Below are 66,219 nucleotides of genomic sequence, written 5' to 3'. Positions count from 1 at the left end.
AGGAAGGAAGGAAGGAAGGAAGGAAGGAAGGAAGGAAGGAAGGAAGGAAGGAAGGAAGGAAAGAAAGGAAGGATGAAGGAATGAATGAGGAAAGAAGGGAAGGAAATAAAATACGTTGGAAAAGCGGGAAGGGGAAGAGTGAATAGTGGATATGACTTGAATAGTGGGTAATTCTTAGAGAGAGAGAGTTGTAAGAAAAAAGGCATTCAGATGAGTCGGTTAGCTGTCAGCTAAAAAAACAAAAGCCAATTTCCATGTATCAAGTGTGAAATGTTTAATATAGGAAACACAGGCTTATGCAGCCAATGGAAGACCTGGAATCAAAGAATAAAGAAGCCACTGGGATTAGATGGAGGTGGGGAGAATTCTCACAAGTATGCCATTCACATGCTTGGCTACAACTGTGCTTGAAGAAAAATAACTTTGCTTTCTCTTAAGTCTTCCAGATCTTGTATTTGTACTTCTTCTTTGTAAACTCTAAATTAGATACATGCACGGAAGAGAATTCTGGGCTATATATTTGGTATTTTCACTTCTGCATTAAGGCAGAAATGATGTCAGTGACACTGAGATGACATTGGGCAACCCAGGATGCCAGACAAGTGCTAGTAACCAATACCTACGTATGGAGAGACAGAGAACATAGTCAAAAGCACATTTCTTCCGAAACTGGATTCCTTGATGGAAGATAAGAATGGAAAAATAAGCTGGAGTGAAGTGTGTACTTGTTTTCTGTAGAAACTGGGAGAAGAAAAACAAATAGCAGAGGAAAAAATAGCTGAAAGAGTAACTGCAGAATAACAACTAATAAATAAGATTTGATGATTGCTCGTGTTCGATCTGGAGCTGTACTTAAAAGTCAAGGGTACTCTACAAAAGCCACACTTTCCCTTCTAAGTCAGTGTTTTCTGTACTGTGGATTTTTCATGTACCGTCTTAAAGATTTTCATCAAATCCATGTGCTACTCACAGAATTTCTTTCTTAATATTTTGTCTTTAAATATATTCATTATTTTAAATTAATAATTTTATATTTCAATAAAAATTTACAACCTGGTCACAATGGACAGTGTGAATCACTCAATAAAACAGAATGTATCAATGTAAACTCTGAGTCAAAAGGGCCTGGAGATTCCTGAAGCTCCATACAGAAAAAGACTTTTTTCTTTTTTGAAAGAGAAAAGAAAAAAAAGTGGAATTAAAGTAACACTAAGATTTATTCCTCCATTCTGAAAGGTAAATTATACATACCACAACAGGAAAGAAAATATGTACTATTTGGGGAATACAGTCTGAAGAATCTTTTCAGTTAAGGAATTACACTTTGTTGTTTTTATTTTTGTTTTTAATATTATTATTATTATTTGAAATGGAGTGTCACTCTCTCACTCAGGCTGGAGTGCAGCGGCACAATCTCGGCTCCCTGCAACCTCCACCTCCCGGGTTCAAGCGATTCTCCTGCCTCAGCTTCCCATGTAGCTGGGATTACAGGCACGCGCCATCAGGCCTGGCTGATTTTTCATATTTTTAGTAGAAACAGGGTTTTACTATGTTGGCCAGTCTGGTCTTGAACTCCTGACCTCAAGTGATCCACCCTCCTTGGCCTCCCAAAATGCTGGGATTATAGGCGTGAGCTACCACAACTGGCCCACTTTGTTGTTCTTAATATTTATGTTAGTTAATTGAGAGTAACTCATTCCCAAAGTCAAGACTGGATGACACTATGACTAAAATGAAGACCGAAAGGTAGGATGGAGTGTCACCCAGGCTCAGGGATTCTGCCTCCAGGGAAGTAGTAAGGACCCCTTTCTATCAACTGTCTGATCCTTCTCATTTAGCAAGGCTGTGGATTGAGTGTGTGCTTTTCCCTACTTCAGGGGCCTACAATTGAAGTTATCCCACTCTGACCAAGGAACCAAGGCCGTACAGCTAGTAAAACCCAAGGAGCAAAGCAGGAGGGGATTAAAAACACAAGTTTCTTTGACTAATCTGTATCTTTTCTCCTCTATGTCCATCTCATTGAAATTAAAAGAATAAAGGCAGGGCTTATCCCAGAGGAGGAAGTCAAATCTGGTTTCGACATGTCCTAAAATGATTGTAAAAACAAAGTAATGTTTCTTAATTATGGCTAAATATTTTTACCTGGCCAAGCTTTGCCACTGACATTTGCTTGTGCTTTCTTTACAAAAAAAAAAAAAAAGAGAAAAGGGACTATCAAGTGTCACATAAGCATAAAATTATACAAAGAGTAAATATACTGGTTTTCTTTGCTGTAATCAAAGTATTGAAAGAAAATTGCAAAGAAATACTTGGTGAGGCACTGCTACTTAATGCTGTAGCAGGAATGTGATCAAGCTTGTTAGCAGTGGTCTTAATGTTGTTTTTTGAGGGTGAGGGGTAGGGGATAATTCCACAAGCAGTAAGAACAATCCCTGGTGTCAGGGAGTTTATTTTAGGAAGCCATTATAGAAGTGCAAGGAAGAATGAGACAAAAATCTAACAAGATTAGTAATGAAAAAAGGAAGCTGGATCACCTGAAAAAGATTTTAGTGAATGATATGGTGGAAGTGGGACAAAGAGAGGATTAAAGAGGGTACAGAAATTTCTAGATTATAAAGTTATTTAAATAATGTTGTCAATGCAAAAGAAGACTATAGGAAGCTGAACAGACTACATTTTGGATGGAGACTGTATTTTGTAACAGAAATAAAATGTGTTACATTTGAAAAGCATGTGGAACACCTTGTTGGATATATCTAGGAGGCAGTTGATAAACTGAACTTGGAAATGTTCAGACCTAGTGGTGTAAATTTGGGAATCAACACTTTACGCTACCTGAAATCATGGAAGCAGATGAGACAACCCACAGAGAGATAGCAGGGCAAGAATACAAGAACACTAAAGACAGATTCCTTGGGTAATCCTACAAGTAAGGGGAGAAAGTAGAAATGAGGAGCAGCCAAAACAACAGAGAGGCAGAAGTAGAACAATAAATGCAAATGACACCATCAAATACAAAGAGGTCAGAAACAAATGGCTTGAAAATCAGTAACCCAGAAGAAGTGAAATAAAACCTGCGGAGATACTGAAAACAGAAGGACTAGTGTAAGGGCTTCATATCTCTTCCTCCTTTTTCAAATTGTGATTCTACCAGTCTGGATGAAGCACCTATTTTCCCTCTTCTTCCTGGCAAACCTCTGCTCACACTCACTCTTTGCCTACCTGCTCACCCTGCCTAAAATGCAATTGTGCTACTGTCCTCTGATAACACACTATACAATCCTCTGTCATGCATTTCATTTAATACCCTAGATGGCTGGTCTACTTATTTATTTTCTTAACAAAAAATATGGGCTCTTGGAAGCAAGGATGCTATATCTCTTTTTAAATGGGGACAGTATTTGGCACACTGTGGATGCCTCTAGATCACACTTCACAGCCTCTTGATTAGAAATGAGAGAGTTGATTGGAAGAGACTTATCTCAATATAGCTAATGATAGTGATTGTACATGAAGAACTTAAGCAAACACAATTAGGAAAAATTATAGCTCATCAGTCAAGTGCTCATAGTAAGAGTGGGCTTCTAGGGAGAGAGAGGAAAAAAAAAAAAAGAGTAAATGCCTAATTTTGACTTTTAATGCAATGTTCCCTGGTTGTTTGACCACCAACTTCTGGAAACTTCCCATAATCAGCATATTTCTTATATGCTTCTAATTTGTGTTTCCAAGTTTTCCTTGGCTCCCTCACTCCTGGCTTGCTGCCCTAAAATGTCCCACTGCCTTATGGAACACTGCTCAGCACATAAATCAGTGACACTTTGTTTCCCAGCATGAGTACTGTGAACAGTTTACTCTTTGAAGAACCTCAAAGTGAACTGAAGAGATCAATGGGTCCCACTTCCAAGGAAGTGAATGATGTTTTTTCTATACTGGTTTGCTGCTAAATTTTTTTAAAGATAGCCAGGAAGAGAACCTCCCAATTATTCTCAGTGTGAATTGTGTAATAACTATATGGGATAAAAATATATACCATTTAATTCTGGTTTTTCTTGAAGGTGACCTAACAATACCTTTCATTGACAATCTGGGGACAAAAATTTAAATCAGTTCCAATCATCTCAAGAAATATTTGTTATTTCAATAAATAGGTACTATACTGATTCCCGAGAATTCATGGATCCAACCTGCTTATTCCTTATAGTCTAGCAGGGAAATAAAACTGAGTTTTAACTATCAAATAGCTTGGTCTGTTAAGGCAGCTACAACAAAATGCCATAGACTAGGTAGCTTATAAACAACAGAAATGTATTTCTCACATTCTGGAGGCTGGGGAGTTCAAGATCAAGGCCTTGACAGAGTCAATGTCTGGTGAGGGCCATCTTCCCACTGTCTTGTCACATAGCAGGAGAAATGAAGGACATCTCTGGAGTTTCTTTTATATGGGCTCTGCCCTCATGACCAAATCATCTCCCAAATGCCCTTCCTTCTAATACCATAGCATTGGGGATTAGATTTCAGCATATGAATTTGGAAGGGACACAAACTTTCGGTGTATAACATAAAATAAATAAATGACAGTGTCAAGGACACAATTTTTAACATACTGATTTGATGATTGAATATTCTGTCCTTAAAAAGTGACTTTAAATATCTTAACAGACTTTGTTAACTCCAAAACCCTCTGCAATGTTCTCACTGAGCAAGAAAATTGTTGAAAGGATACTCAAACTCACCTGTTCCTTTCATTCATTTACCCTCACTTCTTAAGTGCCATATGATCATTTCCCTCCTTAAATATTTTCAGTGGCTTCCTGTCACCCAAAGAATAAGCCTAAATTCTTTGGCTATGGATTAAAGAAGCCCCTGAGTTCTTCGTTTCTTGTCATTTTTAATCATTTAACCACTAACCATGGGCTTCTACCTCTATTTCTCTATATATCCCACTCACCCTGAAAGACACACCACACATATACACACATTTCACACTTCATAATCTGAAACTGACAGTTCCCTAAAAGTATCATGGTGGTTCACAAAGTCTGCCTTGTACAAACTATTCTCATTGCCTAAAAGCCTCCCTCTACCAGTTCTGTTTCCCCGCATCCTTCTGCTGCTACTAAATGCTTCTTCCTTCTTTTAGACTTTCCTGCTTGTCCTTCTATGCTCATCCAAAAATGTTGGAAGGGTTCCTACTCCCTCTTAATGCTCTCTGTGTTCCTGTGGACTCTTATGCATGCTTCTGTCTCAGCATTTGCCACACTGGGTATGTTCATGGATCTCCTCAATCAGACTATAAGAGCTTTAATAGCAGAAACAGTTTATACATTATTTTGACATCCCTGGTGTATAAACCAACACTTGGTATAGTACATACTCAACATACATTTACTAAATAAAGCATTTATTCACAAAAATGTGTCATTAACAATAATAAATATTTCATACAAAGCAATGATGCTCAAAATAAAAGGGTAGTAACAGAATATAATTTTAAATTAGTTTGGCAGGAACTGGAATTCTATCTCTATTTTAAAAAAAAGTCATGTGTCACAAGGTAATCCAGGGCTCAGCAGGTGCAAAGGTGTAATCATGGTTCTTGAGGAGCATTACAAAGCATCAGTAAGTAGCTTTTGTTGTTGTTGTTGTTGCCCAATAGCTATAGAGATAAACGTGTTTTAAATACTCTGGCCTTATAAGACTGTACATTATACCACAGACTAACATTTGGTTGGTCCTTTAAAATAATGTGTTTTATAAACATTAGCTTGCACAACACTAAGCTGAGAATTGATAGATCAAGCCATATTTACCGCAAACCTGAAACCTTATAGAATTTCCATGTTTTAATTAAAAAATATATTTTACAATAATCTTACTATGGTCTGCACTCAGATCACAACCTGTAATAGTCCCTGATTTTTATGGCTGGTTTTGTGTGGCATACCTAATGTACAATGAAGTCTTAAATGCTTGCTTAATAAGGAATTTTAAATACAGATTATGTGATTCTTCCTTTGCAACACTTTCTGCCTAATGCCCTTGTTCTGCAGGGAATTTCATTAGCATGTGCCCTGATCTTGTCCTCCAAGCCTTCATTGCTTCAGACAAGCATGAGTTTAATTGAGAGAAAACCAAGCTGTGACTGTGACTCAGGTTTAAAGGCTGTTTCTCTGAGCAAATTAAATCCTGTAGAATGACTGAGTGTTCTGTTCCATACCCTTCTGATTTAATGCTGCATATTAATTGTTGTTCTCCTATCTTCTACTCTTTGATTGTTTTCCCCAGGATCCTATTGAGGGTGATTGATGTTCAGATGAATTTGTTGGTTTCATATAGAGAAAGAAAGATTCACATGTGATAGTAAGAACACTGGATTACAAGATTTTAGATTAACCTAAATATTAACACAATATTAGCACATGCTTTGGCAGATTTAAAAAGGAAGAGTATGGTAAATAAAATACAAAGCTGATAATCAAGAAAAAGAATCCTGTTTTCTTAAGGACTGTTTCTAATACCTCCCTTTCTAACATGTAAACAGTTGTGCCTTTTGGTTTATCAGTTAACCCTTGATCATGTTCATAGATACTTGCAAAGAACTGAGGAGAAAAACAGATTTTTAAGTGTTTATTCCCACTACCACCTCACCTTCATGTAGAACTGTAAGGTTCTGCAGGACAGGAGTAAGAGCCACACCTTGCATTGGTTATAGGCTCCAAATGTTTCTTAAACTTGAATTTTACTGTAACATCCAAGTTTAGTCAGAACAAGTGCAAAGGTATCAATTATTAAACCACTCCTCATTTTCCTTTTTCCTCAATTTCTTTTTGTTTTCTTGTTGTTGTTGTTGTTGTTGTTATTATTATTATTATTATTATTATTATTATTATTAATCACTTACTTCTATAAATAGCCTCAAAACTTTCTGGAATATGGCAGAACATAAAAACAGGGGAAAATGATGAAAGAAAATTAATTTGACATTTTCACAGAGGGAGAAAAGAAAATTGGTAAACTTATTTTTGTAGTTACATTTCTAGTTTACCATTATTATCAGAGTTTCATTTAACTGAAGACTGCTGCCTTGTGCAGCTAATGGTTTATGTTAAATGTATTTGCCAAACTGGATAGGATGAAGCAAGTTCACTTGTGAAATCCAACTACATCTTTACCAACTAAAAGTCATTATGAATGGTAAATTTTTTGCTGAAAAATGTCATCTTGGGTATGAGGCTAATATATAAAGCCTACTTCATGAATTTGCTTATTGTTTTTCTTTTCCCTTCAGACGTTAGCCAGCTAAAGTTGTTACACATACATTAATTACACCAATTACTCCCAACTGTATATGTACATGCATTCAAGACTTGATTATCTGAGCTAAAAGAAGTGATTATGCATGGCACAAATAATAAAAATAAGCAAAAAATTTAAAATCCATGTACATTGAATTAATGAATGCATTATATATTTGAGACACAGTTAAGTTACCTTATTATGTTTTGCTTAATTTAATAATTCAATTACCTTGCATTTCCTTATTCCACCCAGGTAATGACAGGGAAAGCAGGTCCAGATTTATAAGAAGCACTGGAAAAATCCAACCTACAATTTAGGGATTTGGTGATAGTCTTCTATTTCTTCTCTATTTTCAAATTCGTCTTTTGTATTTTTGTAGCTAGACATTCCCCATAATGTTACTTTAATATCCTACAATGTCCAACACATATGGAAAAATTATCCTCACAGGTATCACAGTAAAGATTCATTCATTCATCTCCTGTGATTAAAAGAAACTGGAAGAAAGCCAACTCCTACCTAAGAGTAATTCCAAATTTAATTTCTTCGAAGTTTAGGGAGGTACTTAGTTCTCTGAGTTAATCTTTATAAAAGTTTCCTAGTTTACATCAGTCTTTGTAAGGCAGCATGGTGTAATGCAGTGGTTCTCAAAATGTAGTGTGCAAAACAGAGTAACTTAGACGGTTTGTTGAAAGACAGATTTCAGGGCTTCCACCCACAGGTTTCTGATTCAGTAGGTCTAGGATGGGGTCCAATAATTTGCATTACTAACAAGTTCTCAGGGGATGCTGATACCGCTAGTTTAAGATCTCATTTTGAGAGTCACTAGTGTAAAGGTTAAGTTTAAACTCAAATTCAGCAGTACAAGCTATGTGACCTAGGGCAATATATTTAACCTCCCACCACAGTTTTCTTATTTGAAACCTAGGGATAATAATAGCAGCCTACATCATAGAGTTTTTTTGATGATTAAATGAATTATATGTTTAAAATGTTGATAAAAATGCCAGACACCTACGAAGTACTGAATTAGTGTTATTGTTGTTCTTGTTCTTGTTACTTACAAGCATAGGTCATCCAGCATAGTCATAAATGAATTAACATCAAAGAAACAAAAAAAAAAAATTTCTTTCTCTGAAACATTTGGCTGAGTGCTGGACACTGGGAGAAAAATAATGTTGATAGGCTTATTCTCCAGAGTGATCTGGAGAGGAAGATTCCAGAGAAGAATGTGAGTCTTGAATATATTATGATAGATCATCACAAGGCAAGAAAAGAATGCATGAAAGAGAGAGGAAAGGGCACTAAGGTGAAAGCCTTTTATTTATCTTTGCTATGCCAATGCTAGGCTCATATTAAGGGTTCAGTGAATATGTTTTACATATCTAATATTTGTTTATTAAGTCTCGAGCTAAAATTGAGCACACAAATGTGAGCAAAAACAGGCTGTTCTCTGTTCTCCTAGAGCTAAAAATTAAGTTTAAAAGTTATATAAGACCATGTAGAAGAGCAAATGTGGCAAATGCCAAAGAGGAATTTACTGTTTTTAAGAAATCAGGAGACACCTCTGAAAAAAAAAACTAAGGATTGAGCTGAGGTATGGACAGTGTAGGCAGGAGTACAGTTGCAGCCTTAAACATGGTAAGTTAAATAAATAAAAATTTCTTAGTTTCTGAGGTAGACAGATAGATAGAAGACAGATAAATGGTAATCCCTCAATGCCCATTGAATGGATACATTACTAATTAGCAATTATAAGCAATATAAAAATAAATAATTCAAATTCAGATATGATTACTAGAAATAACTACATCTAAAAGAATGCTTTCATGGCAAGTTATAGAAAATTCAAATTTTTAAATAAATAGGAATTAATTTTCCTCACACAGAAGAAATCTGGAAATAGGTGGCTTCTGGGGTTGTTGGTTCAGTGGCTCATCACCTGGAGACCTGTGGTTCTGTAATTCTCTGCTCTTTCCACCCTGATTGCCATCTCATGGACATAAGATGGCTGCTATATGCAAGGAAGGAGGGGAATGCATTTAATGCATTTTTCACTTGCATTCCTGATAGTCCCCTAACAGTCCCCAAAACAGATTTCCCTTTAAGTATCATAGGCCATAATTAATTCACCAGATAACCCAAGGGGCAAGGTAGTCTATGTAGGTTGGAAATGTAACTGTAATGATTTCCTTAGGCTAACCGTGACCCCCTTCCCAAAGAAGAGTCTGGGTACAAAGTCAGGATCCTTTTAGCTAGGAAGAAGGAGCATGAATATTGAGTAGGCAATTGACAGTTCATGCCACAATAACATACGTAGTTTTGGTTCACGGGTGCATTTATACTTCTGGATTGCAAATCATGAAGTTTGGTGAAGAGGTCAATGAAAGTTGATACTCGCCTCCGGTAGTCTTTTATCCTAGGTCGGTGGAATTATCAAAACCCACAGAAGCATGGCGCGGTGGCTCGCAACTGTAATCCCAGCACTTTGGGAGGCCAAGGAGGGCAGACCAGGAGGTCAAGAGATGGAGACCATCCTGGCCAACTTGGTGAAACCCCGTCTCCACTAAAAATACAAAAATTAGCCAGGCGTGGTGGTGCGCGCCTGTAGTCCCAGCTACTCGGGAGGCTGAGGCAGGAGAATCCCTTGAACCCAGGAGGTGGAAGTTGCAGTGAGCGGAGATTGCACCACTGCATTCTAGCCTGGCCATAGAGCAAGACTGTTGGGAAAAAAAAAAAAAAAAAAGCCATGGAAATGTTTGTTAAGGCTTTATTCTAGAGTGGTGATTTTTTTTTTTAATGTGAAATGGAATTTTCTTTGGTTCCTTAGAAGACAGGATGGAAATTAAGCATTTATTGTTAACAAATTATGATTTTTATTTTGGAAAAGTTTTAAAAAATTGTGAATTTATTATTCATTTGATTCATATGATTGTGGAAAATTTAGTCATTTCAAAGAATTGTTTTGAAGTGAAAAATCAATACTTTCAAGTGCCAGGTAATATAATGAGTTTTCTGTTTGTTTGTTTTATGTCTAATTCTCACAATCTCCTTTTCCTGTTGGAAAAAAAAAAAAAAAGCAGAGGTTCAGACATGTCAAATACCTTGCCTGAACACATATAAAGAGTCAGAAATTCAAACCCATGGTTGTCTGACATCATCTAGAATTTCTCTTTTTTCTACTTTTCTGTTACATAACTTAATTAAAGAATTTTTCCTGGAGGTAACGTTTTTATATCTCTTGGGGAAAAAAACACTTAAAAGGCAATTATTACTGACTGTATCATTAATGTTTTTATTTGAAAACTAATTGGAGGTACTGATGCTTAAATACACTTTTACTTTTCATTTTAAACATGGCAATGACTGCTTTAAGCAGATGGATATTTCTGTAAAGTTTCCTTTTGTATAAACAGTAGGTATTCAATGTATGTTCACATTTTAAAAGGTGTTCATTGTATTGATTTTTTACTATCCTTATTTTTCCTATTTATTTCTTCTTAAAAAAACCAAGCCCAAATTTCCCATTCCATAGAAGGTGATATTTCCAAAATAAACCTGCAGCCTGGGGTCCTTCACCTCGTATACCCAGAGTCCATGAGCAATTATGTAATCACTCCGTTTTTCCACTTCCTTTTCTACATCTTCTTTGTCACAGGGATTCACATACCATGCTGGAATCACAGACTTTCTTGTTTTGTTCATTTTCAAGCAGTAATTGTGTCAGGCTTGTGACATGCCAGGCCATATATGCTGTCTTTCCCTACATGAGCTTATTGAGGTCAAGGACTGTTTCTCATTTATCTCCTGTAACCCTGTTCCCAGCACATATGGAGGAGGGGGTGTTGGTCAAGAAAGAGTTCGGCAAATAAAGCTGTAGAAGTTGGAGTCAGCTGAATGTTAAAAGTCAACTGGAAATGGGATAGATGATGATATTATCTGATGATAAAAACAAACTGCTAAAAGGATGCCCGTTGCTGCTCTGTCTTTATGACCTGTGCAATCAAACCCAGAATAAAAGAATATAATGTATTCACTAGGGAGTCATTAAATGCATCTATAGCAATACCAAAAAAGAAAGCCTCTGGACACTGGATCTTTCAAAAGGGCAAATATGTAAATGGATCTCTGTCTCTATCAGTGGAAAGTAACTTGCTATTTTAATTAGGGGTAGAAAGTATTATGAGGTAGGAAAGACGAAAAAGGAAGAAATATAGTTTAATAATTATAAGAAAAGAGGATGAGAAAATGCAATGAGAGAGAAAGGTCTTCATGGTTAGAATCCCCAGTGCTCACAGAATTGTGTATAGAAAGAAATTCCCTGTAAAGAAAACAATATTATGAAATAAATCAAATGGCCACCAGTTCCAGAATAATTAAATAAATTATGGTATATTCATAAAAAGTAAGACCATTCAGTTACTAGGAATATGTGTGTGTGTATATATGTATATACATACATATATATATACATATATTTCTATGTGTATATATATTTATATGTACATATGTATACATAGATATATATATGTGTATATATATTTTTATATAAATACAAAAACTGCCTGAGTTTGAATCCCAGTTCTTCCACTTACTAGCTATGTAATGTAACCTTGAACAAGTTATTGCACGTTTCTGTGGCTTTGTGGAATCACCTATAATATAGGGATGATGATAGTAAATTACCCATAAGGTGGTTATGAGAATTAAAATCATGTGAAGTCTGACACGAGGCACATGAATGTGTGTGTATGTGTATATATATATGCACACACATATACATATATATATACAACTATATATATATACTTATACATATACGCATAGTATACATATATACTTATATGTATATATACATATGTGTGTATATGTATATATGTATATATGCATGTATACACATATATGTATATGTGTTTATACATCTACACACAAACACAAACACATTCATGTGCCTCGTGTCAGATTTCACGTGATTTTAATTCTCATAACCATCTTATGGGTAATTTACTATCATCATCCCCATTTTATAGGTGATTCAACAAAGCCACAGAAACATGGAATAACTTGTTCAAGGTTATATTACATAGCTCGTAAGTGAAAGAATTGGGATTCAAACCCAGGCAGTTGTATACTTATGCACTGAGCTACAGTAAGAGTGAGATGGCCAGAACTCACCATTATGTGAAATTGACAGGTCATTGAACAATATTTATACTAATTGTCTTATTTTTGCAAACGTAATGTAAAGCTACAACAGAAGAGTGAGTAGAACAAAATCAAGAGTTAAGAAAGAAAATGAGGCAATCTAAAACTCTCTGGCACATCCCCAACTAATTACAGAAATCATTAAATTGTGTTTGGAAGATGCAACATTCTGAAAGTTCACTAAAGCACTTGGCTCTCTCTGAAATGCCCCTTCAGCTGGTAAGAGAAGATCATTTCATATCCCCTCTACTGATCCGCTTGATTGCATGTCAGCTCTATTAAGAAGTTGCTTCTCACTAATCCAAGCTGACTTTTTATTAGCCACTTAGACCTCAAGCACCAAACACATGACAATTTTAAGGTTTAAAAGCTGCCCTCACTTAGATCTAAAAAGAACTTAGATCTTGGCTATGACCGAAATACATCATTAGAATTTGAAGTTTAACTTAACAGAGTGCACTATTGTTTCAGATTCTTTGCTTTTTACTATTGGCTTTTAATTCTGTAAGGAGAAAACTATGGAGAATGAAACAAATCAAGTGACCACAAGCAAGTGTAGGGGCAGTAAGAGACCAACACTTTGCAATATAAGATTTCTCTCCTTTGTGTGGGATGTTGGCATGAACTAAAAGATAAAAGTGCCAAGGTTAGCCAGCAGCTCCAGGGGTTCTTTCCCAGGTTGGCCAGCCTAGGATAATTACCCTCACACAGGAAAATTACCTATTTTGTCCCTCGGGCACAGAGACAAAATAAATCAAAGCAGTTGCAAGGCTTGGGTTTGTCATGCTGCCACTTTTTTTTTTTTTTTTTTTCAGTGTTTCATAGTCTCTGAGCTATTTATTTATCTGCGTAAATTCTGAAAGTAATTCATTAATATTAGAGAAAGACTGGAACTTGATCTTTACTGGGAGAGGGCTTTGGAATACAGAGGACTGCTCATTAATGTATTCAGTATTTCCTCTCCACCCTCCCAAAAGCTTCATTATATTCTGACCCGAATTTCTCAGATCTGGGGCGGTGGCAGGGGGTGTCACTGAGATGTTATGAAATTTAATCTCCAATCCTCAGTGAAATTTGAAAGCTATGTATAAGAGAAATTCTTATACGGGGTATTAGACTTAATTTTTCATAAGTCATTTTGTATCTTGAAAAACTTCAAAGAACATAAAAATGAAGGCAGAGAAACTATCAGAAGAGGCTAGAGGGCTAAGGAACTGACTGGAAATACAACCTCCAGGTTTCCATCTCTGACCCTTACATGCAATTTACTCCAAGTCAAATTGCTTAATCTTTATTGTTCCAGAATTTTTTTTCTATATACTGAAAACAAATAAAACTTACATTATTGAAATACAGAATTTTGGAACTAAAACAAAGGATGCAGTTAATCCCACAAGGTCATCATCTTATGAAAGAAACACTAGACACCCTGGGCTTTTGTAAAGCCATATGACTAATTTTTGAATGATGGAGTGCAAGAGTCCAGGTATCTGGCATTCCTACGTGAGATGCTTTTCTGTTACCCTGTATTAACTATCAGCCAAACAGCCAATGAGGAATTTATGATGACAAAAAATATATGTAGGCCGGGCACGGTGGTTCATGCCTATAATCCCAGCACTTTAGGAGGCCGAGGTGGGTGGATCACGAGGTCAAGAGATAGAGACCATCCTGGCCAACATGGTGAAGTCCTGTCTTTACTAAAAATACAAAAAATTAGCTGGGCATGGTGGCACACGCCTGTAGTCCCAGCTACTCAGGAGGCTGAGGCAGGAGAATCACTTGAACCTGGGAGGCGGAGATTGCAGTGAGCCAAGTTCGCGCCACTAAACTCCAGCCTGGAGACAGAGTGAGAGTCCGTCTCAAAAAAAATAAATAAAAATAAAAATGAGTAAATAAATGTAGCTTTTTATGAAAAATTGGGGGCTCTTTTCTTCTTATTTCAGAGCTTCTATTTCTCTAACTAGAAAATCAGAAGGCTAGATTAGCAGTAATGATATAAAACTAACACTTATCCAGCTCTGACTGTATATTAAGCCTATTGTTTTTGCCTTTTACATCTATTATCATATATTATTATTATGAGAAATCCAGTGACAGGGACACTCATTGCTCTCATTGGATAGATGAAGAACTGAAGCATAGAAATGTTGGATAATCTTCATTGACCTTTCTCAATTCCCAAGCTCCATAAGCACCCTCATTGGTGAAGCCCAGGCAATTCTGCTTCCTATGGATGAGCTCATTAAAATTTACAATGACTCAGCAGGATAAGTACTTTGTCATCCCAATTCTACAGAAAGAAAACATACATGGCACCTATTATGTGGCAGAAACTGCTCTCAGCATTGTCCACATATACTTAACCTTCTCTGCCACCCTATGAGGGGGGAGTCCACTTTGCTATGCTTAATCTGTAGATTTAAAAAAAAAAAAAAAAAAAAAATTGAGGCACAAAGAGGTTTTATAACTTGTCCAATGTCACATAGCCAGGGGGTGGTGGGGTTTGAGCCCAGGCAGTCTGGCTACAGAGTCAGTGTTTTTCGCCACTCTACTGTATTGCCTCTCTAGTAGAAAGAGACAATTATGTTATGAATTCTTTATACAAATATTTTTCAAATCCAGTGACCATTCAGAAAAACCAGCAATGCAACAACAACAAAATATGTGACAGCCGAGTGGGAGGCCCAGTTGGAAAGTCCAGTGATTTAACTAAGGACACCCAGCAAATTATTAAAGAAAAGTTCATCTTCTCTAAAGGAAGCAACATACGGAGTTCAGGACCTAAAGCTGGGCTTTCTAACATTAGTGCTTGTCTTATGAAATATTCTGTAAAAAAGAGGGCTCCATAATTAAATATCTAAGGCTGGACACACAGCATAGTATATATAGCACTTTATAGAGGTTGCATGCATGATAGCTGAATACTCTAAAGGCCATAAGAAATCCAAGTAAAGAAGCCTGTTTTTCCATGCTTAGTACAGCATTTATTGAGCAGAAATAACCTCAAAATTCTTTTTATTCATGAACTATTAATATGTTGTATAATGGTTCCTCATAACATATGTTGGGAAACCCTGGCCAAAAGCCTAACCACAGAAGATCCAACATTGCACATAACCTCAGCCCTTTGCTCAGTTCAAGGTATCTCCTCAGCCCTAGACCGCACTTCACAACCATTCTTCTTCAAGTCTCTGTCAGTTCTTGCCTTAGGGTTTCAGGGTTGAGGGCTGTGTCCTGAACTCCTTTCCTCTTTGTGAGTTGGGGTAAAACTTAGAGCCAGACAGAAAGAGACGGGAGAACTCTTGGTACCAAGGGACAAAGGAGTTGTAGGTAACCAGTTGTCCAGTCTGCACAATGAAAGGGGGCTGGATTAACAATTACACCAGTACAAAAGTTATAAACCAGAAGCATCCTCAGGCGAGGATGTGTGATCGCCTTATGAGGAAGAGTTTCTTATTGCTCCAGTGGTGACTTTCAGACTGCCACAAGCCCACTGGTCACCACAGGGCACTTCGAACACCAACTACCTCATCACTTCAATAGGCTTCTCCTTTTTTTGAGACAGAGTCTCACTCTGTCACCCAGGCTGGTGTGCACTGGTGTGATCTCAGCTCACTGCAACCTCTGCCTCCTGGGTTCAAGCGGTTCTCATGCATCATTCTCATGCCTCAGCCTCCCCAAGTAGCTGGGACTTCAAGTGTGCTCCACCATGCTCGGCTATTATTTTAATTTATTTTATTTTTGGTAGAGATGGGGTTTCACTATGTTGGCCAGGCTGGTCTCAAACTCCTGACCTCAGGTGATCCGCCTGCCTTGGCCTCCCAAAGTGCTGGGATTACAGGCATGAGCCACCAGGCCCCCAGCTGCTTCTCTCTTTCTTTCTCCTGATATAAAGCTATCAGTGTTTCTAGTGAGAATTCATTGCTTCTTTTTCAAAGTTTCCTCAGATCTTTGTATGTGTTTTATCTATCTATCTATCTATCTATCTATCTATCTATCTATCTATCTATCCATCCATCCCTGTTTTATAGCAGTAATTTGCTTATCTTCCTTTCCAGTGAGACTGAAAACTGCTGTGAGATAGTGTTTCTATCTTATTCATCACTGTTTCATCCTTAGCATTCTGCACATAGTAGGAGCTCACCAAGTGTTTATTGAATGAACAGATGAATAATAAATGAAAGAAAGACTAAAGCACCACTTCTAGATTAACCAGCAATTGTGACTCTCTGAATTTTTGGTTTTCACCATTTAGGTTTCAGGGCTATAAACTTGGCAACAATTATTTAATATCCCCTTGCAGATCCTGTTTCTAACCTTCACTCTTCAAACCGCTTTATTCTAATCCACATCCAAACCTTTTCTTTGAGCTCTGTGATCCCTTGGTGCTCAAGAAAACCCTGAGATATCACTTTGAAATTTTTGAAAAATAGAATACTTGCACAAAAGGAAAGAAAAGTGCTTTAGTTCCAAGCACTTCAGTAACAGAGGTGATGAGAATTCACAGGAAAACTGACCCACAAATGATATACACAGCTGAGTTGTGTCAATCAGGAGGAGGAAAGAGACTAATCTCCCCTTCTGTGGACAAACACGCCTAGCTCTTTAACATCAAGGACAAACAAGGTGGAGGAGAGCAAAAAGCAAAGGCCAAGATGGTTAAGTGACAAGACAAATGACATTCATAAAATTGATGGAGGCCTATGGGCTTGAAGTGATTGTAATAGCTCACATGAAGCCCAAGGACGTAAATATTTAACAAATAATTACTTCTTGGTCTCATATCCACCACAGGGCCGGAAAGTGAAAGTAGAGATTATTTTCTCTTTGAGGACTCAGTTATTTAACAATTAGAGGATGGGGTAAAAAAAAGCCAAAAAGATTTTCACTTGACCTTATTTCTCTCCAAAACTACACTCAGTCCATTCAAGGTTTGGGAAATAAAGATTCTCATTACTTTGCTTTTCTGTATGCCATAGGCTTTAGGATATTTCTGGTAACTAGTTCCTCCTGTTTAAATTAGACTCTATACAATCTTCCCTCCTTTGATTGAGACACTTTGGTAAATTGGCTTGCAACCTCAGGCTCACATCTCTCATTGTATTTAATTGCTCTTGTTAAAGGGATTTGGTTTTTCCACCTTTTTTGGGACAAGTTTCAGTAAGGGGGGCATTTCCTCAGTGTCAACCTGGGTAATCGTCACAGATCTCACCCATCTGTTGTCAATACTGCACTCTTGGCCAATTTGGTCAACTTTCCTTCACCCTCATTCTAGTCGCTCCACTTGTAATCACTTGACAATTTCTTTCTGTCCGCTCCACAGACAAAACCAATTCACTGAGATCATGGTATTGCAGTAAAGAAAGAGTTTAATTAACACAGAACTACCCAAGCGGTAGGACTGCAGTTATTACTCAAATCAGCCACCCTATGAACTCATAGGCTAGGGTTTTATGGATAATTTGGTGGGCAGGGTGCCAGGGAATGGTGCTGTTGAATGGTTGGGGATGAAATCATAGGGGTGTGGAAAACGATCCTCATGCACTGAGTTTACCTCTAGGTGGAGACTCCAGTACTGGTTGAGTGAGTCATAAGTCCCGGGTCTGGAAGGAGTCAGTTGGTTGCCAGACTGCAAAAGTCTGAAAAACATCTCAAAAGACCCATCTTAGTTTCTACAATAATGATGTTATCTGTAGGCCCAATTAGGGAAGTCACAAGTCTTGTAACCTCTGGCCACGTGACTTCCAAACAGCAAGGGATTATAGAAAGGCAAGCCAGGGACAATGGCTGGTTTTGTTTACTCCTACATTTTAGCAGAATTCACACCTCTCCTATAATCCTAAACTTGCAGCCTTTCATTAGTCTTACAAAGGCAGTTTTGGTCTCTGAGCAAGGAGGGGCTTCATTTTAGGGAGGAACTATTATCATTGTTGCTTCAAAGTTAAACTATACACTAAATACTTCCCATGGTCAGCTTGGCCTGTGCCTAAGAATGAGCGAGGACAGCCAGCCTGTGAGACTAAAGGCACAGTCAGCCATGTTAGACTTATTTTGCTGTTGTAATCTTTCAAAGGCTGTTCCACACTTAGGCCAAAGCAACAGTGGCACTGTCAGAAATATTGTTAAGTTTATTCCTGCCAGGAAGAAGAGAGAGTGACATTGCTCACTTTGGAAAGGTAAATCAACTTCACAAAATGTACCATCAGTTTAATAAGAGTCTATATTTATTGAACACTAATTATGGGCCAGGCACTGCATTGAGTGATTTACAAACATTATTTCATTAAACTATCACTACAGCTTTATGAAGTAGGTGCTTTTATTATTCCCCAGCTTACAAGTGATGTAACTAAGATTTAGAGAGATTATGTAACTTGTTCAAGGTCACAAAGCTAGGAAGTGGATGACCAAAGATTATATTCCACATCTGTCTAGCTTCCAGAGTGTGTCCTTTAATTAATATATTACAATGCCTCACATATTAGTGCATGAAAAGAGACAAAGCACTAAATAAATGACAGTTAATTTTTAAAAGATAAACAAGGTACTTGCAAAACTGCATGATGATTGAATATTTAAAAGAACTCTGAAATCTCTAGAGGAGAAACGTATTAATACAATAGTAATCTTGTTTTTGTGAGTTTTTCTTAAGGATCCCACTGTGCGGACATCTTCATGGGAATATGGAATGGGATAATAGCCAAAGTCAATAAAAGTCAGTTGAAGTAACTAACATTCAAGTTGGTTTTGAAGGGGCACTCTCCTACAGGATAGCTAATGCACTCAATATTTGTCCCTGTCTATATTTTCCTGGCTTCTCTGTTCCCATCTACTCAGACTTTAATAAGATCTGAGCATGCAGGAACCCTCTCCCTCCAGTCTTTTTAGCACCATATAGCATTCATTCCTTCTGCTGACTCTTCTGGCATCTGGGGTCTCTCAGGAATTCTCTATACTGTATCTCTTTTCCTTAATATCTCTTACCTCATCTCTTTTCTTCTGAACGTAAGCCCTTCCTCTCTTATATTCCTCCTCTAGACCCCATTTAAATATCTCTGCTTCTGTTAGAACTTGTTATTAAATGTGAGTCTCCAAATTCCATTGAAGCAAGAAACTGTTTTATGAAAGATGTATTAAAAACAAAATTAAATGTAATTCTCTGGATTAAAAGTCAATATTCAATACTTTAAAAATTCCACCCTAGGTACTTAATTATGATAGTAACTCTTAAATTAAATATCATTTATTCAGTTAATAAATAATTATTATCAATTAGGTAAATATTAACACATGCTGAGAGACACGATATCACGATGTTTAAGAATGTAGGTTCTGGAGGCAGACTGGATCCAATGGCTGTCTCTGCCACTTGTAGCCATGTGAACTTGAGAAAACTGCTTCATTGTGTTATGTCTCAGTTTTCTTATCTGTAAAATGTGAATAATTATGTCAACTAATTCATACGATTGTTGTGAATAGAAAATATACTGATGTATGAAAAACATTTAAAGAATAGTTGATGTATGGTAAACACTCAAAGATGTAATAATTATTACTATATATCTTCACAATATCAATAGAACTGCTCTAATAAACCCCCCAAAAATGACTGACAGATTTGCTTAGGCTGATCCAGCAAACTTATGCTGAGATCCCTAAATAAATATGTGCCTGGATTTATACCTAGTCTATGCAATATGTCTGGCCTTATCTAGGAAAAAAAAAAAGGAAACATAGAAGCATATTTGCAAATACTTGCCCAAGAATAGAAGAGAAAAAAAGAGAAACTATCTATTTTAAGATTTTTTTGTAGTAGGAGGAGCATGGGATTTGACATCAGAAGAATTATTTTCCACCTCTAAGGTTCTCATATAAGAGTTGTAAGAGGCCGGGCGCGGTGGCTCAAGCCTGTAATCCCAGCACTTTGGGAGGCCAAGACGGGCGGATCACGAGGTCAGGAGTTCGAGACCATCCTGGCTAACACGGTGAAACCCCCTCTCTACTAAAAAAACACAAAAAACTAGCCGGGCGAGGTGGCAGGCGCCTGTAGTCCCAGCTACTCGGGAGGCTGAGACAGGAGAATGGCATAAACCCGGGAGGCAGAGCTTGCAGTAAGCTGAGGTCTGGCCACTGCACGCCAGCCCGGGCAACAGCGCGTCACACCGTCTCAAAAAAAAAAAAAAGAGTTGCAAGAACTTCTGAGCCTCTGTATTTCTGATTTCAAAAATAATACTGCTAACCATAGTGACTTCCCAAAGTTATTATGACAATAAATGAAATAAAATTAGGAATATACTATTTTTATATTCTATTGGTTATATTATTCATGGGATCACAACTGCAGCAAGATGAGCTAGAAAGTGTAATGGCTAGATGATCACTCACCCTCAGGAACATTTCCACACTATAGTAGGCAGGGAAGCAAATATTAGCCTTAGTTACCAGAGTATGCTACATATCGTAAGTGATAGGGATTTGTAATTCCCTAAAAAATACCTCTGGAGCCAGCTGGGTTTTAGTATTCAAAAGTTTTAGATTGTAGGAAGATAATACAGTCCCTGCACCATGTTACATATAACACCCACATTAGAGTCTAGAAAAGATCCCCATAATCAAAATTAGCAATATTTCTGCAGTGAAACAAATTAATTTTCACAATAATGTGACACATAAATAATTAATATATATAATAAATAAAAATATCAGTAATCTCACATCAATTGAAGCTACAAAAGGGGCTTTCCAAAAATATACAGTGACGAACAAACTTTTAGGTTTAAACTGCTAATAAGAAATTGTGAACCTACATCAGGACACAAATGTGTTTCAACAAAATCAAAAGAGAAGGACTTGGATGCTGCTAACAGCATGTAGAAGAGCTCTCGCTCAAGTGAAAGGAGGTCAAATGTGCCTGGTCAGTTACTACGTGCTTTAACTCCTTAACAACTTAAATGTTTTGATCTTTTTGTATTTCTAAATGTAAAGGTTTATTAGGCCAAGTGATAGAATAAGTACTTAATCATTTGTTACTCACATAAGAACAGCTGTTTCATAGCATTTTCTCTCCATTTACAAAACTAAATAGATGAACTGACACTTTGAAAATAATCATCAAAATGTCCTTCCCACTAAGCTCTAGTCATTGCCAACAGGCACTTTTAAATGAGCCATAAACCTTTCAGCCCGGAAGCACAGCAGCTTAGCCTAGCTTTGTGGTATAGCCATTCCATTTTTGTCTCTTTTTCACATTCAAAATAAGATAGAGTTAAAGGTGATAGACTTAAAGTGAAATCATATGACCAGGTCAGATGTCATTAGGATTGCTGAGAGAACTCCTGTCAGTGGTCAGGGGGTGGGTTTAACTATATGGTAGGCATGTGTTTGGTGGGTCATTACGTGTTGTTATGTAGGTAAAGGCTTACTAATAGTGTAAAGACATAGGCCTGAATAAGGGCTACAGTGAATTTGAGGATGGTCAGTAGGGTTAGAATAATGAGAACAATTGAAGCTGTGGGAAAACTGATAGTTGATAGTACTCGTGTAGCTCCTCCAATTAAATGCATTAGTAGGTGTCTGGCTGTAATGGTGACTGTTAATTGTACAGCTAATGCCATTGGTTGAATGAATAGGCTAATAGTTTCGATGATCACTAGTATACGGATAAGTGGCATAGGTATGTCTTGTGGTAAAAAATGAGCTAAGGAGGTTTTTGTCTCAAAGTGGAAGTCTATAATTACTGCTCCTGCTCATGAGGGGATTGCTATACCTAGGTTTATTGACAATTGGGTAGTTGGTGTAAATGAATGGGGTAGAAGCCTGAGGAGATTGGTTGAGGCAATGAAGAAAATTAGGGAGATCAGAGATCAGTATAAGGGATCAAGTTCATCCTTTAATGTTATAGTTAACTATTGTTTTACTACAAGTTGAATTAGTCACTGTTGAATGGAAATCAATCGGTTACTGATTAGATGACTGAAGGTTGGAAATAGTATTGTGGGAAATAAAATGACTAATACTACTGCAGGTAGAACTAGAATTGTTGGGGTATTAAAGAGGTAAATGGATTTTCATTCATTTTAATTCTCGGGGGCTTTAGGTTTTTTCGTTTTGATTATTTTTGGTGTAGGGGTATATAATAAATGAAATTTGATAATTTTAACTGGATGATGGAGAATAAAGTTATGATTATTAACAGAATGACAATGGATCATGCGGAAGTATCCAGTAGAGGCATTCACTGCAGAGAGGTGCAGATCCCCTCAGTCTTTCACTTAAAAGGTTAATGCTGGATGACTTTGCAGTAATACTATAGATCAGACATGGTTCAAATTTTGAAGCATTTTAAAAGGATTAATTCTAGGACAATAGGTATAAAACTGTGGTTAGACCCACAAGTTTCTGAGCATTGTCAATAGTAAATGCCTGGTTGTGTAGTGGTTAAGGTAGTTTAAGTGTCCGGGGATTGCATCTGTTTTGAGGCCCAGTGAGGGGATAGTTCATGAGTTCAGGACATCTTAGGATAAGATTAATATATGGATGAGGATCTCTATTGGGAGAATTGTTTGGTTATCAACTTCAAGAAATCAAAGTTCTCCTGCCTTTAAGTTTGAATCGAAGCCTAATTCTTCACAGTCTGTATATTCGTGGCTTCAATATCATTGGTGGCCAATTGTTCTGACGGTAAGAAAAGGGTTGTTAAGCTCATATGTTATGTACAGAATACGCAGGGTTGGGAGGCAATTAAAATTAAGATAATGGCAGGTAAGATAGTTCAGACAGTCTTGATTTCTTGAGCATCTATGGTGCTAGTATGAGTTAATTTTGTTGTATTAGGGAAATAATGTATAGGACCAGGGAACTAATTAGGAAAGTAATTATAAGAGCATGGTCATGGAAAGTGAGTAGTTCTTCTTTAAGAGGGATGTAGTGTCTTGAAGGCCTAATTGAACTAGATCAGCCATTAAGACATATAGTGTTTAACTTATAAATTTACTTTGACAAAGTTATGTAATAATTTCACTAATATCTTCTCAAGAGAGAGTCATATAGGTTGTGGCATTGGCTTGAAACTAGTTTCTGGAGGTTCAATTCCTTCCTTTGTCATTTAGGTTTTCACGTAGGTTGGCTCTTTGAACTTGTGGTAAGGTGGTAGACAGCCATAAAGCCACTCTAAATTAGTAGATGATCGTTCAATTGTTAGTACTTTTCATTTTGAAGCAAAGGCGTCTCAGATTATAAAGACTGTTAATATAACTGCTGTTAGTGAGATAAATGAACCTACAGATGAAATAACATTTCATCTGGCATACACATCAGGATAATCAGAGTAACATCAGGGCACGCTGGATAGGCTGAGGAAGTGCTGTGGAAAAAATTGTTAAATTAACACCTATGAATATCATGGTGAAGTGGATTTTAGCATAGGTCTGATTAAGTATGTAACCTGAAAATAGGGGGAATGAGTGGACAAAGCCTCCTATAATGATGAATACTGCTCCTATTGATAGGATGTAGCAGTAATGGGCTACAACATAACATGTCGTGTAAGACAATGTTTAGTGATGAGTTAGCTAGTATGATGCCGTTTAAACCTCCTACTTTGAAAAGGAAAATGAATCCTAAGGCTCAGAATATTGTGGGAGGTCATTTGATATTACTGCCATGCAGTGTAGCTAATTAGCTGAAGACCTTGACACCAGTAGGAATAGCAATAATTATGGTAGCAGAGGTGACATATGCTCGTGTGTCTACACTTATTCCTACTGTAAATATATGGTGGGCTCATACTATAAATCCTAAGAAGCCAACTGATATTATGGTTCCTACTATATCCATGGACCCAAATGGTTATTTTTTTTTTTTTTCCAGAATAATACGATGTGATGTGGGAGATTATCCCAAAGCCTGGTAGAATAAGGATATAGACTTAATATCTATGAATTAGAATAAATGTTGGTACAAGATTGGTACAAGAAAGGGTCACCCCCACCAGCAGGGTCAAAAAAGGAGTGTTGAGGTTACTGTCAGTTAATAGTATAGTAATGCCGGTGGCTAGGACTGAGGGGAAAAGGAGTAGAAGGACCACGTTAATGAAGATTTATCAGACAAAAAGGGATGTTTGATACTGGGTTATGGCTGGGGGTTTTATGTTAATAATTGTGGCAGTAAAGTTAATGGCCCCTAAAATAGAAGAAGCACTTGCTAAGTGGAGCGAGAAGATGATCAGATCCACAGAGGCTCCTGCATGTGCTAGGTTTCCTGCTAAAGGGGGATAAAGTGTTTAGCTGGATCAAGCGCCAGCTTCTACTATTGAAGATGCAAGTAGGAGTAGAAAAGATGGGGGGAGACGTCAGAAGCTCATATTATTCATCAGGGGATATACCATATCAGGTGCACCAATTATCAGAGGGACTAGCCAGTTGCCAAAACCCCCAATCATGATTGGTATTACTATAAAGAAGATTATAATGAATGCGTGGGCAGTAACAATAACATTGTAGATCTGATCATCTTCTAGCAGAGTCCCTGGTTGGCCCAATTCTGCTCGAATTAGAAGGCTTAAGGTGATGCCTACTATCCCTGCTCATGTGCCAAATAGCAGGTATAGTGTTCCGATATCTTTATGGTTAGTTGAAAACAATCAACGATTGATGAACCTAAGTGGAGAAAAAGGTTAAATGGCTGAGTAAGCATTAGACTGTAAATCTGTGTGTTTATGTGCTTTGCTTATTCTTTTTTTAAACTGCCTTTGAAGCTAAGCAATCCCAAACACTCTCTGTGACCCAGTACATTTCAAAAGCCAAATTTTTTGAGCCAGATGCTAAATGAAGATGACCACACAGATACATTATATTGTGTCAGAATTATGAATTTTAATTTTAATCTTTAGTGACTGAAGTCTGATAATGGCTAAATCTAGTGACATGACCTTGATGTTAATATTTTTAAATTATATATATCTTTTCAAATATATGAGAGTTAACTGCCTCATGATTTAAGCTATGTCTTCCAGCCTCCTGGGTTCTAACAAAGGCACTAACCTCAGGCAATTTAGAAAAAGATTTGTTCCATGATAATGAGAAATTGAACAGCACATACAAAAAACTGATACTGTTTAAATAGCATCATGAATTGAAAAACCTGATAGACTGTAATATTCATCTCATGACAACAGACTACTTGAAAATGCTGTAAAATCTAAAAATAATGCATTTTAATTTTCCTAACAGCTTGAAGCAAAATTGGATGTTTTAAAATTAAAGACATATAGGGCATTGACTGGTAGGTCTTAATTCAAATAATGAGGCTTTATGCGATATAGTATTTCATATTAAATCCAATTCATGAGCCCAAATATTTTATGGAATTAAAAATGGATTATGACAACTTATGTAGTCCTCCCTCAATGGTTACCAAACTCTCTGCCAGAGTAGTGATAATATCTTACATAGATGAGATGCATTTTTTTTGACTGGTAGCCTAAAGATTCTTGACTGCATCTGCAAAAGATGTAAAACACAAGACTGCCCAAAAGGGTCTGAGATGACTCTTGGAAGATAGGCCTTATAATACCAATGCTGACCATATCGGTGACTTTTCTCACTGGTAACCCATAGGGATTGAAGTTACTAATATCAAGCATCCATTTCAAATCTAACATTCTCTAGTTTCAATGTATTTTACTAGAAGGGATATAAACAGAATTTTCTAGCTTCCAACTTAAGTCATGCACATGCTGTGAACCCTTTCTTTCTGAGTGTCTTCATCACGCTTGTCATGTCCTGGTTTTTCTGATTCCACCATACCTGTGGCATATGGGCCAAAGTAAAATTGCACCAGATGGGTTAAACACTGAAGAATATTTTACTTAAGGCTATTGCAATAGATGAGAGAGATTAACCTCACTCTGCTAAAACAAAGAACGGAAGGATTTTTAATTACTGAGGTTAATGGAAAAGTACTAGAGGATGTTAGGAAGAAGTTGGTCAAAGTGATTAGGCCATATGCATTTGCTAAGTGTAACTTATCAAAGTTAGGATTTTGCCCTTCCACAGAGATTGAAAGATGGGAACCCTATCTTTCTCTATGACTGTATTTCAAAGAGATGGCTCCAGGTCCTTAAGAAAGACATTCCTGAGTTATAGAAGATTCACATCTCAAATAGGTAGAGAAAGAATTACAATTGCAAGTTTTCTAAAGTGAGTGCTTTAAAAAAGGTGAGGTCAGGAGACTATAGTCCTAAAGAAACCTGTTGAAAATTTAGTTAAGCTGAGGAAAATGTTAAGGCCATCTGGATGATTGTGTCTTTGTAAACCAAACATTTTGGTTTAGAGGAGGCCAAACAGTATCCTCAGAGGAAAATAAGAACTGAAATTGAAGTTTAACAATGTCCAAATGCTCACAGATACTATGGAGAACTTGACTTAAGCACCTTACAAATAGATTATTTACCACCATTTCTCTAGTGCCCAGCAGGTGCCAGTCACATAATCATAGTTCCACAAAAGCAGTATTTAACATGGAGAAACTATTCCTTCGTCGTCTGGCCTTCACCAACAGATAATTCCTTACTGTACACAAATATGTCAGGCTGCCACAATGACATTCATCTCCAAACCACAATTGTCTCAAAAGCAACAATTTATTACCTTTTTCTCCAGAATCTAAGGCTAAGATCATGAGCTATAGAGTCAGAGAGCTTAGTACAAGTTTTAGCTCTGTTGTACAGTGACTGGTTTATCTTGAGTAAGTTTCATAGCCTTCAGGAAGCTCAGCTTTCAAATCATCACAAAAGAAATAATACCAGTACCTACCTCATGGGATTGAGAGAAAGAAAACACTTAGCAAAGTACCTCACACAGAGTAAGCCTCTAATAATTACTGGCTTGCTTTACATTGTTAGTGTTTTTCATATAAGAAGCTTGCTAATAGTATGTTGAATTAATAAGTGAAAAAATGAATAGTTACCAAAACAGTTAGGTGACATTTTAACTATATTATATCTTCTATCCTGAATATTTAAACTATAGACAGAAAATTAAAAATTTCTGCTGTATTAGTCTGATCTCCCACTGCTACGAAGAAATACCCAAGACTGCATAATTTATCAAGGAAAGAGGTTTAACTGACTCACATTTCTGAATGGTTGTGGAGGCCTCAGAAAACTTACAATCATGGCAGAAGACACATCTTCATGGGGTGGAAAGAGAGAGAATGAAGGCCAAGCAAAGGGGAAAGCCCCTTATAAGACCACCAGATCATGTGAGAATTCATTCACTATCATGAGGGCAGTAGCATGGGGGTAACTGCCCCCAAGATTCAGTTATCTCCACCTCATCTCACCCTTAACATGTGGGAATTATTACAATTCAAGGTGATATTTGGGTGGGGACACAGAGTTAAACCATATCATTCCACCCTGGCCGCTATCAAATCTCATGTCTTCACATTTCAAAACACAATCATGCTCTTCCGACAGTCCCCCAAAGTCTTAACTCATTCCAGCATTAACCCAGAAGTACAAGTCCAAAGTCTCCTCAGAGACAAAGCAAGTCTCTTTTGCCTATGAAACTGTAAAATTAAAAGAAAGTTAGTTACTTCCTAGATAAACTGGAGGTACAGATATTGGGTAAATACACCCATTCCAAATGGGAGAAATTGGCCAAAATAAAGGGGCTACAGGCCCTATGAAAGTCCAAAATCCAGTAGGGCAGTCATTAAACATTAAAATTCCAAAATGATCTCCTTTGACTCCATGTCTAACAACCAGGTCACACTGATGCAAGAGGTGGCTCCCATCGCCTTGGAAAGCTCCATCCCTGTGGCTTTGCAAGGTACAGCCCCCCTCCAAGCTTCCTTCATGGGCTAATATTGAGTGTCTGTGGCTTTTCCAGGAGCACGGTGCAAGCTGTCAGTGGATCTACCATTCTGGGGTCTGGAGGATAGTGGCCCTCTTCTCACAACTCCAGTAGGCAGTGCCCCAGTGGGGACTCTGGGGGTTCCAACCCCACATTTTCCTTCTGCACTGCTCTAGCAGCAGCTCTCCATGAGGGTCCAGCCCCTGCAGCAAACTTCCACCTGGACATCCAGACATTTCCATATATCCTCTGAAATCTAGGCAGAAGTTCTCAAACTTCAGTTCTTGACTTCTGTGCACCTATAGGCTCAACACCATGTGGAAGCTGCCAAGGCTTGGGGTTTGCACCCTCTGAAGCCATGGCCCCAACTGTACCTTGGCCCCTTTTAGCCATGGCTGGGACACAGTGGACCAAGTCCTGAGACTGCACAAAGCAGCAAAGTCCTGGGCCCAGTCCATGGAATCTTTTTGCCCTCCTAGGCCTCCAAGCCTGTGATGGAAGGGGCTGCCATGAAGATCTCTGATATGCCCTGGAGACATTTTCCCCATTTTCTTGGCAATTATCATTTGGCTTCTGATACAGTTTGGCTCTGTGTCCCCACCCAAATCTCATCTTATAGCTCCCATAATTTCCATGTGTTGTGGGAAGAACTGGGTGGAAGATGATTGAATCACGGGGGTGGTCTTTCCCATGCTGTCCTCATGATAGTAAATGGGTCTCACAATATCTGATGGTTTTAAAAATGGGAGTTTCTCTGCACAAGCTCTCTTTTTGCCTGCTGCCATCCACATGTGACTTGCTCTTCTTTGCCTTCCGCCACGATTGGGAGGCCTCCCAGCCATGTGGAACTGTAAGTCCAACTAAACCTCTTTTTTCTGTAAATTGCCTGGTCCCAGGTATGTCTTTATCAGCAGCATGTAAACAGACTAATACAGCTCCTCGTTACTTATGCAAATTTCTGCATCAGGCCTGAATTTCTCCTCAGAAAATGGGTTTTTCTTTTCTAGCACATTGTCGAGCTGCAAATTTTCTAAACTTTTATGTTCTGCTTCCTGTTAAATGCTTTGCCACTTATAAACATCTCCCACCAGAAACACTAAATTATCTCTCTCAAGTTTTAAAGCTCCACAGATCTCTACAGCAGGGGCAATATGCTGCCAGTCTCTTTGCTAAAGCATAACAAGAGTCATCTTTTCTCCAGTTTCCAACAAGTTCCTCATCTTCATCTGAAACCACCTCAGCCTGGACTTCATTGTCCATATCACTATCAGCATTTTGGTCAAAGTCATTGGAAGTCTCTAGGAAGTCCCAACTTTCCCACATCCTCCTGTCTTCTGAGTCCTTTAAGTCACTAGGAAGTTTCAAATTTTTGCACATCCTCCTGTTTTCTTCTGGGCCCTCCAAACTATTCCAATCTCTGCCTGTTATCCAGTTCCAAAGTTGCTTTCACATTTTCATATATCCTTCCTTATAACAGCACCCTATTCCTTTGGTACCAATTTGCTGTATTATTTCATTCTCGTGCTAATATGAAAAAATACCCAAGACTGGGTAATTTATAAAGGAAAGAGGTTGAATTGACTAACAGTTCCACATGGTTTTGGAGGCCTCGGGAAACTTACAATCATGGCAGAAGGCACCTCTTCATAGGGTGGCAGGAGAGAGAATGAGTGTCAAGTAAAGGAGGAAGAGCCCCTTATAAAACCATCAGATCTCATGACAACTCACTCACTACCATGAGAACAGCATGGCAGAAACCACCCCCATGATTCACTTATCTCCATTTGGTCTGCCTCTTGACATGTGGGGATTACTACAATTCAAGGTGAGATTTGGGTGGGAACACAGAGCCAAACCATATCATCTGCCTTCACTAAACAGACACAATATAGCCAAATATGTCAATGAGTTCATCTCTAATTAGTTAATTGTTTCAATTAAAAACAAAGTACATGGAATAAATATTTATTTTCAAAGGAGAAACAAAAAAAGAAACAATAAATAAAATTTCTCACAACTTTATGAAATAATTAAATGAACATAAAACAATGCTATTCAATTGAGAAATGTCTCACTTGTTTTTTGCTTATTTGTTTGAAATATGGCTACTAAAATTTACATTACTTTTCTGTTTCCATCTACCAAATAAGAATAATGAAACTTGATAAGGTACATTGACACCCCCCTCAGCGGAAAGGCTTTTGTTAGTAATAAACAGGGTCCAATGACCTTGTAAAGATGAAGTACCAGATCCTTCCCATCATCCAACGAGTCTTTGGCAAGATCTCCAAAAACAACCATTCACTTAGATAACAATTTTGGGGTGGGGATGTCACAGTAATTTATGGTAATTGCTCCATTCAAAAAAAGAATTTTAACGAAAAAATAGAAGGCATCTCTATTTGGGAGGCATTCTACCTCAACAATCCTATAAGCCTAACTAGGGATGTTAATGAAACAAAAAAGGAAAAAGAACAGTAATTTGTTTGGGCAAGCATGACAACTATAGTTCTGTCTATATTTTATTCAGAGAAACTGAATGTCCCACACCTTATGTTCAAAGTTTTTCTTACTTAATGATGTATGGCTTCTCAATAAGTTATAAATTATTCCCAAGAATAAGTTAGAAAAGATATATATTCTGATTGAGACTACATTGACTAAAAAATGACATGATGGTTTGGAAGATCTATCCAAAAAGAAGCAATCATGTCAACCTTGTGAGTAGGCAACATGTTCAAGTTTGTCTTATATTGGAATCACTTGCATTTGCATCTTTCTTGATCTAGAGAATACTGGATTTCCTTCTGAAAAAAAATTTTAGTTTCTTCCTGAAGGTATAAAGGAGATTCATACACTGGAGAATATTTTTAACTAGCAATGTACACTTTTTATGAATATATTTACATTAATAAGTGCTGTGAACATACCAAAAAAAAAAAAAAAAACATATGGTGTCTGTTCTTGAGAAACTTACATTGCTGCCCATTTCTCTACTTCAGTCTATGGAAAAATATTAAAGAGTATCTATACCACTAGTCTCCAGTTCAGTTTATTTTTTCTGCCTATTCTTTCTCAAACCCAATTCAACGAGACTTTTACTCCAACAACCACAAAAACTGCTCTTATCAAGGTCACTAAAGGCATCTATGTTCTTAAATCCCATGATCAATTCTCAAATAATTTGACCTATTTGCAACATCTGCCTCTCCACCTTAATATGCTTTCTTTGTGTGACTTCCAGGATGTCAACTTTGCATTTTTCCCCTACCTCTCTGAACATTTCTTCGTTTCCTTACCTGGTTCTCCTTTATTTCCTAAATCTCTCAATGTTAGAGAAACAATGGGCTAAGTTTTTGTATGTCTTCTCTTTTCTAACTATATGCATTATTTTGACAATGGGAATTGCAAAAAAAAAAAAAAAAAAAAAAAACTTCAACTTTTATCTTGATAGTGGTATAGATGTATCAATTCTAAAACTATTTTGTGTGTATTTAATTTTGAGTCAATGAGTAAATATGTTGATCTTCATCAATAAGTGAATGAATAAAGACAATTTGTTTTATATACACAATGGAATACTTTTCAGTCTCAAGAAAGAAATTTTGTCATTTGCAATGACATGAATGAATCTTGAGAACACTATGTTAAGTAAAATAAGCCAGGGGCAGAAAAACAAATACTGTATGATCTCACTTATATGTTTAATCTAAAAATAGATGAGCTCATAGAAGTAGAGAGTAGAATGTTGGTTACCAGAGGCTGGGAAGATTTGGGGTTTGGAGGGATGAAGTCAAGGGATACAAAATTTCAGTTAGAACTTATTCTTAGGAGTAAGTTCAAGAGATCTATTGTACAACATGGTGGCAGTGGTTAATAACAGTGTACTGCATTTTGAAAATCACTAAGATAATAGATTTTGAGTATTCTCTCTGCAAATAAAAGATGTGAGGTAATGCATATGTTAATTAGATTGATAGAGCCATTCCACAATATATGCATATTTGAAAACATCAAATGTACACAATAAATGCTAAATTTTTATATGTCAATTAAATAAAAAATTAATAACCTATACTTTTATCTATCTTTTGACCCAGAAATCTTACTTCCAGGAATTTTTCTGAAGATATAGCTCCAATATGAGAAATATATACGCAGAAGGTTTTTCACTGTAGCATTTTTTTGTTACTACAAAATATTAAGAACAAAAAAAAACTTAACACAAAACTTAATTGAGTAAGTTATGAGTCATACACCCAATGGAGTACCTGCAGCTCTACAGAAGAATGGAGAGAAGCTCTATAAAGGGATATAGAATGATTTTCAGTACGTATTATTAAGTTACAAAGCTATGTACAATGGTGTATGTATAATTTACTGTGTCTTGATAAGACAAAGTAGGAGGCATATACATATGTTAGCTTATTTTTGCAAAAAGAAATATAAGGATAATACAGTCAACATTAATTTAATGGGCTACCTCTAGGAAGTAAACAGGAATTGGATGGTAGGAAGCAACACGTCTCTTAAAATAGTTCTTTATGTAGTTTTGACTTTAAATACCACATTATCATTTTATATATTCAAAAAAATCAAAATTAACTGACACAAATTAAATTTAAATACAAATAAACAAAAATAAGTTATACTGTGTATCAAATGGATTATATAACCACATTAGAAAAAATATAATCCAAATGATATTTTGTAAACATTACTTTGATTATATACCTTTAGTCTAAAGGCAATGAGAATTGCAAAAAATCTTCAACTTTTATCTTGATAGTGGTAATAAATATACCAATTCTAACACTATTTTTTGTGTATTTAATTTTGAGCCAATGAGTAAATATGTTGATCTTTTTGGGGGCCCTTGCTTCTCACTCTGGGAGAAGGAAACACAAACTGAGAATGTGAAAAGTCAAGAAAACCTCTATGGTTGGAATTTTTTTAAAAAGGTTCAGTAGGTAGTCATGACATTTTAAAAGAGGTAATAGTAATCGATTTCCTGTTCATTGAAATAGTTCGGTAGCAATAAGTATGCCTAGTGTCCAGATCTTGATTTCTACATCCACTTCTTCTCCATTAACAGAAGCCAAGGATCCTGGTTCTAGTATCTGATCATTGATCCCAGAGCTCAGACAAAGAAAGTAGTAATGAATTAATATAGAGTTTTATCTTTTAGGCTCAGACTGCCTCTTTCACTACTTTGATAATTAGAGTAGCTTTCTGACTTGTTTGCCTGCTTCTACTCATCCCCATACATTCCATTCTCAACAGAGCAGTCACAGTAATCCTATTAAAATGCAAGTTCAATCATGTCAATCATAAAGCCCCCATGTATTTTCAGGTCTGTTAGAGTAAAAATCAAACTCCTTTGAGGACTTATAAATCTCTATAGAATCAGCTTCCCCACTCTTTTTCTTTTGCTCAGTTCCTTCCAGGCACATTGGTAACCCTTTTGCTTCTTAAACACATGAAGAGCACTCTAAACTCAAGTCCTTTACACATACTGCTTTAGTTAACTTAGAATGCTCTTCCTACAGATATCCACATGGCTCTCCCCTCTTTTCCATCATTTTTTAATTCAACCATCATTTTCTTAATGAAGTCCTTTTTGGTCATTCTATCTAAAACCCCTAACTCACTCCTTCCCAACCTTCTTCATCATTATATTTGTTCTCCTCTTTAGGTATCATTTTCTAAGGAATCATTTAACTTATATTTATTTTTAAATGACTACTTAATTAAGCAAATAACAGAGTAACCAAACACAAAGAAAGTGTAAGCCAAACAAACCAAAAAAAGCAAAATCAAATGCCATGTAAATGTACTATATTATACAATACACGTTATATAATACCATGTATAAATGGTATTAAAATAAAATGAATTCATGAGTCTATACAAAGAAAATATTATATAGATAAGATGACAATGGAAGTATAAAATTGAGCTGGTGCTTGACTAAGAGGAACTGGAAAAAAATAAAGAATGTTGATGGTAAGGGAATACTACATTGAAAATTCACTTTCGCATCTTCAAAAAATTTGATTATGTTCAAAATGTGATCCTTCAAAGATATTAATTTTCAAATAGATTGAAAATGATCATATCAATATCCTTCTCACCCTTGAATCATCCAAAGCATCATTACTATATCTTATGAAAAATAAAATAAAATAAGGAAAAACAGAATATAGTCACTTAGGCCAAAGACATTGAATGATCACTACTCTTTTGTAAGTATCCAACCTGGAAAATTAATTTAAATCAAAAATGTATAATTTCATAAGTATTCTCTACGTGGCTGATAAATTTTGTCAAAGCAAAAGGCATTTTCTGATGTCATGCCATATTTTTTTTCTCTTTGTAGGTCTGATCAATTCATTCTTTTTCTCACAACATTGATAAAAAATTAGGAATCATGTCTCTACCTCCTCTGTACTCTTCTGTAGAATTTTAAACAACTGATCTGGGAGACCTTTGGTAAAATACCTTTTGAAGGATATGAGAGCACCTTATCACTCACTATGCAATTAATCATTTTTTCTCTTTCAAGAAAAAAATGAGATTAAGGAAGTGTGATTATTACTATTATTAGGAGAGTTACTGCGTATGTCTGCAAAACAGATTATACATATTGCAGATAACATTTGAACAATTGTAAGAATTCTCTTTTATTAAACAGTGAAGGAACTCCTGGGTAAAGCTCTCTCAGTTGCTGTTATAAAGATGTGATGAGCTTGCATTATGGTGCACTATTTATGTTTCAGAAGTGAACAAATAAGAGCATATTTCTACCTATCCAGAAGTCTTCCAGTCATGCGCAGAGCTTGACTGTGATTGTGATAAAATACCTCTGTGTCACTTCTCTACCTTCAAGTAAACTCTGCCAGCAAAGAATCTGGAATTGTTCGGATATAACTCTGCCATGGGGCTGAAAATCAATGGCTGATATCTAAAGTTGTTAACATTGTCTTATAGATCGAGAATGAGCATACAATACACTAACCTTTTTAATTGGCTTCTTTCTCTTAGTAGCCTAAAACTTCAAGTTTTTCTTTCTACAAAGAATAAGAATGAGGTGTTGTTGTTGTTGTTGTTGTTGTTGTTGTTGTTGTTGTTGTTGTTTGAGACGTAGTCTCGCTCTGTCGCCCAGGCTGGAGTACAGTGGCGCGATCTCGGCTCACTGCAAGCTCCGCCTCCCGAGTGCACGCCATTTTCCTGCCTCAGTTTCCTGAGTAGCTGGGACTGAAGGCGCCTGCCACCACACCCGGCTAACTTTTTTTTTTTTTTCTTTTCACTGGAGACGGGGTTTCACCCTGTTAGCCAGGATGGTCTTGATTTCCTCACCTTGTGATCCACGCGTCTCAGCCTCCCAAAATGCTGAGATTACAGGCATGAGCCACCACGTCCAGTCAAGAACGAGGTTTTGTCCAAAGAAGGGAATCATCTCTAATTTCAGCAGTTCTAAAACAATGAAAACTTGCATCATCATTATGGTTTATATCACACAACATTACAATGATTTGGTTACTTAACCTAATTTCCACCAGCCTGTAATGAAGTCAAAGAGAAGAATTTTATCTTATGAGCCTTTGTACTGTGCTTGACAAAACATTTAGTTCATGCATGGCACACAATAAATATTTTTAAAAGAATACAAAAAATTAAGCTCATAAAATCTGTGAATGACATAAAGCTAGGGAGATGGGCAGCTCATACATTAAGTACAAAATCAAGACTCCAAGTTATCTCTAAAATCAAGCTAAAATCTAATAAGTGGCATTTTCAAATCTTTTATTCAGACTTTTTAATAAAATACCCAAATATAGATCTGAAAGGAAATTGACAAAACTGCAATTCATAAAAATACTCTCAGGAATTATAGTTCACAACAACATCAAAACGAACCAGTGTGAAACAGCCTCTTTGGAAAACTAATGCAGGTTTGTGACTGTGGCCCAAAGACCTGGGGCCTGATAAACCCAGGAACCAGCCCACTGGCACCATCAGAACTCATATACCAGGATCCAAGAAGTGTGAAGCTCTTCCTCCACTTTAAAAGGAAGATAATATTTTTAGTTCTACAGGAAGAAGAAACTTGCTATTGAAAAGATCCAGCTATGTCAAAGAAGCAAAGGTCAAAGAATATGCAGAGAAATTGCAAAAAGCCCCAGAGGGAAGCAAAAAAAAAAAAAAAAGAGAGAGAGAGGGAGGTACAGCTGCAACAAATTAAAAATAGGAACAGGGATTCTCTGGTCAGAAAATAACCACCTCCTGATGGAGTTAGAATCTTTCCAAAAAGCAACATTCTAGAATCATCCAGGAGATTTCTGCAATAGAGAATGGCCTTGTAAAAACTAAAAGAATTACAGATGAATTACAAAAATATATCGGAGAGCTGGGCAAACAAATGATTCCATGGAATAAGCAAAATGAGCCTCTGTTATGTCTCTGCAAGAATCTGAACTGTATCTGAATTAAACCAATGAAAGAACCACCTTCTTGGAAGAGAAAAAAAAAAAAAAAAACTTTACCATGAAAGAAAATCTCCTGAAATCTGTTCAGAAGATGCAAGATTAAGCTAATGATTTGTGTGTGTGTGTGTGTGTGTGTGTGTGTGTGTGTGGTAGAAATCCACAGAATGGTAACTGCAAGAGAATTCCAGAACCCCCAAGCTCAGCTCAGAGGAAGCTAAGCAGTTGGACAAAGCCGTCTAAACCCAAAGCAATGGCTCGATGGAGTTCTCCAAGGAGCATCTTGCTTTGATCTAAATATACAGTGGAAATCTGATGTGATCTAGTGAATCACCCCACCCCTATCTTCAATGCCTGTGACTCCAATATCTTCACTCAATCTTGAAATGAACTTTCTGTGGTCAATAGGGCATCGTTTCAGACCCACATGTCTGACTGATTAGTCTCCAAACTGAACAAGTGTTCTGACATTATGGAGGGGGAGCAGGGACGAGAGATAACAGTGACCAATAGCCAGATAGTACCCATGTGACTTTGAGCCACAAAAGTTTGGAAAATGCTTGAAACTTGGGGTGCTACTTTCAAAATTTTTCTCACCATCACTGCAGAGTGTGGTCAAGATGTTGTTTTAATAAAATCAGAAAGCCTTTGATGGGTCATATAAAGGTTTATGCATGTCCTTGATATAACTTAAACCGTAATCAACTGGATTTGCAGACTGTCATCTATGTCTACCAGAGCAAAAACCTCCAATGTTTTATGGCACATTAAGGATTGACATTTTAAGCTATTTTTAGAATTTGAGTGGCAATTTACCCGATTTTTTTTTCCAAAATAATAAGACTATACTTTCAGGGATCATTTCTATAGTTTGTTTCTCACTCCCAAAATAATACCTGCTACCACAATGCCTAGCTAAAGGCTGATTAATTTGCCCCTTATTGGGCTTTTGGAGATGTGCTTGTCTCCAACTTGAGGTTAAAGACAAATTTCATCTTGACCAGTGTCAGTTAAGTAATTTTTATTCTTCAGGTGCTTCCTGACCATTAGATTGCCTGACTCTCCAGTGTGAGATTGACCTCATTTTCTGGTTCTAAGAGGGTCTTCTATCAGGGCGGGCTGGCCTCAGTGACATGGCCCCTGATAATGGCTTTATTAAAAACCTTATTGAATTAATAGAGGCATCCTTCAAAGGAAATTCACATATGAAGATTGTTGCTAGAAGCTTACTTATCAAAGAAGTAAAATAACACAGGATATCAAATAATCTACAGTGGGTTTACTCATCACTGATTATTATGATCTGATGTCTCACATTTTTTTGGATTAAAGACACAGTAATTTCAGGAGCACTATTCTTAGCTTAATAATTTTCTTTTTGTTATTATTTTTCTAGGAAAAAAGCAAATTTATCTTTAAGCCAAGAATACAACTTTTTATACTACTGCAATTCAACAGAAGAAATAAGTGCCAGGCTTCCTAACCTAAATGTTTTCTTAATCTGCATAAAAAAGATAGGCTTTTACTTTTTGACAATAACAAAAGAAGCGAAAGAAAGTAATGTTCAATTTGTTTCCACCTGAGTGACAACCTCATGATGGTGTTTCATCCTGCCATATCTACTTATACTTCTCTACTGTCTCACATGGTGGTGAAAACTATTTTGGCTTCTGTTTGTTTTTATTGAACTAAGTAAACATGAAAAATCAAATCCATCATTAAAACTTTTTAATTTTAATTTTTAGTAACATCATTTAGATAAGTGTATGTACTACTAAAACTATTTTAACATTTGATCATTTAATTGAATCTCCTACATTTCCATTATAAATGGTAACAGTCCATATTTCTATTCTCTCAAATCTATTTTATTCCATGAATTGGTATGTGGAATGAAGTTTGTTTTGAATGGTAGAGGGGAAAAACAACAATTATTGGAAACTTAGGGGGCTATGGTAGATTCATGTCAACAGTGGAACTTGCCCTACCCTGCCTTGCACAGGACACTCTAATCAGTGATAATGGTGGTCCCCTCAGAACCAGGTACTGTTTACTTAACTAACAAACAAAAGCACAGAAAATTTCTAAAGAGCATTGGCAAACTAGGGTAATTAAATGATGATCAACATAATGAACAATGATTAAAGGTGCTGAGAACATTATGTAGAAAAAGAAGAAAGAAAGATTATGCTTAATGAGATGATCTTCAAAATCCCCTCTTTTTTCCCCAGGGCTGCTGTCCCTCATTCACTAAAGCCAAATCCTGGGAAAGATTCCTATGAGATGGTTTCTGTCATTCTTCCTAAACTGGGAGCTAAGTGATTAATATAGAGGAAAACCCACAAATAAACATATCTCTGCAAATGGGAATAAGTACTACACTGCTCGTAACCAACATCCCCACCGTGGTTCCTCTTAGCACTTCAGTCAAAGGCACACTCCAAACAGAAGAATCTGAACCACAAATTTAGCCAAACAGCTTCCACTACCTTCAGAAAGGTTTTCAGAAGTTATTTTTCCTCCCAGACCTCCTAGATTTCTAATTTCTCTATTCCTGCTAGGAGGGACACTACTACCCTATTTAGGAGTATCTTGGAAGATTCAAGTGGGAAACCATTCAGATCTGTCTCTTCCCCTCAGAGCATTGACATTTTAATCTAACTCTACATACCGAAAACAATGAAGAATTCACAAGGAAAGTCTCAAACCCCAAAGTGTTGCTTACAAGCAGCGTGACGACAAGGATGAAGCCAGAGAGGCACCCATGGTACAAAATTTTAAAAGGTATTTAATCTCAAGGTCATACTATGAGGCTTTTCATGTTCTGATCCTTCCCAGTATCATCTCTTAGAATTCAGGCCTCACAAACTATATCCCAAGTTTACTGAACAACTTGGTGGTTCCTAAATGACTATCAGAAACATGCTCCTCCCTTTATCTAAATCCTTCTCTTCCTACAGCTGGCAAATTTGGGGAGAATTTCTGGAACACACTGCCTACACACAAAATCGAATTAGGAATCCTTACCCTCAGTATAACATTTATCACACACTATATATATATATATTTTTTAAGCAAATTTACTGAATCATAACTTACATTAAAATATGAGCCATGCATTTTAAGCAAACATAGCATATCTCTTCATTAATTTAGATATTTAATTTCTTTCAACAATTTTATGTCATTTCTAGTATATAGTTCTTATTTATATTTAATTACATTTATTAATAGATGTTACATGTTTATGTCAATTTTACAACACATTCACATAGTACTTTTTAATTTAATTTAATCTTTTGCTTTTTCTTATATACTTATTTCTCTTTTTTAATTGACAGAAATAATTGTACATACTCATGGTGTACATAGTGATATTTTAATATATATAATGTGTAGTGATTAGATCAAAATAATTATCATATTCATCATCTCAAATAATTATCGTTTCTTTATGTTGGGAATGTTCACTATCCTCTTAGCTATTTGAAAGTATATATTATTGTTAACCATAGACATCCTACAGTGGTATAGAACATCAGAATGTATTCCTCCTACCTAGCTGTAATTTTGTATATTTTAACAAATCTCTTTTTATCCCTCTCTTCCCCCACCCTTCCAAGCCTCTAGTATCTTCTGTTCTACTTTTTACTTCTATGAGATCAACCTTTTTTAGCTTCCACATATGAGTGAGAACATGCAGTGTTTAACTTTATGTTGCTGGCTTATTTTATTTAACATATGTCCTCCAGTTTCATCCACATTGCCATAAATGATAAGATTTTATTCTTTTTTTATGGCTGGATAGTATTCCATGTGTACATATACAAAATTTTCTTCACCCATTCATCTGTTTTTGGACACCCAGGTTAATTCCATATCTTGGCTATAGTGAAAAGTGCTGCAATAAACATGGGGGTGCAGATGTCCCTTCAATGTAATGATTTCCTTTCCTTTGGATAAAGTTGCAGTGGTAGGATTTCTAGATCACGTGGTAGTTACATTTGCAGTTTTTTTGAGGAACTTCCATGCTGTTCTTTGTAGTGGCAATACTGGTTTACATTCCCACCAACAGTGTGTAAGAGTTCCCTTTTCTCCACATCCTCCTCAACATTTTTTATTTTTGTCACTTGATAATAGCCGTCCTAAGTGGGGTAAGACAATACCTCATTATAGTTTTGATTTGCATTTTGCTGATGGTTAGTAATGCTAAAAACTTTTTCTTGTATTTATTGTTCATTTATATGTCTTCTTTTGAGAAATGTCTGTTCAGATTATATGGCCATTTTTAAGTTAAGTTGTTTACTTTTTGCTGTTGAGTTGTGTCAGTTCCTTGTATATTCTGCATATTAATCCTTTATTGGATGAGTAGTTTGTAAATATTTTATCCCATTTTGCAGGTTGTCTTGAACTGTTTATTGCTTTCTTTGCTGCACAGACCATTTCAATTAGACATAATCATTTTTATTTATTTTTGGCTTTTGTTGTCTGAGCTTTTGAGGTCTTGTTTATATAATATTTTCCCAGACCAATGTTCTGAACTATTTCCCTTTTTTAATTTTAGTATTTCTATTGTTTCAAGTATTACATTTAGGTCTTTGATGCATTTTGAGTTGATTTTTGTATATGGTGAGAGGTGGGTGTCTAGTTTCATTCTTCTGCATATGGATATCCAGTTTTCCCAGCACCATTTATTGGAGAGATTGTTCTTCCCCAATGAGTCTTCTTATAACCTTCATAAAAAAATCAGTTGATTGTAAATATGTGGATTCATTTCTGGATTCTCTATTTTGTTCCACTGTTCTATGCATGCATCTGTTGTTATGACAATACCATGTTGTTTTGGTTATTATAGCTTTGTAGTATATTTTGAGATCAGATAGTATGATACCTGCAGCTCTGTTCTTTTTGCTCAGGATTTCTTTGGTTATTTGGGGTGTTTTGTTGTTCAGTATAAATTTTGGGATTCTTTTCTGTTTCCATAAAGAATGTTATTGGTATTTTGATAAGGATTGCATTGAATATGTAGATTGCTTTAGGTAGCATTGTCATTTTAACAATATTAATTATTTCAATTCATGAACATGGGATGTCTTTCCATTTGTTAGTTCCCTCTTCAATTTCTTTCTTTTTTTTTTTTTTTTTTTGAGACAGAGTCTCCCTCTGTCACCCAGACTGGAGTGCAGTGGTGTGATTTCAGTTCACTGCAATATCTGCCTCCCAAGTTCAAACAATTCTCCTGCCTTAGCCTCCAGAGTAGCTGGGATTACAGGCACCTGCCATCACGCCTGGCTTTTTTTTTCTTTTTTTTTTTTTTTAATTTTAGTAGAGACAGGGTTTTACCATGTTGGTCAGGCTAGTCTTGAACTCCTGACCTCAAGTGATCCACCTGCCTCAACCTCCCAAAGTCCTGGGATTACAGGTGTGAGCCACCACGCCCAACCTCTTCAATTTCTTTCATCAGTGTTTTGTAGTTTTCCTCATAAACTTCTTTCACCTCCTTGATTAAATTTATTACTAGGTACTATACTTTTATAGCTGCTATGAATGTGATTGCCTTCTTGATTCTTTTTCAGCTAGTTTGTTGTTAATGTATTCAAAACATTACTGATTTTGTATATTAATTTTGTGCACTGCAACTTTACTGAATTCATGTATCAGTTCTAAGAGTTTTTTGGTAGAGTCTTCAGGTTTTGCTACACATACTATCATGTTGTCTTCAGGGAAAATATAATTTCCTCCTTTCCAATTTGGATGTGTTTTATTTTTTCTTTGCCTAATTTATCTAGCTAGGAATTCCAGTACTATGTTGAAAAGGATTGGTGAGAGTGGGGATCCTTGGTTTTTTTTGTTTTTCCAGTTAGAGGAAAACCTGAAAACTTTCTGTTCAGTAGGATGTTAGCTGAACAGGATGTGTTATATGTGGTCTTTATTATGTTAAGATATTTTCCTTCTATGCCTAATTCATTTAGAATTTTTATCATAAAGAGATGTTGAATTTTATCAAAAACTTTTTCTTCACATATTGAGAAAATTATATGATATTTGTCTCTCATTCTATTGATGTATGATGTAAATTGATCTATGGGTATAATTGATCTATAGATCCCACTTGATCATAGTGTATTATTTTTTGGTGTGTTGTTGGATTCAGTTTGTCAGTATTTTGTTGAGAATTTTTGTGTCTATATTCATCATTGATATTGGCTTGTAGTTTCTTTTTTTAAATTGTGTCCTTGTCTGGCTTTGGTGTCAGGGTTATGATGGTCTTCTAGATGGCAATTGTATTTTTTAATCATTTATTGCTAATATAGAGAAATATAATGGATTTTTCTATGTTGATTTAGTATCTTGTGATCTTGCTAAATTCACTTTTTAGTCCTACTTGCTTTTTTATAGTTTTTTAAGATCTTCTATATGCGTAATCATGTCATTGACAAACAAAGACACATTTACCTATTTATTGCCAATGTATATGTCTTTTATTTCTCTTACTTTTCTTATTACACTGGCTTGAACTTCCATTAAAATGTGGAAGAGGAACGTGAGAGAAATTTTAATCTTTTTTCCCAACCTTAGAACTATTAAATACGATGTCAGATGAAGGTTTTGTATATGCTCTTTTTTAGTTTGAATAAGTTTCTATTTGTTCCCATCCTCTTAATAGCTTTTTAAATTATTTAATGTTGAGTTTTGTTAAATTAGTTTTCTTCACATATTGAAATTATTATATAGTTTAACTCCTTTGTTGTATCAATATGACAAAATACATTGATTGATACTCAAATGATAAACCAACTTTGCATTCCAGAGATAACTTTTATTTACTCATGATGTATTATATTTTGTGTTTATTGCTGGATTTAATTATGATAATATTTTGTTAAGGATTTTGCATTTGTATTCATAAAGTATATTCATGTGTAATTTTACATGCATTCTGTAATGCCAATACCATAAAATGAGTTTGGAATTAATTCTCCTTTCAGTATTTGTTAATTTCCAAACAATAGCTAGTATTTCTTTTTTTTAAAAGATTGTCTAGAGTTCACAAGCAAAGCTATTCTGTATTGTTTTTTTCTTCATGGGAAAGTTTTTAATTATAGATTTAATTTCTTTCACAGATATATGGCTATTAAAATTTTTCTTCTTATTGATTCAATTTTTCTAATTTGTACCATTTTAGAAATGTATCTGTCCTATCTAAAGTAATTAATCTCTTGTCATTTATCCATATCATATTATAACATTTCTCATTTTAATGCCTGCAGAATATGCAGCAATACTTCTGTCATTTTTGAAATTGGTAACTTGTGTCTTTTTCTTTCCTGTTTAATGTAGCTTGATTGCAATTTTTTGGTAATTTCAAGGAAAAATATTTTTTATTTAATGTTTTCTACTGCATTTTGATTTCTCCTTGCATTGCTTTGTGCCTTATTAATACCTTGTACTTATTATCATCTAATTATTTTATTGTACTTATTTATCTTTATAGTTTTTATTATTTTATACTTTCCTTGAGTATAATTTTTTGGTAGCATTCAAGAAAGAAGCTTAGAATTTATTTCAGACACTTTTTTTTTCTAAAATATGCATGTAAGAGTATAAATTTCTCTTCATGTACACCCAAATTTTGCTATGTTATATTTTCCATTGTCACTCAGTTAGAAACATTTTCTAAATCTTCACATAATTTCTACTTGACCTGTGGGCACTTTGACCTACCTAGTCTAGTTGGTTGATGTTTGTTGACATGTGTTTTTCTTTACCAGTTACTGAGAGAAGATTCTAGAAATTTATAGGCATAATTGTCAATTTGTCTATATCTGTTTCAGTTTTGCTAGTTTTTCTTCCATGCATATTAGACTACTTGATATTCATCCGATATATCAATGAGACCTTTTATGACAGTTTGGTTTCTTTTTTTATGTGTTTCAATTAAAGTAATTTCTATTAATATATCTTTAAGATTTGTGTTAGTCTGTTCTCACTGTGCTATAAATACCTGAAACTAAATAATTTATATTTTAAAAGGGAGTTTTAATTTGCTCACAGTTCTACCAGCTATACAGGAAGAATGCCTGGGGAGGCCTCAGGAAACTGTTAGTCATAACAGAAGGGAAATTAGGCATGTTTTACATGGCCAGAGCAGAAGAAAGAGAGAGAAGGGGGAGGTGCTACACACTTTAAACAACCAGATCTCATAAGAACTCACTCACTATCATGAGAAAAGCAAGGGGGAAATTCACCCCCATGACACAATCACCTCCCATCAGGCCCTTCCTCCAGCACTGAGGATTACAATTTGATGTGAGATTTGAGCGGAGACACATATCCAAGCCACATCAAGATTATTAATTATTTCCTCCATAGTTTCTAATCTACTATTAACACAATTCATTAAAATTTTCACTTCATTTAGATTTACAACTCTTAATCATTTCACTATGCTTCAGATTTTCACTTTGTAGCTTAATTATGTTTATGTTTTCCTTTAAATCTTTTCATACATTTTTAATCACTATCTTAAAGTCATTGTCTGATAAGTCTGTCATTTGCCATTTCTGGATCTGTTTCCATTGACAGATTTTTCTCCTTGTAATGGGACATATTTTTCTGCTTTTTCTCTTGTTTTTAAATCAAATTCTGAATAATGTAAATTTTGTTTTTAAATTGTTTAATTTTTTTTAATATAAAGAATGTTGGACTTCCAAGGTTGGGTATGTTTATATTTATAATTATTGTGTTCTTTAATTAACATTATATCACCTAAATATGTAAAGCAAATATTAAAAGAATTAACAGGAGAACTAGACAGTAATACAATAACAGTAAATGAATTTAATACTCCAATTTCAACACCAGAGATATCACCCAGACAGAAAATCAATAAATAGTGGACTTGAATAACAGTACAGGCCAAATGGATCTAACTGATATGTGTATATATATATAGAGAGAGAACATCCTATCCAGTAGCAGTGAAATACACATTCTTTTAAAGCATACAAAAAACATTCTTCACGATAGATCATATGTTAGACCACAAAACAAGTCTTCACAAATTTAACAGTCATCTCAAATATCTTTACTAATCATGTTGGTGAAATCTAGAAATCAGTAACAGGAGAAATTTTGGAAAATATACTAGTATGTGAAAATTAAAAACAACACACTCCTGAAAAATCATTGGATCAAAGAAAAAAGCATATATTTTATTATTACCTTTTTTTTTTTTTTTTTTGACGGATTGTCCCTCTGTCGCCCAGGCTGGAGTGCAGTGGCTCCATCTCTGCTCACTGCACCTTACACTTCTCAGGTTCAAGCAATTCTGCTGCCTCAGCTTCCTGAGCAGCTGGGATTACAGATGCATGCCACCACGCCTGGCTTTTTTTTTGTATTTTTAGTAGAGACAGGGTTTCAGCATATTGGTCAGGCTGGTCTCAAACTTCTGACTTTGTGATCTGCCCACCTCGGCCTTCCAAAGTGCTGGAATTACAGGTGTGAGCCACTGCACCTGGCTGAAAAAAAAATTAAAAAGAAATTAAAAGAAGTATCTTGAGAAACAAGTGGAAATTACAACATACCAAAACTTAGGGAATGCAACTAAAGGAGTTCTAACATGGAAGTTTCTAGCCATAAAAGCCTACATTAAGGAAAAAACTTCTTCAAATAACTCAACTTCACACCTCAAGGAACTAGAAAAAGAAAAGTAAATATTCCAAGGGCAGCAGAAGGGAGGAAATAATAAAAATAAGAGTAAACATAGATAAAATAATAGACTAGAAAAACAATAGAAAAGGTCAATGAACCTAAAAATCTGGTTGAAAATATAAACAAAATTGGCAAGCATTCAGCTATGCTAGCCAAGAGAAAAGAGGGAACTCAAATAACTCAAATAAAATTATAAATGGAAGGTAAACCATTACAATTAATATCACAGAAATACAAAGGATCACGAGATTATTATGAACAATTATAATAATTATACATCAACAAATTAGATAACCTAGAGAAAAATAATAAATTCCTGGAGACATACAGTCTACCAAGATTGGATCATAAAGAAAATAAAAATCTGAACAGACCAATAACAAATAGAATTATTGAATCATAATCAAAAGCCTCCCAACAACAACAACAAAGCTCAGGACTAGATGACTTCATTGGTGAATTCTACCAAGCATTTAAAGAATTAATGCCAATCCTTCAAACCTTTCCAAAAACTTGAAGAGAATAGAACACTGCCAAACTAATTTTAGGAGTCCAGGATTACCCTCATATTGAATTCAGATAAGGACACTAAGAAAAGAAAATTACAGGTCAATATATCTGATGAACCTAGATGCAAAAATCCTTAACAAAAATTACTAGCAAACCAAATACAATTCACATTAAAAGGATCATACATCATGATAAAGATTCATCCTTAGGATGCAAAACTAATTCAACATGTGCAAATTAATAACTGTGATACACCACATTAACAAAATGGATAATATAACTTATTATGTTAATAGACACAGAAAAAGCATTTGACAAAATTCAACATTCTTTCATAATAAAACCTCATAACAAATTAAATGTAGAAGAAATATACCTCAACACAATAAAGGCCATCTTTAATAAACCTATAGCTAACTTATACTCAATGTTGAAAAGTTAAAAACTTTTACTATAACATCAGAAAGTAGAAAAGGATTCTTACTTTTGCCACTTCTATTTAAAATAGTACTAGAAGTCTTGGCCAGAGCAATTAGGCAAGAAAAATAAATGAAAGGTATTCAAATTGGAAAGAAACAAGTAAAATTTTCTCTACAGATGACATAATCTTATATATAGAAAACCCTAAAGACTTCACCAAAAATATTTTAGAATGAATGAAGTAGTTTGGAAAATTTTCAGGATACAAAATCAAAACACAAAAATTACCTGGGTTTCTATACACCAAAAAATACATATTCAAAAAAGAAATTAAGAAAGCTATTCTGGCTGGGTGCGGTGGCTCACGCCTGTAATCCCAGCACTTTGGGAGGCCGAGGCAGGCAGATCACGAGGTCAGAGGAGATCAAGACCATCCGGGCTTACACAGTGAAACCCCATCTCTACTAAAAATACAAAAAAATAGCCAGGTGTGGTGGCGGGCATCTGTAGTCTCAGCTACTCCTACTTGGGAGGCTGAGGCAGGAGGATGGTGTGAATCCAGGAGGTGGAGCTTTCAGTGAGCCAAGATCACACCATTACACTCCAATCTGGGTGACAGAGAGAAACTCTGTCTCAAAAAAAAAAAAAAAAAGAAAAAGAAAAAAGAGAAAAAAAAATCAATAACATCAAAAAGAATAAAATACTTAGAAATAAATTTAAACAAAGAGATGAAAGATCCATACACAGAAAAGACATTGAGGAAAGAAATTAAAGACAAATAAATTAAAATATATCTTCCATTCATGGATTGGAAGAATAATTTTGTTAAAATGTATATATTACCCAAAGAGATCTACAGATTCAATGAAATGTCTATAAAAATTCCAATGACATTTTTCATAGAAATAGAAAAAAAATCTTAAAATTTATATGGAACCACAAAAGACACCAAATAGCCAAAGCAAACATGAGCAAGAACAAAGCTGAAGACATCACACTCCCTGATTTCAAACTATATTACAAAGCTACAGTAGTAATCAAAACAACATCGTACTGACATAAAAACATACATAAACCAATGGAGCAAAGAATCCAAACATATACCCACACATACATGTTCAACTAATCTTTGACATGAGTGCCAAGCTTACAATGGGAAGATAGTCTCTTTAATAAATGTTGCTGGGAAAACTGGATATTAACATGAAAAAGAACGAAATTGGAGCCTTGTCTTACACCATATATAAAAATTAGCTCCAAATGGATTAAGGACTTAAATGTAAGATTCAAAATCATAAAACTTCTAGAAGAAAACAGAAATAGAAAGCTCCTTGAATTTTAATGCATTTTTTTTATATATGACAACAAAAGTAAAAATAAATAAATGGAAATATATCAAACTAAAATGAGCCTGTATAGCAAAGAATAAAATTCAAAAAAATGAAAAGGCAACCTATGAAATGAACTAAAATATTTCAAAATTGTATATTTGATAATGGTTAAATGAGGAATTCACACAATTGAAAAAAAAAAAAACTATTCTTAAAAATAGACAAAGAACCTGAACAAACTTTTTTTCAAGGAAGACATAAAAACGTTGAGCATGTACATGAAAAAGTGCTCAATATCACTAACCATTAGGAAAATGCAAATCAAAACCCCAATGAGCTATCACCTCACATCCGTTAGGAAGATTATTATCAAAAAGATAAGAGATAAGAAGTGTTAATGAAAATGTAGAGTAAAGGTAAATCTTGTACACTGTTGATGGAAATGTAAACTAGTAGAAGAATTATAGAAAACAGTGTGAAGTTTCCGCAAAACTTTAAAAACAGAACTACTGTTTGATCTAGCAATTCTATTTATAGGTATACATCCAAAGGAAATGAAATCAGTATCTTGAAAAGATAAATTCACATTCAAGTTCATTGTAGTATTATTCACAGAAGCCAAGATATTGAAACAATCTAAGTTTCCATTAATGGGTGAATAGATAAAGAAAATATAGTATGTATTTATGTATGTATAAATAAATAAATATACACATATACAAACAATGGAATATTATCCAGCCATAAAAAAGAAGGAAATCCTTACGTTTGTGACCTGGAGGATATTACACTAAATGAAATAAGCCAGACACAGAAAGAGAAATACTGCACAATCTCACTTATATGTGGAATCAAACAAACTCAGAATCACAGAAGCAGAGAGTAGAATGGTGGTTGCCAAAGGCTGGTGAGGGGGGAGGGAGTTGGGAGAAATGGGGAGATATTGTAAGATAAATACATTCTGAAGATGTAAGATACAGAATGAGTGATAATGAAGGTGCTCATTAATTTTTTAAAAATAATGTTGGGTTTTGTTCTAACAGACACTTATATAACTTGCAGGTTGGCTTAATTATTTAGAGACCCTTCATAAGCTTTTTTATGGTGAGACTAGAGTAGATTTTTCTCTAAGTCTGTTGTAGCCCTACCACCATTCTGGGGTGTCTACTAAGTGCTCTGTGGTTCACCCTCTGCTTTGCGTGATTGGGACTCACATGTCACACAGAAATACATGAGCTCTGCGAATTGCTCAGCTTGCAACTTCAAGTTTGTCTTTGTTCTACATCATTGAGTTTTACTCTATACATACGTAGGTTAGTAGTCAGCTAAAAACTCAAAGGCCTATACACATATTTCTAGGACTCTTTTTCTATGTAGTTTCCAGATTTCAACCACCTCAGATTACTCAAACTCTAATTTCTGTCTTTTCAAGTCAGAGAGTCTACTATACTTTGCTTAGATTCTTCTTTCTCTATCACAGTACAGAAAATGCCTGCAAAAGAAAGCTGGAACAAACATAGGACTCACCTCATTTGTTTCCCTTCTCCAAGGATCACATTGCTGAGATGCCAGCTGTCCAATGCCTGAAAAGAGCTGTTTAATATATCTGGTCCATTTTCCAGTTATTTATGGCAGGAAGGCAAGTCTGGTACCAGTTGGCTAGAAGTGGGAGTCTATCACACTGTATTTTAATTGCTCATTTTTGTGTAGTAGGAATCTCAGTTTGAGCACAGGCTACATGCAGGGCTGAACTTCAGGCATGTTTGATGTATTAGTTTTTCTTGTTGTACTGTAACAAATTAACACCAATTTCGTAACTCTAAACAACACAAATTTATTCTCTTAGAATTCTGGAAGTCAAAGTCTGAAATGAGTCTTGCAGGGCTAAAATCAAAGTGTTGACAGCACAGTTCCTTCTGGAGGCTCTAGACAGAATCCTTTCCTTGTCTCTCCCAGTTTCTCAAGGCTGCCCACATTCCTTGGCTCACAGCCATGTCACTCCAATCTCTGCTTCTGTTGTCACATCACATTCTTCATACTTTCAAACTCCTACCTCCCTTTTATAAGGACACTGTGTTTACATTGGAACTACCTAGATAATCCAGGATAATTTACCCATTTCAAGAACCTAACTGCACATGCAAAGTCCTTTTTGCCATATAAAATAACATATTCACCTGACAGTCAGGGCTTGGACATCTTTGAGGAACAATTTTTCAGCCTATTACATTTGGCAATCTGTGTAAAAATCACATGAGAATCTATTTATGTGAAGTTTTGGATTTTAAATTAAGCAGGAAGGGAGAAATTGTATGAATTGACCATGGGAGTGAGCTAACAGAGAAGACTGTGTATTTGTCAGGTTCTCCACAGAAACAGGAATAGGATGGAGACAGAAGAATATGAGAGAAGAAAGTGAGCAAGAGAAAAAGATTTATTTAAAAACATTAGTGCACTTAATTTTAGAGGCTGGCAAGTTCAAAATATGCAGGGAAGCCTGGCAGGCTGGGAATTCCAGCAGGAGTCAATGCTGCAGTCTTAAGTTGAAGGCAGTTTGGAGGCAGAATGCTTTCCTCTTCTGAGGACCTCAGTCCTCAATCTTTTATCTTAAGGTCTTCATCTGACTGGATGAGGCCAACCCACAGTATGGAGAGTAATGTGATTTATTCAGTCTACTGATTTAAATCTAAAAAATACATTCAAATACATTGACAGTAACTTCTGGATTGCTGCTTGAATAGCAGCTGAGCACCATACACTGAATTGTCTGTGATTGTCGGTTTTGTGCATCAACTAGGCTATGAGTACCATAGACTAGTTGATGCACAAAACCGACAATCACAGACAGTATACTGTCTGTCCATCCACCCAATTACCTAAGGAGAGGAGTTGCTGTAGACAGAAAGTAGAGTTATCTACATAAGAGATTTAAGTCATATTTTCATAGAATAAAGTATGACACTGACCTGAGGAGTCTGAAGTGAATATAAAAACATTTTGGCACCTTAAGCTTTTGGAGGCCTTGAGAACATTGAGATATAAATTTTGGTGTGTACTTTCCCATTCTTTTAGCAAGATGAATCTCTTTTAAATAGCTTATCTAACAAAGAGTATCAATGAGAAGGAGCCCAGGCATAAGATAAAGATAAAGCCAGTGCTGAGAGGCTGATTCCTGAACACATGTGAAGCAGCCCCTGAAAACTCTCAATTACTTGAGGGAGATTACAAAAGTTCCCAGGTGTCCTTTGCAGATTGCAGGAAGTTACAAAAAATTTATTAATATATTATAAATATTAAAGTGATCCAATCTATATCCATATGGGGACAATGCCTAAGAAAATTCCAGTTACTATTATTTGCCCCACCATTAAGCAGGGAGCTATTTGATTATTGTCTGTTCTTACTCATGATTGTATCTTAGTGGCAATTCATAAATATGCATTGAATGAATGAGTCAGTCAGTGAACTAGTAAGAAGAGATTAAGGTAAGAGAGAAGAAAATGAAAACAACTAAAGTCATTCTGAATGGTGAGAAGTTTGATGGTAAGTTATATTCAGCTTTTGGTATACTCTCATAATTCCCAACCTCCCAATTATTGTCATGCAAGGTGCCAAGGAATACACGGAAAATGGCACCACACACAAAGTGATATGCAATCAGAATTCTTGCATTTAAATATAAAAGCATAGAAAATCACTGTCAAATTCTAGCATGTCAGTGTGTCTGGTTGCAAGGGATAGCAAACGGAATCTTGTCATTATCTCCTGTTGTGCATCAGAAGCTATATACCCATTGCAGAGCCCAGTGACCTCTCAAGCACGTGGTTCTGCAAGCTTCCTTTAAGATAATAGCAGGTGTTTTGTTTTTAAGCACAGGGAAAAAAGACAATTTTAAAGAGTTAAGTTGATGACACTTTTAAGAAAGAAACTGCATGGAAGGAAGTAAAGTGGTCCAATATCTTTGTGGGGATTATATATATTCAGGGGATTGAAAAATACAAGAAGACACAAAATGCATGTGACAGATAGGAGAGGAACCAGGAGAGTTCGTATAAGAAAAACTAGGAAGAGAGAGGGTTTTAAGAAGAAGGAAAAAGAAATGGAAAGAGTTGAATGCTGCTGAAAGATTAGAGAGGATGATAAATTAGAAAGGTGTTTATTATTTGACAATTAAGAAAATGTACTAACAGATAAAGTAATGTCCCTGAAGAGATGGGAGGAGAATGATATAAAGCAGGTAGAAAGGTTATCTTTGGACAAATCATAGGAAGGAGGAAGTGATAGAAGTCTGGGAATTCAATGTATGAAATCCCATTGAAGCAGGAAATTGATAGAGAAGGTAAAAGAGCTTCACACTGGTAACCTGAAATAAAAGAAAGAATGAGAGAATATGTTGAAAGTGAAGAAGTTGGAAAGAAATCTATTGAGTCAGCTGCCATAATATGAAATGCTGTTATTAGAGCGTGTCTTCTCACATTCCAAGTCTGCTAGTGACAGTAGGCTGTGACATAGTTTTGACTATGGAGTAGAGATAAAGGAATACAGATTTCTAAAATATATCAGTAGGAGAAATTAATCATAGGAGGTTTCACAGTGACATTTCAGGTTTTGGGCCTACCATCAAATGTATTCATTCATCCATCAATTCAACTCAGTAGGTATTCATTGACTAGTTGAGTAGTTACTTCAAACCTAATGATTTGTTAGAATGATGAGCAAAAGTAGACATAAACTCTAACCTTTTAAGCCTTTTTTATGTGAAAGGGTAATGGGGGAACAGGATATTGATATTAATAATGATGGCATAAATGAATGCAAAACATTAACATTTATAAGTTCTTTAAGGAAATATGAGAGTGATGCATGGGAAGACAAAGCCATGGGTTTTGAAGAGTCAAGGAAACCATTTAACAAAAAGATTATATCAATTCTCTGCCATTTCTTTCAGAAGATAGAAGCAGAGGAAATACTTTCTAATGAATTTTTTGAGACTAGTATTTCCATAATATCAAAACCAGACTAAGACAATGCAAGAAATAAAACCAGATGCCAGTATCTCTCATAATAGACAGATAGATAGATCCAAAAATCTTCATAAATTATTAGCAAATCAAATTCAATAATATGTAAACAGAATTATATATCATAACGAAGTGAAACTGATCCCAGGTATGCAAACCCAGTTCAACATTCAAAAATTAGTTAATGTAATCTTATCACCTCAAAGAGCCGAAGAAGTAAAACTCAGGATCATATCAATAGATACACAAAAAAAGCAGTTGACAAAATCCAACATCCATTCACAGTAAAAATTATCAGTAAATTAGGAAGAGAGAAAAACTTCCTCAAATTGATTGAGAACATCTATTTTAAAAAAAACTACAGCTAACATCATGTTTAATGGTGGCAAACTCAAAGCTTTCCCACTAAAATCAGGAACAAGGAAAGGATGTCACATTTCACTCTGTTCTTCAATATGGTATTGGAAATTCTAGATAATGCAAAGAGTCAACAAGAAAAGAAAAGTGAAACAAGAAATAAAATTTTTCACAGATGACATGGTTATTCATGTAGAAAATCTGAAGGAATTTTTAAAAAAGTAAATAAACCTAGAATCAATACATGATTATAGTAAGGTTGCAGGATATAAGGTTAGTATGCGAAAGTCAACCAATTCCCTGTATACCAGCAATAAAAAAGTAGAATTTGAAATTAGGAAAAAATGCTATTTATGTTAATAGTATCTAAAAAATAACATATAAGAAGCACATGAAAAAACTTTAAATCCCTTAATTAAAAAACTAAATAAATGGAGAGAGCTCATATTTATAGGTAGAAGACAATATTATTAACATGCCAGTTATTTCCAGCTTATTTCTAGATTAAACACAATCCCAATCAAAATTCATAGAAAGTTATTTTGTGGATATTGACAAATGCCTCAAGTTTAGACAGAGACGTGAAAGACCCTCCATAGCTAACAAAATATTGAAGGAGAACAAATTTGGAAGATGAATACAACCGGATTTCGAGACTTACTATAGAGCTACAAAGTAGTGTGATATTGGAGAATCAATTAATTGATCTATGGCATAAAAAAGAGAGCCCAGAAATGGACTCAAATAAATATAATCAGCTGATCTTTGACAAAGGGTTAAAGGCAATACAATGGAGAAAAAAGTATTTTTTTATTTTTTACAATGGAGAAAAAAAATGTTTTTCAATACAATGGAGAAAAAAGTATTTTCAACAAATGGAAATGGAACAATTAAGCATCCACATGCAAAAAAAAGGGGGGGGGGAATTTAGACACAGATCTTATCACCTTCTCAAAAACTCAAAATGGATTGCAGATCTTAATATAATATGCAGAACTATAAGCTCCAAGAAGATAACATAGGAGAAAATGTAGATGTCACTGATTTTGATGATGACTTTGTAGATACAATGCCAAAGGCACAATCTATGGAAGAATGGTAAACTGGACTTCATTAAAATTAAAATTTTCTGCTCTGTGAGAGGCAGTCAAAATAATACAAAAATTCAAAAAATAAGCTACAGACTAGGAGAAAATATTGCAGAAGACACATCAATTGGACAAAGGACTTGTCAAAAATATTCAAAGAACGCTTAAAACTCAACAAGAAGGAAAAAAAAATCAAACCCTGATTAAAAAGAAAATAAAAAGACTTAACAGCCTGGGTGCAGTAGCTCATGTTTGTAATCCCAAGACTTTGAGAGACCAAGGAAGGAGAATCTCTTGAGCTCAGGAGTTTGAGACCCACCTGGACAAAATAGTGCGTCCTTGTCTCTACTAAAAATAAAAAAAATTAGCCGGGTATGGTGGCATGTGCCTGTAGTCCCAGCTACTGATGAGTCTGTGGTGGGAGGATCACCTGAGCCCAGGAAGATCGCTTGATACCAGGAGGTCAAGGCTGTGGTAAGCTGTGATTACACCACTGCACTCCAGCCTGGGCAATAGAGCAAAATTCTGTCTCAAAAAAATTACGTATCTCTATATATTATATATAGATATATATAATATATATATATATAAAATTCTGCTCAGGTATCACCTTAACAGATATTACCTTAACAGATATCACCAGAACAGATATGCAGATGGCAAATAAGCATATGAAAAGATGTTCCACATCATTTGTCATCAGGAAAATGCAAATTAGAACAAGAATAAGATACCACTATACATCTATTAGAATCACCAAAACTCAGAAACACTGACAACACCAAATGCTAGTGAGGATATGGAGCAACAGGAACTGTCATTCATTGATGGTAAGAATGCAAATGGTACAGCCACTTAGGAAGGCAGCTTGGCAGTTTCTTATAAAACTAAACATATTCTTACCACATAATCCAGCAATCACACTACTTGATATGTACTTGAAGGAGTTGAAAAAGTATGCACGTTATAGCAGATTTATTTAAAATTGCCAAAACTTAAAAGCAACCCCAAATATCCTTCATTAATCCAACCAATGAATATAGTTAGGACTAAAAATAGATCTATCTAGCTGTGGAAAGACAAGAAGGAAACTTTAAATATATATTACTACATGAAAGAAGCCAATCTGAAAACGCTACATATGTATGATTCCAACCATACAACATGCTGAAAAAGGCAAAACTATGAAGGTAGCAAAAAGATCAGTGGTTGATAGGATTTTAGGGGATGCAGAGAGGTTACTTCAGGCATGAGACTATTCTGTATGATACATTTGTGCAAACCCGTAGGATATACAACACCAAGAATGAATCCTAACGGCAAATATCTGTGCTGGGTGATAATGATGTGTCAACATCGGTCATCAGTTGTAACAAATGCACCACTCTGGTTGGGAATGTTGATAATGGGGTAGGTCATGTATGTGCAGGGACAGAGGATATATGGAAAATGTCTCAATTTTGTTATGAACCTGAAACTACTCTAAAAAACTAAAATATATCAAATAAATTTTCTAAAAATGTTATTGGAGACTTCATCCATGATAAGGCTATAGAGGTAGATAGTAGTCAAATCAGTCCAGGTCATAGGGAAATTTTGTCATAAATCAGAAGATAATAAATAGAAACTAGCTTGATCAGGTTTACATTTTTGAAAAGATCATTCTGGCTGCAATGTGAAGATTAATGTGGAGGGGGTGCCACAATAAATGGAATTTAGACCAATAGAAAAGCTATTGCAGGGTAGTGGTGATTGTAAATTAGAAAAGGTAGTGGTGACTAGAAGAAAAAGTGCATAAGAGATATTTCTAATCAAAGTCAAAAATCTTGTTGATACATTGAACATTTCATATGTGACACTCACTTGATTAGCAGACAAGTTGATGATTATTGCATCTGTGTGTATGGATGCTATAGTCGTATTTACATGCTAACAAACTACTACCAAAAAATTACAGCATGAATTTTCCTCAACGTGAAGAAGAGATGGAATGTTCATAATGAGGAAGAAGTCTTCTGATTTTCTAAATAGGTAGATATCAAGGTATTATTTGAATTTGACAACAAAATTCACAGATTATGTAACTCGCTTTGCACTGTCATTGAGTCTGCAAGCTAGTGAACAAAGTGACCATTTATTCTAAACAGAATAAGCACCCAACCAAATCAGAGAGCTGAGTAACAGCTCCAGTAATATTCCCATCAGAACTCATTCTGGCATCAAACTAAGTTCCCCAGACAAATTACTAAGTTTTACACATAAATTTTTTCTTCTCCATATTTCTCTCAGCCAAAGCTTTATTCCAACTTACTTTAAATTTCTTTCCTGTTTTTCTTTTCTTCCATAAAATAACTGTGAGTACTTTCACCTTGAAGTGACTTCTCCATTTCATTGTCTTTTAAGAAATTCTCCTCAGTCTCCAGTAGTCTATTTTGGTACTGAGAATGAAATTAGGAAAAAAATATCATTTTAGATTTTAAGCTCTTTGAGAGAATTTTGCCTACCTTATTTTCTCCACAATATCCCTAAAACATATTCTAATGCTGGGGATATTATCAGTATTTAATAAATTATTGTTGAATAAACAATAAATACATTACTGAATGAAGTTAAAGTAAGTATCATTTTCTCGTATCAACCTTCCCCAATCCCTTATAATAGGTCATGTCCCCTACTAATCACCTTTAAGTCCCCATTCTTCTCCTTCGTGGCATCACTCACCATTGTAATTAAGTTATAAACTGGGTAATTGGTTGTTTAATTTATTTTTTCTAGCATACTTTGAGCTCCATGAAAGCAGGTACCACTCTGCCCCTATTCACTGATATCTGCCCTGTGCTTAATACTGACTGAAACACAGAAATCATGAAATGAATATTTGTTGTTAGTTTATTCACAGTAAGTAATGTAATTAAGGGATATGAAAAATCTTAGATGAGAGAAGAAATTTGCAGCTTCAGATTCATGTCAATTTTTCAGTTGAGGAAATGGAGACTCAGAAAAGTTAAGTGACTTGCTCAGTGTTTCATAGATAATAAGTTGTCAGAGCTGTATTTTAATCCCAGTTCCCTCCAACTCCATAGCCTGTGCTTTGAAATGGAAACACTGTGCCACGCTGCACCATTTAAGCAATGATATATTCATTTAAAGCACCAGAGATCACATTTTAGGGAGAGAAAAAGTTTGTAGTATGAGATGAATCAATCAGCCATATGGAAGGAAGAAAAAAAGAACAGGCTGAAAAGCTTCCTTTCACTTTGTACAATATGAATTGTCACAGGAATCAAATTTGGCACATACTGTAAAGCAAAGAAAAAAATTATCCCACATTGGATGTAAAATGTGACTTGCATTTTATCTATGTTTTTGAAATTCGGAAGAGGATACCAGAAGACTTGTGGAGTTGAGGGCATGATGTTTTGATGATAGGCTTTTTATGCACTTATCCCCAGGCAGCTAGAGGAGGACCTGAAAAATTGAAGCCGACCTCAGACATAATGAATACATAAAATGATGAAGCGTCTGGTCAGGGTCAGGCAGCCTCCTTGAAGAGAGTAGATGTGTCTCAGGACACTGAGTCTCCAGACAGAGGCAGGGGCAAAGAAATGGTCTATCAGGGCATAAAACATTTACATCTGTTCTTCTTCTGTCACTTCTCTTTGAGGTTGTTTCCCTTGCCTTCAGCAACATCGCAGGCTCACAACAAGATTCTTATGCCTGCTAATTAGAAGAGAGGTCTAACAGCAGCGATCAAGTCTCCACCTGCACCTGGCACCTAATTCTAACAATATCAAATAGATAATGGAAATTATGGATCATTAATTATTAACTCCATCTAACCTGCCACATTCAAGTTCCACAGATTGTCACTTCCCATATGGCTGTGCAGTCAAGGCTTTGCACTGTGGAATCCTAAGTACCCAACCTTCTAACAGGTCCTTATCACAGAATTTCATATATCAAAGGCATTTTCGATTTCCAAGTAAAACACTCAGCCCACGCACTAATCCTCTTTTAAAAAATCTATCTCAAAATCTCATCTAGCCTGTGTTACAATCCCATGATTGGGAGTCACCACGTCATCAGGCAACCTCATTCTGTTTTTAGGAGAGGTAAAATTGCTGGGAAAATCTTCCATGGTTAAAACTAAACAATGAGATCACTTGGACTCGGGAAGGGGAACATCACACACCGGGGCCTATCATGGGGAGGGGGGAGGGGAGAGGGATTGCATTGGGAGTTATACCTGATGTAAATGACGAGTTGATGGGTGCTGACGAGTTGATGGGTGCAACACACCAACATGGCACAAGTATACATATGTAACAAACCTGCACGTTATGCATATGTATCCTAGAACTTAAAGTATAATAATAATAATAATAATAAATTTAAAAATAAAGGTTTTCTGAGTGGAAAAAAAAAATCTTCCATGGTTAAACCAAACTTGAGTTCTTTGTGGCTTCTGCTGCTGTGGCTTCCTCTGCTCTACAGAATTTCATCAATTCTTCATCTACATTGTATGTCATGTTGTAAAAAACATGGCATCCTAAAAAGAGTTCTGGAATTTTACAAGCATGAGCTCAAATGTTAATTCTGGACGTAGGAAACATTTATTATTTCTCAAACTCAATTTCCTCACCTATACAATAAGGATAACACCTCATAGAATTCCTGCTATACTTAAATGAGTTAAATGCTACCTAGTGACAATGGGTAGACTTCAATGGTAAAGAGCATGAACTCTGGAACCAGGTTGCTTGGTATGAACCTTGGCCCCTAACACTTACTAGCTGTGTGACCTTGGGAAAGCTACTTAAACTCTCTGGTCTCCTTTTTTATCATATTACAATAGCTATAAGGAAAGTAACATTTCTTATATCAGAGGGTTATTTGGAAGATTCGTAAGTTAGTATGTTAGGTCCAGTTTTAATCAGGGTAAGCTAACTGCTGTATCAAAGGAAAAGCCCCAAATCCTAGAGCTTTATGACAAAAAAGACTTATTTCTTGCTGTCATCACTATAAAATTGGACAATTCCAGGATACAGTCTCCTTCTATCTGGGAGTATCATTGTCCCATAGGACCTTGGCATCTTCCACTGGATCCTCTGTTTTCAGTACAGGTAATCACAACACAGAAGAGTGAAGAAGGACACAGGCTTTTAGCCACCATGGTCTAAAACTGTCCTACATCTCTTCAACTCACATCCTACTGTCCAGAACCAGTCATCAGTCATGGGCAACGCTCACACATAAAAGCCTGGGAAATGAAGGCCAGTGATTTGCCTAGGAAAAATAGTAAGTAGGTTTGGTGCCAGTTACAGTTGGAGACTTGATTGCTGCTATCAGACCTCTGTTCTAAATAGCAGGCATAAGGAACAGTAAGTGGGTTTGGTTTGGTGGTTTCTCATACATCATGGTTGAGGTCTTTCATCAGTTTGTAGACTTCATAATGTCACCAACATTTTGGATCCTAACCAGTGCAAAGCATATGGCTTTTAGTTTTCGGTATGCACACAACATAAACACATATCAGTTGGTTCATTTTTCAATATCTTTCTTGTTGTTTACCTTATGTTTTCAAAATGGAGAAAGCCTTATAAAGGAAGGAAATTCTGACACATGCTACAACATGTATGAATCTAAAAGACATTACATTAAGTGAAATATATGTATGTCTCTGCCACAAGGACTGAGAAGAGTGCCTAAAACTTAAACACACACTGTTAAGTGTGGGTTATTATTATTACCATGCCATGTGATGATAGCAACTAGAGCAATTGTAATTAAAATAGTCCTTAATACTTAAAAAGCCATCATATTTGCTGGATTAAGCATTCTTTTTGTCATTTTTTCATACATCATGATTCAGAGTCTTTCATCAGTTCTTAGACTTCATAATGTTACCATCATCTTGGATCCTAACCAATGCAAACTGTATTGCTTTTAGTTTTTAGTATGCACACAATATAGACTCATATCAATTGGTTGCTTTTTTAATATCTTTATTTTTGTTCATCTTATGTTCTCCCTGAATCCATGCCTTGCATTTAACTAAGACTTAGCTTCAGGACATGCCATTGATCAAAGATTTCAAACTATGAGCTTTGAATCCCAGGTGAGACAGGGATATTTCAGTGGATCTAAAACATGTTTCTATAATGGAATAGAAAAATTATATATATACACATATATATATGTATAGTTTGTTGTTAGGTTTAAATGAGTTTCTATATGCAAATCAGTAGAACAGTAAATTTTCAAAATGAAGAAAACCTTATAAAGGAATGAAATTCTGACATATGTTACAACATGTATGAATCTAGAAGACATTATATTAAGTGAAATAAGCCAATCACAAGAGAATAAATATTATATGATTCCTCTTCAATGATGTCAAGAGCTGTCATGTTCATAGAGACAGCAAGTAAAATGGTGGTTGCCAGGGAATGGAGTAATGAGGAATTATTGTTGAATGGGTACAAAGTTTCAATTTAGGAAAATTCAAAACATTCTAGAGATGGATGAGATGGTAGTTGCTCAGTATATGAATATACTTCATGTTACTGAACTGTGTGCTTAAACATGGTTAAATGGTCAATTTTATGTTGTTATTTTAACAAAAGAAGAAAAAAATGGGAAAAAATAAATCAGAATAGGTTAAAAATATGAGAGTCTCACACTAGAGTGAGCTAGGTATTATTTTATGAAACATTTATTTCATACATGCGTGTACTTACCAATGAAGTAAATGTATTTCTTAGTATGGGTCAAGGTTAAATAAAAGCTACTATTCCAGAGAACAAGTATCACAACAACACGATTATGCATATGCATTATTTTTTGAGCACAGTTGTTCTTGCTGAATCTAAAACTCATAACAATTGTTGCTTTTGAAATTCCAGAAATTGTTGTAGCAGTGCACACACATACACAACCCCCACCGCCGCTACCACCACTTTCCACTTACAACAATAACTCCATGCTCTCACATTTTTAAAGACATGACTATGCTATCTGTCCCTCCTTTCCCTCCTGATCATTCTTCCCTTCCTTTATGGATCAACTTAAATGTTGTTCACCTGCAAGCTTTTTTTGACTTGACCTCTGTCTGTGATAAGAGAAAAACATACTCCTCTAAGATAGCATTTATTATTTCATTTGTAATTTTTTTTTAATTTTTTCCCCACTGAGTCATAATCTCAGAAGAAAGTGTTTATCTTACCCACCAGAAAATCTCCATGATTTATCAGAGTGTCCAGAAGACACTATAATATGTTTAAAAATTGTTAATGGATAAATGAATGATGACTGAATAAAGACACAGAGCTACCTCAGCTACAACTTCAAATTAAAAGATATATAGCATATGCTGTTAGATAGCCTAGAATAAATACTAATTTCATATTTATCCTGTGTCTTTTTACTTCTCTGTGGTTTTTCCTTAATCATGTAGATAATTATTTCATAGTTATTGATGACCCCTTTTTTCAATATGAGAGTAGGGAACTTAGAGTAAAAAGAATGGATGCAATGAAACTGTTAAAGTCTTTTTTAGAGAAATGAAACACAAACATAATAATGACAGCTCATACAAAGAGTGAAATTGAGCTTCTCTTTTACCTCTGTGTTTTATGGCAGCCACAGATGCCTGAAATTACAGATGTGCCTATAAACCCCTAACACCCTGAAACCTTTAGTTGCTCCTTTGAAGGTATCATTTGCACAGATACCTCTTTAAAAGGTGACAATTTTTCCCATATCCTGACACCACTCACCCATTAAGCCCTGTTGTATTGCTCTTACCTTCTTGCTATTATCATATTATTACTCTTTATTCTTGACATCCAATCTATCGAAAGGGAGAGACTTGCTGTGCTATGCTTCCATTCACGTGCTGCCAGGTTGCTGGGGACGAGGGTAATCTGTCATTTTGGGTCAGGAGGGAGACTGGAAGCAGTTAGGTGAAAAGTGAGTCATGGCCTTTGCTTTTATGATTTTTCCCATTTTGAACTAACTTTCAGACTTTTTATTGTCATTGTTAGTCCACTGTTAATTCTACAGGAGATTCTATAAGGAACAAAAAAAGAATAAACTGGATTATTCATTTTCACTATCAAATAAACCTATCATGGTTACTTAAAGGGCAATTTAGTTCTCTGATGAAATTTTTCACATCACATTTAGAACCTTCTGCTAACACAGGAAGTTAATTTGCCTTTCCTTCACTCAAGGTATTGACAAATATTAATGAAAACTATCTCTTGGACCACCTCTGCAGCATATCATCAATAAACAGCTAACTATTTCAAGTCTGCCATTCAAACAAAATTCAGAATATATGTCCCCTCACCCAGGAAGTTCCAGCTTTGAAGATTTAGAGTAGGAACCAGAAACTACTAGTAGCTTTTATAATTAGCAAGTCACTATCACATACTCTAATGAAATCGCTTGATCCCCAGGACCTTTAGAATCAAACGATTTACTCCAAAATTAAAGGCCTTTTTCTATCCAGAATTGTATATCTATATTCCAGCCTTGAAAAGACACCACAATTAGATGTGAAAATTACTTACAGTGTACATTGTTAGGTAAACTGTTTATGGAAATAAAAGATACACATTCCTATGAATCCGTAGAAGTATTATCTGGCTAGAATAATGAGAACATAGTTCAAACAAGAAGAATTTAGTTTTGAATAGGAAAAGAACAAAGTCCAAATAAGAATGTCATACCCGGCCAAGCATGGTGGCTCACGCCTGTAATCCCAGCACTTTGGGAAGACGAGGCGGGCGGATCATGAGGTCAGGAGTTCGAGACCAGCTTGGCCAACATGGTAAAACCCCCGTCTCTACTAAAAATACAAAAATTAGCCAGATGTGGTGGTGCGTACCTGTAATTCCAACTACCTGTAATCGGGAGGCTGAGGCAGGAGAATCACTTGAACCTGGGAGGCGGAGGTTGTGATGAGCCAAGATCACGCCATTGCACTCTAGCCTGGGCAACAGAGTGAGACTCCGTCTCAAAAAAAAAAAAGAATGTCATACCCATTGATATAAGTGGACAGTGATATTCTGGTACCAAAGATGCAATAAGTGAGCAAGAGGTCAAGTCCAGAAGAATCTAGGACTAGGTAACCATAACTGTGCACTTCAGGAGAGCTGAGGCAAGACTGGGCCTAAGCCAGGAAAGATAAGGAGCTTTTGCACTTCTGTTCCTCTGCATGGAATGTTCTTCCTTACACCATTGCATGACTCTCCTTTATAGTCTTCAGTTCTCAGTTCAAATACTTCCTCAGAAAGACCTTTTCTGACAACCCTGTTACTATACTATCAGCATACAAGACTTGCTTTATATCATTGTCAGTTCCTTTTTTCATAGCTACAACACATTTTCAGTTATCTTATTTTGAATTTTACTTGCTTTTATTTACCTCTTTTGAAAGGTATGTAAGTTTTATAAGATCAAGGACCTTCTCTGTCATCCCCACAGACCAGAATATAATATGGCAATGCACAAAGGAGGTGCCCAGTAAATATTGTGGCATGAAACAAGGAAGAAAGGAAGATATTCATAGGCCCCTTGTAGAGACATTGTCATGCACACTACATATGTCATAGAATTCTTCTCAAATTTGTCTTGATTAGACACATTTCCTCTCAATAGAAGATAATGCAATGCATCAATTCCATCCTCAACTATCTGGAATCCCTTGCCATATCGAGGATTCTCTATTGCTGCAAAAAGCCTCATTTAGTCTTCATGATATTCTGTGGCAGTGGTGTTATTAATTATCCTGGAGATGAGGAAAGATACAAACAGGACATGAGCTGAAATTTTCTATATCTAAATCTCTTGCTCCTTCCTCCAAACGAAATTCTTAGCTTCTCAGTATCTGTGGTACTGAAATAAAAGAAACACAAATGTTGGTTGTACACTAATCTCCTTTTGCCTTTGCTTTCCTTTTTCCTGGTTTTTATGTATCTAGAGTATATCTGAGAGATAAAGAGGGAGAAAGAAAGCGACAGCGTGTGCATGTATGTGAGAGAGAGCGACGGAGAGACAGACACAGAGAGACAGAAAGACGCACACACATGGAGTAAGAGAAAGAGACAGAGCAGACAGGAAGACAGAAAAAGTCGTTTCTATGGCAGTTTCCAATATTTGCTACATTTTCTGGAGTTAATCAGCTGAAACTTTCTCCAATGCCTAATGTGTTACCTGAGGTCAGGGCAGTTTATTATGATGAACATTGATTTGAACGTAGAAAATGTGAATTCCAATACTTACATCAACATGCATCAGCTTTGCGTCTTTGGGCAAGTTACTTCCTCTTTCTAGACCTCAGTTTTCCCATCTCTAAAATGAGAATAATATCATTTACCTTATATAGGTGTTGGAAAACCTAAATAAGACTTTGTACTTTGAAATTCTAATGTGTTGGGCACCTTTAAAATCTCCATAAAAATGTGGTGCCCTCTCCCTTAGGTTATATTTTTCCTTCTCATTATTCTAAATATAGTGCATATATATATATATATGCACTATATATATATACACACACAAAGATTGTGCATACAAAAATATTGTGTATATATAAAGACTGTGTATTACTTAGGCATTTGTATATTTACCCAAGCAATCCTTTTTGTGTGTGTATTTCATAAACCTAGTTTAGGCTACTGCAATGTTAGGTATTTATTTAGTTGTTTTTAGTCGTTTTTATACTTTTATTAGTCTTCCTGATAATCCACAAGTATGGAATTAGATACTATCTGTGATTACAAATATTTTTTTCTTGATATAACTCTAACTAAATTTAAAAAGAATTACAAAAACAAAATTTGGAAAGATCCTTAGAGGACATTACTTTCAAAGCTAGCTGAATAAAACTTGCCTGGGGAGCTTGGTAAAAATACAGACATTAC

At 35.7% G+C, this 66,219-nt stretch overlaps 1 long non-coding RNA gene and 1 pseudogene across 1 annotated transcript; both read left to right on the top strand.

Moving 5' to 3' along the window:
* The first annotated feature begins 37,054 nt into the window (after positions 1–37,054).
* Positions 37,055–57,322, top strand: LOC111530130. The gene is made up of 3 exons (XR_002727721.1): positions 37,055–37,175; positions 39,082–39,634; positions 57,249–57,322. It is a non-coding gene; the product is annotated as an uncharacterized LOC111530130 (long non-coding RNA).
* On the top strand, positions 37,691–37,729 carry LOC111530133 (annotated as a pseudogene).
* Positions 57,323–66,219: the final 8,897 nt, after the last annotated feature.

Source organism: Piliocolobus tephrosceles, chromosome 1, assembly GCF_002776525.5.
Source record: "Piliocolobus tephrosceles isolate RC106 chromosome 1, ASM277652v3, whole genome shotgun sequence".
Lineage (NCBI taxonomy): Eukaryota > Metazoa > Chordata > Mammalia > Primates > Cercopithecidae > Piliocolobus > Piliocolobus tephrosceles.
The sequence above is the reverse complement of the archived record's forward strand: the minus strand, read 5'-3'. Positions and strand labels throughout refer to the sequence as shown.